The sequence below is a fragment of the Hydra vulgaris genome, chromosome 08 (genome assembly GCF_038396675.1).
Source record: "Hydra vulgaris chromosome 08, alternate assembly HydraT2T_AEP".
Classification (NCBI taxonomy): Eukaryota; Metazoa; Cnidaria; class Hydrozoa; order Anthoathecata; family Hydridae; genus Hydra; species Hydra vulgaris.
In genome coordinates, this window is record NC_088927.1 from 25,345,886 (window position 1) to 25,417,974 (window position 72,089).

General features: G+C 28.1%; 2 protein-coding genes and 1 long non-coding RNA gene across 3 annotated transcripts; 1 reads left to right on the forward strand and 2 right to left on the reverse strand.

Moving 5' to 3' along the window:
- Positions 1-11,960: 11,960 nt before the first annotated feature.
- On the forward strand, positions 11,961-14,144 carry LOC100204479 (uncharacterized). The gene is made up of 4 exons (XM_065804338.1): positions 11,961-12,257; positions 13,099-13,368; positions 13,476-13,640; positions 13,831-14,144. Exons 1-4 carry the CDS (start codon positions 12,221-12,223, stop codon positions 14,085-14,087), a joined length of 729 nt encoding a protein of 242 aa, XP_065660410.1. The 5' UTR covers positions 11,961-12,220; the 3' UTR covers positions 14,088-14,144.
- A 9,583-nt stretch (positions 14,145-23,727) lies between these two features.
- Positions 23,728-52,434, reverse strand: LOC105845064 (arf-GAP with ANK repeat and PH domain-containing protein cnt-1). The gene is made up of 7 exons (XM_065803312.1): positions 52,257-52,434; positions 34,476-34,547; positions 32,508-32,543; positions 27,052-27,126; positions 26,900-26,967; positions 24,557-24,633; positions 23,728-24,453 (listed from the first exon to the last, which is right to left on the reverse strand). The coding sequence occupies exons 1-7, from the start codon at positions 52,311-52,313 to the stop codon at positions 23,966-23,968; spliced, it is 873 nt and encodes a 290-aa protein (XP_065659384.1). The 5' UTR covers positions 52,314-52,434; the 3' UTR covers positions 23,728-23,965.
- Positions 52,435-60,905: 8,471 nt separating this feature from the next.
- Positions 60,906-63,029, reverse strand: LOC136084250 (uncharacterized). Its single transcript, XR_010640425.1, has 3 exons — positions 62,679-63,029; positions 61,123-61,297; positions 60,906-61,004 (listed from the first exon to the last, which is right to left on the reverse strand). It is a non-coding gene; the product is annotated as an uncharacterized LOC136084250 (long non-coding RNA).
- Between the last annotated feature and the right edge of the window lie 9,060 nt (positions 63,030-72,089).

Consider the following 72,089-nt stretch of genomic DNA (forward strand, 5'->3'; position numbering starts at 1 on the left):
ATACTTCTATGCTTTAAACTCTTTTTATTCACCATGCATTTAGAGTATTACAAAAGTAATAAATTTTCTGAAACCGTACAGACCAAACAGACTTGCACTAATTCTTGATCTATTGTCCTCACATTTTTAGCCACAGTATATTTTCCTAATTCAGTAAAAGTTCTACAACTCTAGCAATATAACTTAAAATCCTCTAGCAACCACTTTTAGACACACACACACACACACACACACACACACACACACACACACACACACCATATTGTTGACTAATTTACGATGCAATTGCCGATCATATTTGCTAACAATATATGTTCCATCGGCCCTAAGATAGATCAACATGTTCAAATATATAAAGATACAAACACACAAATTGGATTTTTTATGAAAATATAGCTTACCTCCACCACCCGTAAAATTATAATCATATTTATTAGATTGTAATATGGCGATCAATTACATATTCATGAACCTACCAAGTATCTAATAACTTTATGTTAACGCATTTGTTCATTTGAAAAATAAATACCCACAAGGGCATGTGTAGTTATGATAAAAGTAAATTCTAATTACACAAATACTACCCAAGAGTTATCTCGTATGCTTGTGGTCAGCTAATCCTGACATGCTACTAAAAATTCTGCGAGAAACATGGAAACATTGAAATAAACTACAATTAAGTAATAACTTATAACTATCTAGCCTTGACATTAATCTAACAAATGCTCCTAGGTGTTGTACTTTAGAAACTGTAAACTACTGAGTCCATCTTTGTCTCCAATTTCTCAAGACTCTAAAACTAATAACCTCTTTTCGTGGACGAACTCAAGAAATGTTCTGGCATTTGATCACAGCGTTGCCGCTGCTTTTTCCCCAGAAAATAAAATATTACCAAGACAACATGACATGCATTAGACAACTTAAAATGCTTAATATCCTTCCAAACCTTAACTCTTACTGATTAAATTTTTTCCCAGCCTTTTTAGAATTCTATAACTAATGCACTAAATAGCCATCACTTTCTAGGTACTATTATTATATGCTATTACCAAGAATTGACTACAATGATTACAGATATTCTACAACGTATAAAACAACGCCAACGTTTACTTAAAGTTGATCTCTGCGTCAAACGTAACAGCTTGGCTGATATTATAGCTCTACGTCTTTCCATTCGTAAAGCAGTCTTCTACATAAATAAATACAAATATGTCAATAGTAAGAATAGTATGTACTCTTATTTACACCGACTATCGACCCCAATCCACAGCTTTCCTTACAGATACTGAGTTTAGTGCAAAACTAAATGTGCAGCTCTCAGATATAGTTTGAAAAGAAATTGATAAGCCAAACTTATCATTTTACTTTAAGTTAATTTCTTCAAGATTAATTATTGTCAAATAGCTAATTTTGTTCCTGTTTTTCTTCCTGGAAAAAGTATGGTTGATGCCATCATACAAGTAATAGATGAGTTAAGATACTCTATTGACAGTAATAGATGACTTGGGATATACTATAAACTAGGGATGTACTGAAGCTAAGAAACTGCCAAAGCCGAAGTTTTTGCACTTGCATTGCTAAAATTTGCTATCTTGCAGATCTAGCTATCTAGGGGTAACACCAATTGTTGAAAAATATTTTTCAACATTTTACTGCAATTATTATATGAGCTGCATATTGTTAAATATATGTACTGCAATCATATGTATTTTAACGCACAAAGTATTTCATTACCACCACAAATTATCGAGCTTTTTTTTAAATTACGCAATGTCATAGGATTTTAAGATGTAGCTTTGTTTGCTTTGCTTTGTTTGAACAAGTTTATTGTTACATTGCAAAAATGATTAGCTAATTATTAATTACAAATTAGTAATTGAATTAGAGTGAGAATTATAAAACTAGTTTGGCTTCTCATCAACTTTTTTTTTTTTTGTTGCCGTTTTATATATTTACAATAAAGACATATTACATATATAAATAATAGCCGGAGCAAGAAGAAGACATTGACTGTCTTATCAAGTCTAAACTTCAAAATCATACTATAAACAATGTTTAGTATACATTATAATGTACTTCCCTCATTTGTAAATGAGGGAAGTACATTATAATGTAATTACTAAATAGTAGTTTTATTATACTTCAAAGTACAAACTATGGTTTGTACTTTGTTTATTATTATTAGTTTATTAGTTTATTGCTTTTAAATTAATTATCTATTGTAAGAAATCAGTCAAATTATAATTTAAAAAAGCAATCTGTTCTCAATGCTCAGCAATAACCTATTTTTTTTGGCTTCAAATATGTTTCCCGTTGTGCTGAACAGACGTTTATTTTTAACGTTTGAAGGAGGTGCGCGCAAAATTTTCATTGAAAACCTTGCCAAATCCCACTATTTATTTTCTTTATCAGAGCAGGTGTAATTGTATGCACCCCACCATGTATAAGGGCATTCATTTTTTGGTAATGCTGGAAGACAAAAGTTGACTTCGTCAAGACACGACCTGCCTGTGTTTAGTTTGTGCCTGCTCGCTATAAACTTTCCATAATATAAATATAATAAAATTAAATTATATAATTTTGCCTATAGGCAATTCTGGTGAACATACCTGTAAATAAATTTCTAGTAACAGGGCTGAATGCAATAAAGAAAAAACAGAGAAAATAGAAAATAACTTATTTGAAAACTAATTGATTTAAAAATTAACATCAATTTTCAATTAAGTTTGCAATAAACAAATAAATGAAATACCAATTACATTTATTTTTTATTTATACTATTTTTTATTTAGAGATTTCCCTATTTGATTTGTACTTTTATATTATACTTTATTTATTTGATTTATTTTATTATACTTTCTATTATTATAATAATATTATACTTTTTTCCCCCTCCAACAGTGTTTTCACAATTTTGTGAAGCATTTTCATTTGTATCCATTTGGTCAAAGAATATGTCCATATGTATATGTCCATCCGTATATGTCCATGCTCATTAGCTTTCTTTTTTTAATTTGACCACCATGATCAGAGTTACACTCTTGAAACTGAGCCTTTATATATATATAATATATATATAAAGTAATATAAATAACTATATATATATATATATATATATATATATATATATATATATATATATATATATATATATATATATATATATATATATATATATTATATATATATATATATATATATATATATATATATATATATATATATATATATATATATATATATATATATATATATATATATATATATATATATATATATATATATATATATATATATATATATATATATATATATACTTATTTATTTTACAACTACAAAGAGTTTACAAATAACCAGATTTGTATAACTTTACCACCAATCACAGATTGGTGGTAAAGTTATACAAATAAAAATATCATAAATATAAAGAAGTAAATATAAAAATGCCAAAAAATAAGAAGTAAATATAAAAATGGAGAACTCCGAGACGCGATTAATATCAAATACAATAATATAATAATGTGGACGTAAACTATAATCCGAGAAATACATCTCTATATTCTTCCAATGAAAATAAAAAATAGAAAAAATAAAAATGATTCTGCTAATTTTCAGATAAGATGTTTCACTATATATTTATTTACCACATTTTAAAATAATATTTGTGTATAAACATGATAAAAACAAAATTTTTATAAAATTGATAGAAAGAATTACTTGTTTGTAGTTAGAGGAAGCTCGCAGAAGTTGCAAACGCGGTATATATGTATGTATTACATATATACCTTATTATTATTATATATATTTTTTAATTGATTTCTGTTAATAATTAAGGTACATTTTTTTCATATACATTTAATGCTCCAAGTAAATAAAGGAGAGGTTCGCAAGAAATAAGTTTTCTGGCGTACGTTTCAAGCGCAAATAAAATAACTACAAGTTACAGTAATAATAGGTTTTAGTAAATACAACAACGGAAAATAATTAAACATAGAACTTAATTAAAATATAAAAAAGCAGCCATTGATTTTGATAAACAGGCAAAAAAATGAATCACAATATAGTTTGCGGCATGTAACAATGTTTACTATGTATGCCGAGGCATGCGTCAAATCTTGAAGTTATAAACTCATGAAATTAGCCTCAAACCAAACCTTTAGTTTGAAAAACAGTGGTCTAGTCAATAAAATAACAGTGCTTCTAATAAAAATCCCTTTAAGCAACTCCGAATATTTGGTGAATAGTCTTAACCTATGCTTGTATCTTCTTATCGCGCTTGTTATTTTAACAACTTTATTTACAATTTAGATATCCTCGCTTCCACAATCAATAAACCTGAATCTAAAATTTAAGTTTTTTAAAATCCACTTCTTCTGACTTCTGAGGTTTATTTTCGGTTATTTATTTATTTAGTTACAATTATCTATTTTCTCTGAATGATAATTGTGATTGGTATTTGAACGCAGATTTTATTACGTTTTAAAATTAATAGGCTTGGAGGTAGTTTGTTTTCATAATCTTATATACATTATTGCCAAACTTAATCATTTTAGCTTTTTAGTAGTAGCAATAGTAGTAGTAGTAGTAGTAGTAGTAGTAGTAGTAGTAGTAGTAGTAGTAGTAGTAGTAGTAGTTGTAGTAGTAGTAGTAGTAGTAGTAGTAGTAGTAGTAGTAGTAGTAGTAGTAGTAGTAGTAGTAGTAGTAGTAGTAGTAGAAGTAGTAGTAGTAGTAGTAGTAGTAGTAGTAGTAGTAGTAGTAGTAGTAGTAGTAGTAGTAGTAGTAGTAGTAGTAGTAGTAGTAGTAGTAGTAGTAGTAGTAGTAGTAGTAGTAGTAGTAGTAGTAGTAGTAGTAGTAGTAGTAGTAGTAGTAGTAGTAGTAGTAGTAGTAATAGTAGTAGTAGTAGTAGTAGTAGTAGTAGTAGTAGTAGTAGTAGTAGTAGTAGTAGTAGTAGTAGTAGTAGTAGTAGTAGTAGGAGTAGGAGTAGGAGTAGTAGTAGTAGTAGTAGTAGTAGTAGTAGTAGTAGTAGTTGACATGGAACCCTTGGCAGCCATTGAAACCGAGGTAGTGGCGAGAAAGAGTCGCAGCACTTTGTTTTAAACTTCAATTAAGTAATGTTAAAACATACTGAAACATTTATCAAGTTTTAATGTTTGATTTTCACTTGAAAATTAAAAAAAATTTATTAAGAGAAACTCTTTGTAAAACGTTTTTTGAAACAAATAATTTTTATGAATTTTTTCAGAACTCTTTGAAAATATTTATTCAATAACGTTTGTAGTCATCTAAATTGGCATATTTTGTAAAAACGTCAAAATTGATTTTTACCTTAAGGCGTTTTAAAAAACGCCTGCAGAATGGATGATACAACAAATATGTTGAAATGAGATGCAAAATTTAAAAACTCTTAACAAAAGCCACTAAACCAAAAAAATTAAAAGTAATTGCAGTTCAATCCACTTAAAAATTTTAAGTATAGTATATTGGTGTTTGCAAAGATACATTATATAAATCATTTTTTAATATAAACTAATTTTTTCTATACTTTGTTGCGCTTAACCATCCCTATATAAACAATATATATAAACAAATATGTTATTGGTTTATGTATATTGTATATAAAATGTAAAAAATCCACTTATATAACGTTTTATTCAGGATCGTATGTAGTATAAGTAAACTTTTCTAATAATTACAAGTCTTTTTTGCTCATATGTTATTATATTTAAAAAAATTGACAAGATTAAAAAATCACGAAACATACTGTCTAGCTGCTAGTTCGAACATGTTCAAGTTCGAATGTTTGAACTTTAGGCAAAAATTTCAACGTTCAAGTTCGAACTTTTTCTCCTAATAGTTCGAACTTTTAAATTTTAAAAAAGATGTCTTTTCATTGTTTTTTGTAAAAACAGCTGAAGTATAAGTAAAAATAATAAATTTGAATGTTTTTTTTTGTTTTTTTTGTTTTGTGTTTGTCTGGAAACTCTAAATTTATAATCAAAATTACATCACCTGTGGCGCCATTGCATTTAAGGTAGGATCGGTTTTTTCCTATTAAAAAGTAGTTATACAGTGGCTGTTACTTTTTCACCATTTGGCTACTGTTTATTTACGTTTGAAATTAAAATTATAAAAAGTTTAAAGTTCAAACAAAAAATTGTTGCTCAGCGTTAGCACATCTAGAAGATCTGAAGTTTAGGAGTATTTTCATTTGTTCCCAAAAGCTGCAACGAGCAAAATGTGCTTCAATACGCACTTATACAAAACTCAAAATAGACGTTCTCAAATGTAAAAACATCAATAAAAATTAGATTAATAAAACAATAATTTAGTCAAGGTAATCAGTTTAAGAACAAATTAAAAGGAAATAATATAGATAATTTTGCAAATTAATCTTATTCAAAGATTATTCCAGCTGAGAGAGGTAGACTCGATGTTTATAAAAAAGCCAAAAATGGTAACGATATTAGAAATAAAAAAGAATTGATTCTAAAAGCTAAAGAACCCAAAACTTTTTATTAAAACATATGATTTTCAAATATTATGATCTCATGAAAGGGCTCTCTTTCATGAGATCAAAGCCTTAAATTGTTTTCACATACAAAAAGAAATTGGTTGCAGGATGATACCTTGCATTTACTTTTTAAAAACAAATAAGAATTCTCTTATAAATAAATTAAAAGTTTTGTACTTAACTTGTACTCTTTTGCTTTCAATTTTAAATATTTAAAAACTATTAAAATAGTTCGAAAAAGTTCGAACCTTTTTCTTCAATAGTTAGAAAATGTTCGAGTTCGAACTTTTTTAAAGAAGTTCAATTTGGCAGCCCTGATATTGTCTCATCCAAGTGGAAAACTGGAGACTTCAGTTTTAGATTTGCCCCACTCTTGATATTTTCTGATAACTAAAATTACGTCATCTGCTTCTTAGACCGTTGAAAATGTTAGACGAGACTTTTTCGTAAATCATTTAAGCCACTATTTTTGAGTATATATGACGTCACTTTGTGGCAAAAACAATTAGAAATAAGATTTATATTAAATTTTTTTAAAAAACTCCTTCTATTAAATATGTATGAAATATATTTATATGATATATATTCTAATAAAAACTATTCATTTATTACTATTGTAATAAATACAATCTCTTATCCGTGAAATGAACCAGTTTTATATATTTTTATGCAATCGTATGCAACATAATTAAAATTAATCAAAAAATGTAAGATAGATGCAAAAAGAAACTTGACTCATAAAGGTTTATTTTGCCACAAATCGACATCAATGCGCAAAATTTTTTTGGCCTAACTTTTAGATTAGCGTTTAATATTATTTTTTAGTTTTTAATCATAACCATAACAATGAACTTTTTTTTTTATGACTATGTTGTAGTGGTCTAAGAGATCGTCCGTAAACTAGGTAACGCGAATTTATACTTATAGCCAAAAGGCAAAGGATTTAAAATTTTCCCTCGCAGAGTCTTTAATTAAACTAAGTATATAAACAAGCTTTTAAGTCCCGCGAAAACCGCCGCGCAAAAGAGCGAAATGATCTCCTACTTATATATTTTTTTAAAGTTTAGCGTTGCGTAATCTTCTTAGTTCCATTTGTTTAGCGTTACGTACAAAAGTCTGTAAGTTACGTAAACGTCTTTAGCATATGTTGAGTTTGCAGGCATATATACATTATGCCTGCAATATGTTGAGTTTGCAGGCATTATATGGAATAATCGCGTAAAATATATCTAAAAAATGAGAAAACTAAAAAATTTTATTTTAAAATTTGCTGTATTATTATTTTTTTGCTAAAAAAATATAAGCAAGATTTAAAATATAAACCCCCCCCCCCCCCCAAAAAAAAAAAAAAAAAACAAAACTGATGTCAGCGCACTTAACCACTATCAATGAAATGCATTTAGCGGAAAAACAAACCTAATTATAAGTCTTTTATAAGCTTTACGTATTCGGAAAAGGTACACATGTTAAGTTTTTTGCTCTTGAGTGTTTTTTTCGGAATAGATTGTTTTACCAAAAAATTTTGAAGTAAATTAGGAATAGGTGTATAAATATTTGGTGTGGAATAGATATGTATAGAAATGGTAGGTTTGGTAAAGACCCGTGTTTAACGGATCTTAAGCTAAATATATAATACCTATAAAAAGCTAGGATATATAAGGAAAAAGTATAGAAAAATTTGGTGTGAAATAGACTTACAAAGACCCGTATTTTTACGGGTCCAATCTCAGCTAGTTATACATAAATCTTTTTAGTATTGCTGTAGTAGTGCCCACTTGTGCGTGTTTGACACGGAAATCTCGGTAGCCATTGCAACCGAGGTATTGTCAAGAAAGAGTCGCAGCACTTTTTATTAGAAAATGTGAACGAAAGTGTATGCAAATATCTATTTTTTGTAAACTTTAAATAATGTAATGTTAAAATGTATCTCAAGTTTTGTAGTTTTACTTTTACTTGAAAATTGCATTGTAGCAAAATCTTCTTATTTTTGATTTATAGAAAACATTCTTCGAACAATACACCTTAGAGACCAAAGCTTGCAGCGTTTCTGGAGTGCATCGCTGTGGTTCAAGTTCAAACGCTTGCGCATTTAATTTTTTTTTTATCTATTTTATTTTTTAAAATACAAATTAAACATTTTTTGATTTTATATACATAACATATATGAAGATATTATATACTATAACAAACGAAAGAGAAAGAGAACTTTTTAAAAAGCTTAAAAATTCTAAAAACATCAAAACACGGGAGAAATTTGTTGCGCATATGCCATGAAAGAGATACTTATGCTATTAATGTGCTCTGGTAATGAGTGAAGTCTGCGCGTTTAACAAGCATTATAGAGACAGCTTTCTTTCTTATAAGAACAAAGATTTTACATTCAAACTTTTATTTTCTTCATAATCAATTTACGGGGCAGAGGTTCTAATAAACTGCATTTTCCACATGTTTTTTAAACTTTTATTATTTTATTCCATTCAAAGTTATCGTGTAATTATAACAGTATACTTTAGTTTTATTGGTTTTGTGGTTTACCCTATATCCGGCCAATTGACATTTGGAAGCTACATACAAGACTAATAATTTAGTCTTTTTAATCAAATGTCGTGTTATGATTTAAAGCAACGGAAGCAAACTGAATTAGTATATTCTTTTATTTAATAGAAAATTCTACTTAATTATAGATGGTATTTTTTATAACCATGTGATATCTTCATAAAATACAAAATTATTGATGTTTTATTAAAAAAGAATTTTTGTTCTGTGAAACTCGTTTGTTCTTTAATTTTTTTTTAATTGTCGGGTACGAGCTTTGTACCACAACAATTTAAAACTATTTTGATGTTAACCGCTTGACGAACTTCCTCTGCAAAGCATCTGCAAGAGAAAGATAAACTGCATAAAATAAAAACCATAACACACAAGCAAAAAAATAAAATACCAACATAATTGACAGTATTCAGTTAAAATAAACGACATATTATAACTGTTATTGTTTTAAAATAAATAATATATATAAAAAATAAATAATATATATAAAAAATAAATAATATATATAAAAAATAAATAATATATATAAAAAATAAATAATATATATAAAAAATAAATGATATATATAAATAATGGCAGTAATTACATTATTAAAATAAGTAATATAAAAGTTGATATTTTAACTATCAAATTTAAAATACGATCAAAACGGCTAAAATCAATGAGGCTATGCAAGGGTAAAAAATCTTATCGAATTATCTTTTGCTGTTTTAGTTCCAAACTTTTTTACATTCAAGCTAGTGTTAAATAAGTAGGGTAGGGAGGGACTAGTCAAGCTCAAATAGAGACACACTGGGTAAGTAAAATATCTCAAAAAAATACACACCGAATTACAAATAATAGATAAAAATTAGGAGGTTAGAATGTTTAAGCAATGCATAGCAAAAAGTTTTTAGGAGGCAGGTCCCATCATAAAATTTTTTAATGATGGGACCGAAAGCTTAAAAAAGTTATAAACATTTGCTGTTTTTTTCTTAGATTTTTACAAAATTTATCTGGCACCAATTAAATGTTGAAATTTTATCCATTTATTGGACTTTTGATAAACAATTAGTTTTAATAATAACTTTTAAGTCAGTTTGTCTAACTAAGGTAGGCTCTAAAATACTGCAGGCTCTAAAATACTGCACTATCAAACATGAAGAGGCAACCTTGATAAATATATATATAAATAAAATTTAATTGTATATAATTTTTTTTTAATATGTTTTTTACTATCCTATCTTATTCAAACCTATATCAAACTTCTTAACACAAAATCTATATTAGATTTTGTGTTAAGAAGTGCTAAACAAGTTTAAAACTTATAAACAGCTTTTTGTCTGTAAGGCAATGAAAGGGGTGAGCATTTTGAACGTTAAATTTATCTTCGAACATTAGATCTACAATTTTGAACGTTAGATCTACCCAGTCTAATTATTTTTAGGCCATTCCTTATCAACTTCCACTAACCCAAACTTGTGCTTTTCTGGTTATAGCTTACGTTTGAGCATTTTGAGAGTACAATCACTATATAATTTACTTTTAACAACTTTTGAAAACGAACTTAAGTCACCATTTCCACGTCACTTTGTTTATCTTAAATTGCATATTTTTATGAAAAAATGGAATATTTTATTAGCTTCAGCAACTTTTATTGACTCTTTTGAGCTAATGGGTGTTGCTGAACTCTACGTTTGTCAAATTAAATCATTCATTTAACAAATAGTGTGCATTTTATCATTATTAAAAATTGATAACATTATTTATTCTTTTATAAGCTTTAAACTTTCTAAAATACTTAGATAAAAGAAAAAAAAATCACACTCAAGAAAAAAAAATCAACAAAATATTGCAGTGATTGAAGATTGGGACAACAAAAACCTTAAAACTTATGTCACCTACCCAAGTTGTATATATGAAAAGTTACTGAGTTTTATACAAATACTATTCTTAACTTATTATTGACATATTTTAAATTTTGTCTAATAATGTTTTAGTGCTCGAAGTTTATAACCATTTTTCAAGCCTCTAAAATGAGAGGTTTATTAACTTTACATGGTCATAACTTTTGAACACTATTATATTAATAGTAAAGCTATTAAATCTGTCAATCAGTAAAAGCTTAGTTCAGACTAACAATATTATAAAACTCATTAACTTATTCTTCTCATATTTAGGGTTGGGGCACAAATTTTTTTTGGGTTTTGTTGTTACCAGGTATTAATCACTGCAATTTTTTCCAGAGCGTTTTTAAAAATATGCTTGTAAAAGTATGGTTAAGTTTACATTCTACAAACAAATATTTAAATATATAGTTAAACAACTGTTTGTTTTTATTAATTTAAGAAGTATAACTTATTTTTAAGTTCTTTTGATCTTTTTTTTTTATTTTTAATAATTTTTTTTCCCTTTATTTCCTGATTATCTTATTACTGCGAAAAACTAGTAAACTACTCATGTGATAGAGCTTTTCTAAGGTCTAAGGTGCCATAATCATATTTGCCATCAAAAAATTCTTTTTTTATAATAAAATTAAAAATCTTCTAAGGATTAAATGTTTTGAAATCAAAAGTATTATTATTATTTTTTTTTTTTTTCAATTTTAGAATATATCAAAACAGTTTGACTATAATTTTTTCGCTTGAAAATATCTGATAGATATTTCCATGCGTATAATACATGCTTTTACAAAAACAATATATGAAATTAAATTTAAAAACATATGATTTTTATTTGGGCTTTAGAATTGGACACTGTAGAAATACTATTATGTAAAGTTATGCAAATAAATAATATAGAAAATTATCTGACTCCCTGCGTTATTATGACTCGTATGAAGTTAAAGTTGTGTTGAGATTATCTTATGTTTAATTATCGTAGTAATTAATTGTGTGTTTTGAAATTTTAGTTGATCGGAGGAATTCCGGAGATTTATGCGTCTGTAATTATAATTGAAAGTCAACTGAAAGAACACAAATTAATGTAAATAAGTAAATTTACTCTGTCGGCTTTTCATCTCTAAAGAAGTTCCGTACTTTGTAAAAATGAGTCAAACTTAAGCTGATTGTTATGCATCGCTTTGTATAAAAAACGCCTTTTACGTTTTATAACGAAGCTGGCTTTTGACCGAAACAGTGGATACAGTTCATACTATATAATAAAACGAAAAAAGACATAATGTTATTTATATTATTAACTTTGGTTTTGTCCTCTGGTAATTTATTTTTTAATTTTTTAATTTTTTTTTATGAAGTATAAATGCCCAGTAAGCACAGATCGTTTTTAAAACGTTTAAAAAATGTTAATATTCCTTTTAATAAGTTTTTTAAACGTTTTAAAAACCTCCTGTGCTTACTGGGTAGTTGTGGCAATTCAAAAAGCGTTTATTTTAGGTTGTTTATCAGGTTAGGCAGAGTCTCTTATAATCAGGTTTAAAATCAATTTTTGTTGCGTTTTGTAAGTAAGCTCTTTTTTTTTTTTGCATTATCTTGCAATAAATCAAAATTAATCAACAGAATTCAATCTTTATTAATTTTTTTTTTTTTGTTCCGAAGTGCTGACTATTTAAAAATTAAAACCCTATCAATTGAAAAGGGGTTGTTGAAATCGCAATCTATCAATTGAGGAGGGGTTGTTGAAATCTAATTTATTTGGCTTCGACAGAATTTCAAGATCTTGAAATTTGGCATAACAAAATTAAATCTAATTTTTACAGATCATGCATAAGGAATGGCTTTTTGGAATTTTTTTTTTTTTAGAAAAGCTTTCAAATTGTTTTTACACCCTAAAGTTTATAGCAAAACATTACCTTGCTAAGTAATACTTTACAAACTTCAAACTGATAAAAAATCTAAAAAAAGTTAAACATAAATTTTGCAGAATAAAAAAAGTAAGAAAGGCTTCCGTAATATTTTTGGAGCTTTTCTACACTTATTAAAGTTTTTAAAGTCCTCTTCAAAATAATTAATAAGATTTAACTAATTTACCTTTAACAATGTATTTAACATTAATTTTTTAAATTAACTTTCTAATTTGATACAACTATAAAATTTCAGGACTAAATGCTATTCCAACGACACAGAGCGCAGTTGATATTACCGAAACAGATACCGTTACTGAACCAATACCAGGACCAGATGAAACCACAACAGCATCAATCGAATCAATTCCAGATGTAATTCAAACTACCACTAAATCTTCAGAAACAACCTTAAGTGAAATAGCTGATAGCACCACAGAAGCAACTTCAGTTGCTCCAGTTGATGAACAAAGTAGTTCAGACGCTGTGCAGTCAAAGCATGGGCCAACACCCGTAGCGCCACCATGTAACTATATTATATTTTGTTATAAAATTTATGCAGATTCAATGTTTTGTTTATTTAAATTGTTTAGAAGGGCCGGCATAGTTACTTTTGATTTAATTTTTACACAGGTTCACCAAGTCTTTGCATTGGTGTCTCTGATGGAAATTATGAGATCACTGGATACCCACACGATTTTGTCCAATGTTCCAACGGTATTGCTGCTTGTCAATCTTGTTGGCCTCAAAATTTATTTTTTAGTCAAACGTGCAATCAATGTTTATACAAAAAAGAAGGTAATATTTTTATATTAGAGTTTTAAACTTATCTGCTACTAAAAATTAAAGAAGTGAAAATAAAACTGCTTAAATTTTTCTATAACTTTAAAGAAAATCTGGCAATACAAATTTTGCATTAAATTGAAATCTGAAAACACATTTTATATAGTTATATAATCCCCCATCACTTTCCAAAAATATCTTTTAGATTCTTGTTACACTACAAAATTATGGAAGCCACAAACTACTTATCCATGTCCTGATGCTTGCCCTAACAAAGGACCTAACTTTTCTGGAAACATAGCTGATAAAGTTTCAAATGGTGGAGCAGGAAATCCATATCAGTACATTGGTTGTTGGTTGGGTGTTACCCAAGGATGTGTTATGTGTCCGGCAGGTTTAAAGTTCAACGAGCAGTCAAACGCTTGCTTATTTGATGGACTATATCAGACTAAACCCAATTGAGAACATTTTAAACTTTTTTATTGAAATTATAAAGTGTATGTTATATTTTTTGAAATATGTATTCTAAATAATAATGTTTTTTTACTTTGATTATCGAAATCTGTTGCTTATTTTTAATGGAAAACGGTTAATCGACTTTACTGCAACATAAATTATTTAAAAACTTTGGCATATATATAATTCTGACATATATATAATTTGCCGAATGGTCACACACGAATTATAAAACATATATTAAAAGTAAATAAAAACAATTTCATTGAGGTCTTTTTTATAATTAAAAAAAAAAAGATTTTATTTTAGTTTTTCTTTAATTTTTTTTATTAGAAAATGCTGACCTAATAAATATCTTTGTTGAAATTTGTTGAAACTCATCTTCTTTTTCATATACCACTTCATTCAACACTGATTTTAGTTTTACGCAAAAGTAAAAGTAAATGATGAAATGTAACAGTAGTAATGAAACTTAAAAAATTACTAGTAAAAAGAACTAAAAATTTAAAGATAACATTTTTTTAACAAGTTACACTAACCCAGCAAGCATTTTGACGTCGATTCAACGTTGAAAAAGTGTTGATTTGAAGACGTTGATTGAAGCGTTGGTTTGGAACAAGAAATCGACGTTGAAATACTAACATTGATTCAACGTCAATAAATTAACGTTAAACTGACTTTGATTTACCAACTTTGATTTAAGCGTTGATTAAAAACAAGAAAGCCCGTTGAAATATCAATTTTGGTTCAACATCACAAACGTTGAACTTATGTTACGTTTTTTTAACGTTTTCGAAAGATAAAACTTCTAAAAAATTTCCTATAATATATTTTTTAGAAAGTTTTACAAGTTGGGGTAAGAGGGTAATTTATTTTACACTTTCGCAACTACTTTCGTTTTCGCTTAACTCAACGTCGCTTTCTACTTCACCGGCATCATCTTTTTGATTTTCTTTATCACCTTCTTATATTAACTTCTTCATCTTCTTTTTCGTGCTTCGAGGATTTCCTTTTACTTCCATTTAAACAATGAGCTGCATACTTCAAACAGGAGGCTAATTATGTACGAGTTCCTTTGTCTGTTGCTTTTGCATAATAGCGCTTAATCAACTCTAGAAAATAAATGCAAAAATGATCAAATTTAGTCAAGCAAATATAACTGTAGAGAAAGAAGGAAAGTAAATTTTCAATTGAGTACTCGAAGTTTACAATTTTCATGTTAACTGGTTTATTTTATTTTCTGATTGTTCAATGAAAGTTTTACACTTTTATTTTTATTTTTTGTGAATTTAACTAAATTCATTTGTTTTCAACAGGCTGCCATTAAAGAGATATAAACACTTGAAATTAAGCTTTTAACATTTAAAATTAAAATAATATTTTATCAATTATAGCTTTGTAAATATTTATTCTTCCATAGGTAATTTCACAGTTACTTTTCCCTTCGAAATAGTGAATCCAAATCCGGATTTCGGAATTTCGGAATTCCGAAATTCTGTCATATTTTGAATTTTTAAAAATCCGGAATTCAAAAACGCAAATTCCGGATTTTTCGAATTTAGAATTTCGATTATTTAATTCTTATTTTATTTTTGAAGTTATTTAGAACTGTTGTTATAAAAATTTCAAAAAAAACTTTTGTTTTGTTTTTATATTATGTATTTCTTCCGTTCTAAAAATTTTAATTTTTATTACTAAAAACGTTTTTCAACAACAAAGTTGTCATCCTCAGTAGTATAATACAACAGCTTTTAGTAATAAAAATTAAAATTTTTAAAACGGAATAAATACATAATATAAAAGCAAAACAAAAGTTTTTTTTTGAAATTTTTAGAATTTCGAATTTAGAAGAACTTTTACTATAGATGGCAGCATTGTGTACTTTCATTGTTATAAATTCAAAAAATTTAAATTTTAGTAGGCTTAGGCTACTGCAAATGCATTAAAAAAAATTTTTTTAATGAAATATTAACATTAAGAAATTAAATTGTATGCAGAGCAGACAAAGTAAGTCATTATATTAATTTTATGTTTCAAAAATTTTGTAGACTTACATTGTTATTGTTTTAAATCCCAACCCAAGTATGGTAGATAAATCTGAAGAAACTTTTATGGACATTTCAAAAGAAAGCTCATCAAATTCAGTGTGGAAATATTTTCTACGAGGGAAAACAAATCAGGTGGCGAAATGCATGCAATGCAAGCAAGTTTTAAAGATATTGGGTGGATGTAAAACTCCCATGCACACACATCTTCGTTCTAAACACAACACAGTTTTGAACAAGCGAAAGTTTGATGAAAATACAACAGCTTCTACATCTGACAGTAACGATAGTGTTGTGAGCACAACCAGAACACGATCATTGATTTTTTCAAGTCAAAAAAAGATGAAACTTTTCCTGCCGTAGTAGCTAGAATGATTGCTTCTGATGGTTTACCGTTTCGTGTTTTTTGTACGTCAAACGATTTAAGAAAATGTTTAACAATGCGTGGATTCGGTGATATTCCAAAATCACCCACCAGCATACAGAAAGTCGTGATGGATTATACTAAAAAAATTAAACAATTGCAAATTGCTGAAATTAATCAATTAAAAAAGAATTTATGCTTTAGTCTAACATTGGACGAGTGGACGTCCTCTCGAAATAGACGTTATATAAATGTTAACGTTCATGGGTCAAAAAATATCTGGAATTTGGGTCTTTCTCGAATTAATGGTCGATTTGCGGCTGAAAATTGTGTAAAATTGTTAGAGGACAAGTTAGAATCATTTCAGTTAAATATAAGGAACGATATTTCGTGTATTGTAACTGATTGTGCTTCTATGATGCAAAAAGTGGGTAGATTATTACCATGTGAACAAATTTTGTGTTTTGCTCATGCAATTCAGATTGCAATTGTAAATGTGATCTCCAAACAAACAGAGAAAGAGGTAGATGAAGATGATTATGAGAGTGTCCTAGATCTGGACTCTGATGAAGAAGATTTAAGTGATGATGAAGGAATGCAAGTGGGGACGAGAAATGAATGTGATGTAGAAATTACTGAAAAGTTTACATTGCGAAATGTAATCATGAAAGTTCGGGTAATTGTTCGAATGTTTCGACGTTCCCCTTTAAAAAATGAAGTGTTGCAAAAACATGTGAAGGAAGATCATGGAATTGCAGCTATTGCTTGATTCGAAGACTAGATGGAGTAGCCTGATGTCCATGTTAGAACGTTTTAATCTTTTGAAAAGTTCAATCAAAAAGGCAATAATTGATATCAAAGCGGATACATTTTTGAATGATTCAGAATGAAATATAATATCTACAGTTTCTAGAAATTTGAAGCCTATAAAATTAGCCGTAGACGCGTTATGCCGTGCTGATGCAAATTTACTTTTTGCCGATGCAACATTTACGTTTGTGTTAGAAAATTTTGATGAGAATGAAGAAATTGGCCGTGAAATGAAAAAAGAGTTTGAAGTTCAAATTAATCGAAGAAGAACTGTGGTATCCGATGTTCTTCAATATTTGCATAATGGGGGTAAAACCAAAATTCACAAGAACATTTTGCGTCGCTCGAAAACTGAAATAACCAAAATTATCATATCCCTAATCCAAAGACTTAGTGGTGAAGTAGCATTAGAAATAGACCCGACAGTATCTGAGTCTACTAAAATGGATGACGATAAACCTATCGAATCATTGGAAACTCAGTTATCCTTGTAGGAAATTCTTCAGCAAAAGATAAAGGAATCACTCTCGGAATCACGGTCAAAAGTTCTACAAAAATCATCGATTCATTCCGAAATTCGCAGTGAAATGAAAGTTTGGGATGAAGGGGGATCCCGTGGAATGCTTTTGGAAGATCTTTACAAAAGTTTATTAACAATTCCACCAACTAGTGTGGAGTCAGAGCACGCTTTCCGCTGCAGGAGCATTTTCAACAAAAATTCGATCAAGGCTCAACGACAAAACATTGGATACTTTGTGCTTTTTAAGAAGCTTTTTCAAAAATCAAAATGAAAATTGAACTTTCATTTTGCAATTTTATTTACGTAGTTCAAAAATATTTTAATATGAAATATTTCCTTATTTTGTAATTTGTTTTAATTTTATTGTTTTGAACTAAATACATTTATGTTAAAAAATAATGTACTTTCTTTTCTTTATATTTTTTAAATTCTTCTATAATAATTCCGGAATTAAACCGGAATTCCGGATTTCATCTCCTGTAATTCCGAAAATCCGGAATTCAGTTTTTTACAAAAAAATGGATTCACTACTTCGAAAGTGATTAAGGTCTGTTTGTCAACAGTCTTAAACATGTCAAAAATAAACTTCAACATTTTTCTTTTTAAACTAAAAATTGGTTAAACTGATTTTCTTTACAAAACTAGTAAGTACGATTGATTAAAGAAATGTTTTCGAAACAACTCCATTATCTGAAACATTTATTTGTTCTACTTTTGTTTCTATTGTACTTTCTGACTTTGTAAATAAATATATAACTACTTTATTAACTTTTCTCCATTGCGTTATCCGTGATGACATAACAATCAATAGTTTTGTTCCTATAAATAAATATAATAATAACTACTGAATACTTTTATTCATATATATATATATATATATATATATATATATATATATATATATATATATATATATATATATATATTATATATATATATATATATATATATATATATATATATATATATATATATATATATTCAATAAATGAAAATTTATAGACATATCTGCAACCACTAAACCTGTCAAAATATTTTTTTGAACAATTTTTTATTATTAGGGGCTCCTTTACCTATTTATAATAAAAGAAAAGAGTACAAATTCAAATTTAGGGCTTATGATAATGCATCAGTCTGCGCCAATCAGAATCTGCTAAAAGTAGGTATCGATGTATCCCTTATATATGATCAATCAATATGTTTCTGAAATAGTTCGAGGTTACATTTTAAAGTTGTTTACAAATAGTAATATTACGTAAATATTAATAATATTAAGTAAACACCTAATGAAAATGATTAAAACAATAATAGTAATAATAAAAATAATATTTACAAAAATAAACATTAAAATCACAACATAAAAATACAGAAAAACATTGCTAATAATAATAATGATAACAATAATAGTAATAAAAATAATAACAATAAAAGTAATAATAAGTCATATGTTTTTATAAACACAAATAGCTATATGTACAATGTTAGACAGTTACAAGCAGTTAAAAAATTGATAAAACATAACAACTAACAATGACATTAAACAATTATTTAAATAGAAAACAAGAAAATAAGAAAAATAATAAGTTTCATCCCCAATAGTTAAACGTAAAACCGTAATTATTATCTGGACAAAGTTAGATTTATAGCTCATTTAAAACCATTACCCTTTCCTCATTTTTCTTTCAAACTTAATATTGTAAAAGTGAAGCAAACAACGCACTTAGTTTTTTTACTTAAACTTAATACACAACACGGCGTTATGTTCCGATCAAAATTTAAGGCTAATAAAATTATTTAGTTTCCAAATATTTTCAGCTCCACGGGTGCAAAGGTCCTTCAGCCTAGATCTGTCTTAGATTCCTTCTATGTATAATCCATCAATAGTGCCAAATGTTACTGAACAAATTGATAAATTTTTACAACAACTTACTCTTGGTTTGGGTAAAATAAAAGAAACTTAATATAATAAGTGTGAAGTTTTTAATTAATAGTATGAAATATTTTTATAATATTACTCCTTATAAAATAGGAGATGTTTAGAAACGAAAAAGTAATAAATATTTATGTATCGTAATCTTTTTTACAATTAAACATTTTCCTTGTCATTCAAATTTTTTGTCTTCCTAATGCTAAACCATGATTATTCTGTAAAAAATAAGCTTTTTTTGAAACTTCAGAGGAACTCAAACAGCTAGTTTGTGTTCCTCTGAAGTTCAAAAAAAAGCGTGCTGTAAAGCTCGTTTCTCAAAAAACGAGCTTTATAGCACGATAGCTTTATAGAAACTGTAATATGCAAGATGCACCACATACTTGTCGTACAACCACTTTTGATGACAACAAAATAAAAATGTTAATCGAAACTAACAGGCGAATAACAACTCAAGAGGTAGCAGCAAAACTCAACATACCGAATTCAACTTTTTACTTGCACTTGCAAAAACTTTGTAAGGTAAACAAACTAGATGTTTGAGTTCCTCATCTAACCAAACGCATCAACATATGCAACTCTGGTTGCATATGCTAATGCGTTTGGTTAAGATGTTTTGGTTACAATTAGCTGAATTGTAACCAAAACTACCTGTTTTTAAAAAATAATCATAACAAATCGAAACCCTGAACTAGCACAACAAGATTACCATTTGCTTTGCTTAATTCAAAGTTTTTTCCTTTAAACTAACGAAAAACATGATTGTCTGTTAACACTTAAAATAGATTTTTTATTAATTTGGATACGCATTACATTTTGTCAGCTGAGAACCAAGAGGCTGTGTGTCCACATTTAGTGTTTTTTCTGTTTTTATTAAAAAATATTTGTCAAAGGGTGGATTATGTGTCCACTAAGTTTGGTCACAATAAAAAAAATATATTTTTTAGAAATTATTTTAATAATCATTAGGAATTTCTGGCATAAAGTCTTTACATGTGAAAATCCAAAACTTAACTTTTTCGGAAATACAGAAATAATGGACATACGGCCTGTTGGTTCTCGGCTGATTTGTCAAAGTTATACAATTTCGCAGAACTGGAGACTTTAAAGCGTTCTGGTACACTGATTCCCCCTCCTCTTCCCCCAAAAAGACAACGTTTAAATTAAAAGTTTTAAGTCTTTTTTGTTAATAATAAAAAAACAACTAAAATTTCTTTGATCCTTGTTGTGCATTTTTAAATGTCCCCGAACTTTGATAATCTGCCCCCGAACATCGGTGATCTTAAAAATTAATTTAGTTTGAACAGTTTGGCCAAAACATTCTTCTTTTTTTTTTTGAAAACAAAAGAACAACGTTTTAACTGCATTGTGCTGTATTTTTTTTTACCAAATAATTTCGCATTCTATATAACCTTTTAAATTGATTACATGAGGTCGATTCACTAATTTGAAGATCTAAAGATATTAGGAATACCTATGAAATTGCCATGTTGGACTCGATTAGACTTTTAACCATATCACTCTTTTTTGTAAAATTGGCTATTTTTTTTTTTTTTTTGCCATATAAATTTATTAAAGTCGTAAAGCATAATATAAATACAAATAGCAGGGGCAAGAAGAAGACATAATTGGTCATATCACCAAGCCCCTTAGACTCTACCGTAAATATAAGACAAAAAAAATTAAAAAACGTAACACTATATAATATAAAACGTTTTTCTAAAGACTTAATAAAATAAAAATCATCGGTCCTAAAGTCCTACTTTACCTTTTTGTTTTTGTGTTGGTTAAGAAAAATTATAAAAAAAAAAAAAAAAAAAAAAAAAAAAGGAATTTGTACAAAGAAACTATATTACTAAAAAGCAAGCAAGCAAGTACGCATAATCCTGGAGCTTTCCTTTAACACCAGCACATACGTTTAAATATGTGAATAATTCTTAAAAAAAAAAAAGAAGAAGAATTTAAGCAATAAAAAGTGGCACAATCCTTTTCTAAGATCGTCAAACCCATAATGACAAACCTCTTATTGTTGGGTAAATTTAACAATAGCAATCATTAAAACTTCAGAAAAAGCTGAGCGATCATCAGTAGTTTTTGCTTTAGTTTATTCTTAAACTCATTAAGCGGAGAAATTGTTTTAAGTTCATTAGTTAATATTTTATTCCATAATTTCGGCCCTCTAGTAGAAATTGAAAATTCAAAATTCGTCTATCAACTTTTTGATGTTTGTTTCCGATAATTGGAAGTGTATGGTGAATACAAACGTTTCTCTCGTCCACTTTGATATTATTATAAGAACTATGCAAACTTGTTTTCAGCTTGTATAATAAGCAAGCTTTACGGTTATGGTTTTCAATCCTATATCCTACAATGGTGTAAATCATTTCTCAGTAATAGAAAACAACGAGTAGTTCTGGGTGAGTTTGTTTCAGATTGGCAGGAAGTCAGAGTGGAGTTCCCCAAGGTTCTGTCCTCGGTCCACTCCTGTTTATCATATTTATAAATGACTTAAAAGTAAACATACTAAATAAATTAGAATTATTTGCAGATGATACAAAAATAATGTCAGTAATTAATAATGAAAGTAGCAACAATGCTCTTCAAGAAGACTTTAATAAGTTATTAGAATGGTCGAATAAGTGGTCTATTAAATTCTTCAGAGAAAAGTGTAAAGCAATGCACATTGGTAATTCGAATCCTCAATTTAGTTACAAATTAGGAGATCACATTTTGCAAAAAATAGAAGTTGAAAGTGATTTAGGTGTGATAATATCAAATGACCTTAAATGGGAAAATCATGTTATCAGTGTAGCAAATAAGGCAAATCGAACACTGTGTTTTTTAAAACACGGATTTAAATATCTTGATGTTTCCATATTAAAGTTATTATACAAGTCAACTATTAGGCCACAGCTTGAATATGCAGCATCTGTATGGAGCCCATTTTGTACTAAAGATATTAGGAGACTCGGAAATGTACAGCGTAGATCGACAAGGATTGAATCACTGAAAGGTATCTGTTACGAAGAAAGAAGAAAAATATTAGGTTTACAAACCTTGCAAGAAAGGAGAAGAAGAGGCGACTTAATAGAAATGTTTAAAATATTAAATTCAACCGAATATATTAGATTTGAAGAGCCTTTGAGTTTTTATCACAGCATGTACAGATATCGTCATAATAAAAGACTTCATCGACAATATACTAAGAAATTATGCAGGTATTATTATTTAACAGAGTGGCCGACGATTGGAATTTACTGTCACAAGATGCAATCGATTCTGCAAACAAAAACACGTTCAAAAATAGAATAGACAAAATTTTGAACTTTTGATACCAAATTCTATTTACGAACTTTTTTTTTATTTTATTTATGAAATTTTACATTTAACGGCTGTTACAGTCAAAACTCTACGTAGTTTTGACTCACCAAACTCAAATATTTTGTACAGCAATTTTTATATTATACATTATATTATAAGTAAGTTTCAGCTTGATACAATAAGTAAGTTTCAGCTTAATATAATATGTAAGTTTCAGCTTGATTTAACAAATAGGTTTCAGCTTGATATAAAAAGTATACCGACTGTTAGTTTGTCACGATTTTCATTCATATTTTCAAATAGTTTTAAAAAAATAGTTGTTTTTTGAAATTTGTTTATCGAACCGAATTTGGGAGTTGGTGTGTGTGTGCGTGTGGGGAGGGAGGTGCGTGTGGGGAGGGAGGAGGAGGAGGCGTTGGGTGAAATCAATAGATTTTTTAATCAAAAATTTTTTTGGTGGAACGCACTCCTTACATTACCCAACAATAAAGTCATCACTTAATTTTAAAAATCCGTTATCATTATTTTACTTTATTTTACGGTCGAGAAGGCAATGCTTTTTTTTTAATTTTTATTTTTTATATGAATCTACTTATTATAAAACTCCTTTAAAAGTATTGTAAAAACATTGCAAAATACGTTTAAAAAAAGAACAAAGGTAAAATAAAAGATAATTTTATAAAATTATCAATTATAAAAAAGTTACAAGAAATAGATTTTTAAAAAATGACACAAACTAATCGACGTTAATAAATATCTAAGTATTACTATGACGACGGTAATATCCAAGTATTACTATGACGACGTTAATATCTAAGTATTACTATGACGACGGTAATATCTAAGAATTACTACGACGACGTTAATATCTAAATACTACTATAACGACGTAAATATCTAAGTATTACTATGCTGAGTAATAAATGCTTTCAATAACGTTATTGCACTATTATTTCCATTACTTGTTTCTTGAATTATATCATGATTTTCTTCAATTATATCTTGATTTTCTTCAATTATATCTTGCTTTTCTTCAAAGTCATTTTTTAATAGCTCCCTAATAAGATTAAATGCATATGAATTACCCTCTCTAGGGTCAGGTGGTTTAAATTCCTCGGTACGTTGCAGCTCAAAATCATCCTCGTCATCTTTGTCAGAAGAGTAAAAATCTATTTCTTCATAAATTCCTTTATTTGTGTCGCCAGAATCAATACTTTCTGCAGTCTTTAAGGATGAGTTTTGATTACTAGCGCTGACGGCATCATTTAAAAAGTCTGACTCCCTCATGGAAATTGATCTGAGTTTCGTAATAACTTCACTTTCATTTGTATTATCAAATGTGCACGATCGAAACTGTTTTCCCTCAATAAATGAATTAGCACAGTCTAAAAATAATAATAAAAAAAGTAACTTTACACAAAAACAAAAAACTAACCGACGATTATTACTTTAAAAAGGATTTTAGTTTAAAACTTTCACTGTTAAAACCTTTATCAATTGATTGTTCTTTGGTGCTTAAACCAAGCTGAGTACAGATGGGATTAAAAACACCAGACAATTCACCTCTAAAATAATGAAATAGATTTTTTTTTTTTACAAACATAAAATTTAAAAAATATATATTAAATTAATACGTGGTTTTTATATCTAGTTGATCTGTGAACCCGTCATCTATCAGTTGATTTGTCATCAGTTGATAGGTCAGCTTTGCAACTAGAAAAATGTCTGTTTATACGAAATCTTAAGTTATTAGTATTACCAGTATATAGCTTATTTACTAACTGCATCATAAACATTTTAGGTAATAAACAACATTTTCACTATTATATGTAATATGGCTTTTTATTTTGCAAATAGTTTCTTTAGTTGTTTCAAAGATGTTTCTTATCTACTTTTTGAAGGTAAACCTTGTAAATTTTCAACTAAATATCTTTGCTTTTAAGTAATCCAATCTTTTTGTTAGTTACTACAGTATATAAAAAAGTCTTCTTAGTAAATTAAGAAGTTGTTAAAGAGCCGATACTGAATAAATATTAGATAAAATATTTTCAATTCTTTTTTATCAGAAGATACTTTAAAGTAAAAGATTTGTTTCACTTACAAAAAGATGTCAATTTAGACGCGCAGTTTTTTCCGAAAAAAAAAAAGTTTTTTTGGCACACTTTACTGTTGAGGTTAAATTATCATGATTTTATTTATAATATGTCTATTTATATAATATAAACATAATAGAAAGCTGTAGTAGTTCGAAACTGCGAGTGAAATTAATAGTAATTAATTTCACTTTGACAGCATTTACATTGTGAAGCTATTCTAGGTAAATAAATTAAATTATAAATTGCAAATCATATAGGTCTAGATATTTATCAATGCGAGTTTTGAATAAGTTCAAGCTTTTACTTTTGATGATAAAATTTGGTAGTTTGTTCCACCTTGATGAGACTCAATTAGTTAAAAATTGATGACGAATATTGCAGTTTTTAATTATTTCTCTTTTGATTTTGAAGTTATGGCCCCTTGTGTTGGGCTGATGTGAGGCAAAAATATTACAATCTAGTTCTACAATATTTATTTTGTTAAATATTTTGTACATTTGAATTAAATTCCTCCTTTATGTATTTTTTCCAGTGTGCTTAAGCCAAGTATTTTAATTCTTGTTTCATAACAATGTTTTCGAATCTGAGGTATCCATTTATTGGCATATCGTTGAACTTTTTCAAGTGCAATAATATCACTTTTAATGTATGGGCACCATGCCTGTATACATTTTAACTTTTTTTTTGCTTTTAAGAATAATTATTATCTAAAAAAGTTAATAACAATGTTGACATTATCATTTTTAGGAAACACTGTAACAAAATTGATTGTAAGACCAAATAACTCATTTAATCGAGTTGAAGAATTTTCAAATTTATTAATGTCAAGACTTTGGACCAAATTATGTAACTATTATCAATACATCTAAACTAAAATTTTTTTAGATTTACTTTTTGTTTAAATAAGTAATGGGGTAATATTTTAGAAAAATCTTTCTAAAAAGTGATAGCAAGTCATGAATAATCAGGTGCAAGACCTGCACTCAAGGCTGAACCTGTAACTAGCTAAAACAATTGCTTATAAAATATGAAATTATTGCCATTTAAAATATGCTGACTAATTTATAAACTCAATTGCAAATCTTTCAACTATCATATCTTTATAGTATTTTATCCAAAACTTTAGAACTTCTATGTCAAGATTATGTGGATTACTAGTATAAAAGTTAACTTTAATGTCAAATCTCATTATACAACTTTCTGAATCAAGTTCTCTTGGAATTCGTTTGAGGAAATCCCAGTCATTATTTTATATATTTTATAAGATGTTTAGTGTTTTTATTAAACTCTATTGAAAAACAAAATTAATATTTCTAAATGTTTTCCAAACATCAAATACATCACCTACTGGTTATTGTAAAAATGTTTTAAACACTTACAAAAAAATGTTTTAAATAAAAAATAATGTTTTAAATAAAAAATAATGTTTTAAATAAAAAAATAATGTTTTAAATAAAAAATAATGTTTTAAATAAAAAAATAATGTTTAGCAACAATAAGTTAGAGAATAAAACTTTTTGTTTATGAAGCTTGAGATTGTATGAGATTATATATGAAGCTTGAGATTGTATATGAGATTATATATGAAGCTTGAGATTGTATATGAGATTATATATGAAGCTTAAGATTGTATATGAGATTATATATGAAGCTTGAGGTTGTATGAGATTATATATGAAGCTTGAGATTGTATATGAGATTATATATGAAGCTTGAGATTGAAGAAATTTCACACCTTTTAGACTGATAAGCTTTTTGCAATGTAATTATCCAATCGTCTCTTTCAGAATCTGTCTTAGCAATCTTTAAATCAAAAACAGAATAAATTATTAAATAGTGCAGAAATTTTTATTTGTTAAAAAAAATAAAATAAAAAAAAGTATTCACCAAATAATAAGTACGAGTTGGTGTAATAACATCAAAGCCATGCTTTGTTTTATTTGAAGATGTCACAGAGATAATCTGAACAAAATAAAAAAAAATATATATATATAATAATCATCATCTTCATTGTCATTATCATCACCATCAATATCTTCATTGTCATTATTGTCATCATCATCATCATCATTATATATATATATATATATATATATATATATATATATATATATATATATATATATATATATATATATATATATATATATATATATATATATATATATATATATATATATATATATATATATATATAGTTTGAGAAAAACAAAAAACTTAAGGAATAGCTCCATAGTTTTTTTGTGCATTTTCTTGCAATCATATACATGATTGTCAAATCTATCTGCTAAATTGCCAGTTCAGCAACTGGAAATAAGTCCATTTGTGCAGTTTCATAAATTGTTTATTTTTCCAGTATAAGTAGATCAATTAGTCTATTACATGATAAGTATTTTAGATAATAAATGACATTTTTGCTTTTAAATGTAATGTGACTTTTATTGTTCCAAATAGTTGGATGTCTCAAATTTAAAAACTTCATGCAAATATAACTATTCACAATTGAATAGTCCCATTTTTTTAATTGACAACGTTTAGTGAAATTTGGAACACATTATTTATCTAATTTGTAAAAACCGACTAAGGTATGACAGCCTTTAAAATACTCTTCTTTGCTTAACTGTAGGTTATTGATGAAAGAAAATTGTGCTGACATATCTTTGTAAACTTTATTTCTTCTTTCCATTTCAGTCGTCAGTTTGTCAATTATGCTGTAGAATGTAAATACTCTAAATGCATCCCAGGCATTTATGTCTTCCAAAGCATCAACTGCTAAATCATCATCATCTTGCTTTCTTCTTCTCCTGATACGCTTGTTCGATTGCTTATAGTCAACATCTGGTTCTTTAGCAGTCTTCTCATATTTATCAAAGTGGTCCCTCATAAAACTCTGATAGAGATTTCTGCACACTGCCAGATTAAGTTCTTCATGTTGCAATGCAGTACTTATTTTATAAAAATGTTGCAGTATGTCCTGCCTAATTACCAGTATCAACACAAACTCCAATTCCATCATTTTAGACAGGATAGTTTTTCAAACATACTAAAAACCATCATGTTACATTTTTTTTCTTTCTTTGAGCACATAAAATGTGTTCAGTATTACACTAATTATTGTTTTTTAAGTGATATTTTAGTTCATTAGGCAAGACCCATTATCAAACTAAAATAACAGTTGATTTTTAGTAAACAAAATAAGAAAAAATAAGAAAAACTTTTATTATGTTAACATTACCTTGATAGTCTTTAAAAGACTGCCAATATTATGCTGAAAAAACAATATACCTAAATGCTTGAGACCGGAAGTAGAAAATAACGAACTACATTTACTTGCGCTACTGTAGTTGAGTAGTTTTTTTTTATACTCAAAACATTTAGAAAAATAAAATTTAATTAATAAAAAAATTTAATTTAATTTTTTTGTAAAAATGCATAGGGGAGACCGGGGCTAGTTGGCTCGGTTTTTACTCTATGAGCTCTGTAGCCCTAACAGTACATTTTTTTAAAAATATTAAAGTGTAGTCTTAAAGAGTATGGATTAGGGTATCTTTGCAAAATTTGCATTCATTTACAAAAAAAAATTCTTAGGGCCTTTCCGGGCCCTCAGAAAAAAAAAAAATTTTGCGCCAACTTACCCCACCACGGGGTAAGTTGGCGCAAACTATAAAAATGATTATTAATGCACTATTAAGTGCAAAATTAATAGAAATTTTTTTTAAATTAATTTTTGCAACAATTTTATCCCAAAATTTAATATTACTTTTAGCTGGTACCAAATATTAGTCCGTATAAAAGCCAAACAGTAGCCCACCTTTTATCTGTGGGAAAAAAAACTAAAAAAAATTTTTTTTTAATTTTTTTGTAAGAATAAATATTTTCAATATTGTTAAAAATTGAAAAAAAACAAATAATTATTTTATAAAAAAAAAAAAAAAATTTTTTTTCCATAAAATATGCTATGAGCCAACTTACCCCGTGAAAAATTTGTCAACTTACCCCGAAAGCTTTTTTTTTAATAAACAGTCTATAGATCCTGAAAAACGGCAGCTTTGAAAAAAAAGTCTGACTGGATATAATAAACCAATTGTGACTGAAACTTTTACAATAATTTTTTTTTCATACGACTAAATATTTTTTTTGTAAAGTAAAAAGGAAGCGATGTTCTAAAAGTTACGTTTTTGTCCAAAAAACGCATAAATCTCAATATCTCCCATGCGCATGCGCGAACCCTGACAATACTACAGTGAATGATGAAATGGTCAATAAGGAAGTTTCTGAGTAATTTTTGTCACTTTCTGATGAAAGGCTCTAAAGATAAACGCAGTTCGTCAACTTACCCCTGCGGCCAACTAGCCCCGGTCTCCCCTACTTTTATTTTTAATCAAAATGTAATTTTTAGTAAAATTTAAAATAATCATTTTTATAAATTAATAATTATTTTTTAAATTTTTATAAAATTTCTATTCCTTTGAGGCCCAACATGATATTTTTTATAATGTAAGGGACCTGTCTGATGTTTAAGGGACTTGAGGGACCCCTGAAAAATTTTTTTTTCTAAAATCTTTAATTATTTTATTAGATAAAACAGATTTGGAGTGTGGGAGCAGACATTTTTTGAAAAAGTTGTTTTATAGGACACCCTATATGCATATATATATATATATATATATATATATATATATATATATATATATATATATATATATATATATATATATATATATATATATAATATATATATATATATATATATATATATATATATATATATATACATATATATATATATATATACATACATTTTACATGTCTTAAAAACGAAACGAACTATACAACCACAGCAACAGTTCAGGAGTCTGGAGTCATGCCATGACATGAGCAATCGGCTGACAGGTGACAGCACACAGGCAGAATTTCGTTGATAAGTGCCATTTTGCAGCAAACAAAATAAGTGCAACTTTTTTGGTTTGTTTCATTTTTATAAGTCTGGTCCGTGTCAACGTCACAGAAGTTTTTTAATAATTAAAGGAAGTATCCAAAAGTTTCCAGAAGCATGCAGAAGCTTCAAGAAGTTTCCAGAAGAAGCATCTGGAAGCATCCAGAAATATCCAGAAATATTCAGAAGCATCCAGACGCATCCAGAAGCTTCCAGAAGCATTGAAAAGAAGCATCTAGAATCTTCCAGAACAGGTTCACACAAGTTCATTTTACTATATAAGAGACATGTAAATCGACATGTAATTCAGTCAGTATATGGAAGTCAATCAGTCAGTATTATTAAGTTTATCGAAGTGAGTTTTATCAAAGTGTTTTATCGAAGAACATCATTACAAGAAGTGAAATACAACAAGTGTTTCATTACATCAATACAGTCCACATCCAACCAAGACGTTGTGTTCCACAGAGCATTATTGTATCATCACAAGGTAAATGTAACACAGTAAGCCTTGAGAAGCGTGATTATTTATTTTTATTATTTTCTATGACTTCAAGTGCAAAAATGGCTCCCGACAGTCTTGGAACGGGGAAGTTGGCAGCAGATAACAAAGGTGGAAGACCGCGTTCCACCACTTCTAGTGAGGATTCTATGATTGGATCCCTGGATATCATCAGTCGAGATACAAAAGCAATTAGAGGTGCCTGTATGGGACCAAACAATCAGACGACGTGCTGTTGAAGCCGCATTGTTTTCTTGACGCCCTGCAAAGAAACCGCTGATTTCACTAAAAAACCAGAAGAAAAGACTCCTGTTTGCTACATCTCATATTGACTGGAATGTGCAGAAATGGCGAACTGTCCTGTTCAGTGATAAATCGAAGTTCATCATCATTGGGAGCGATGACATTTGCCGTGTACGCTGACCGGCTGGAAAACGCCTCGATTTACGTTATTGCCGTAAGACCGTGAAGCATGGTGGAGGCAATGTAATGGTCTGGGGGTGTTTTTCTGCTAACGGTCTAGGTCCAATACATCGATACGATGGAATAATGGACCATTTCATGTATAAAAATATCCTGAAAGATGTTATGTTACCTCATGCTGAATGGAATATGCCAATAAAATGGGTTTTTCAGCAAGACAACAATCCAAAACACACTGCAAAAGTAGTCAAGCAGTGGTTTCAAGACAACCACCTATCGGTGATGGATTGGCCGCCTCAATCTTTGGATCTCAACCCTATCAAGAACCTGTGGGAGATCGTCAACCGCAGAATTAATTGTGAAGGTGTTGGTAATAATGATCAACTGTTTGAAGAAATCCAAAAGGCCTGGGCAGTGATTCCACAAAGTTTCATTGATCACCTGATCTTGAAGAACTTTGTCCCTAAACAGTTACATAGTTATTTCTCTATATTGAAAAAATGCAGCACTTTTATATAAAGAAACTAAATTAGCATTATTTGGTTGCACTCGTTTTGTTCAATATATATATATATATATATATATATATATATATATATATATATATATATATATATATATATATATATATATATATATATATTCCAACTGTTCTTTTCACTATTATTATTATTTGTCAAAAACACTTATCCAGTTACTGTGAAACCGCTCACTTATCCTTATTTCAGTAAGATCTATGTCATTAGTGACTTTTTGTGTGCATTTATATATAGGCATGAACTGTTGCTGGTGATATGAATGTATTTTATTTAGATGATAAAAATATATAAAAAGTATTGTGCCAATCTTTAGTGTCAAAAGATGCTAAAAATAGCGCAATTAGAACCATTAGTATTGAATTTGACATTTTCTGTTGCGCAATTTAAGGTAAGAATGAAACAGAAAAAAGACTGCATAAACCATGTTGCACAGACTAATGTTAGTTGTGGTGCAATATTTATTTCTTCAGCTTAAAGTATCATCTTTTTTTTTTTTTAATTATTATTTAGGTGCCCCAAGAAGACCTAACGGTCTTGTCACAGAGCACCGCGGAAGTGCATTTAACCAGGAAGTTCACGCCTGATTCCTTACCATGACGCAAAAATATGTCCAGAGCTCATTTTTGAACCTGGATATCCTGCTTTATAAGCAAGCACTCTAACCACTGCACCACGGCCGCATCTTAATTTGATTCTCAAATTAAAGAACTTTAAATCAAAAAACTTTCAAATTAAAGAAAATTAAAGGTGTAATTCTCAACAAAAAATTTAAATCCTTAACAGGCTTCTCCCAACTTTGCAATCCCATTTTTATAAAAGATGTTTCAAAAATATTACAAAATAAAAACATATTTACAACTTCATTTATAATTTTAACCAATAAAATGATAATTTTTTTTACCATTAATAAGAAAAAAACTAAAAAAATTACAAACGAACATACTTCTGTCAAAGAGATTGTTCCAAGCAGATCCAATTCCTTAAAATAAACATTCTAAAAATTATTGAAGTCTAATATTTTCTCTATATCTAAATATTAGAATTAGATGGAATCCGGGATTTAAATAGTAATAGGTCTAAAGATTATCCTTAGACCTATTTCTAATTATATTTAAATAAAATTATTCCTATTATGATTTAATCAAAATTTGGTGTACAATAATTATTATTCTTAACACAGATATTAAGTAATAAGAATCAATATTTAAACCACTTTTATTCATAATATACATCGGTGATTTGTATGATTGCATACAATGCTTATGTAAACTATATGATCACAATACAAATTGACAACTTTAAATGACCAGGGTTTAGTGTTTAGTTCTTTCTTTTTTTATTATTGCCTTAAAAGCTCTATCAGTTTAGCGCTGGCTCACTATAAAATCTATTCTATACAGATGTTTTATGTATGATCGTAGAGACAGAAGAATACTTATTGCTTGGTGTTTTAAAAAATGAATGGAAGCAAAAAGGCTCCAAATAAACATAAATAAAACATAAATAAAAATAAAATCTATGCACAAAAAATATTTGAAAGTGGCGATATGGATTGTGAGCAAAAGGAGTCGAAGTAAATTTTTTTGTATGTACAATCATAAGGCAATAGGTTCACAAGAGATTCAATGGTATAAAAAGTGCTAATAATATTGTTCATTTAGAGTATATAAAATGTACTTTTGTTGAATGCAGAAATGTCAAGAAAGAGATCGAAAAATGTGTGTTATTTTAGATATATAACTAAGCTATACAGCTTGCATAGCAGAAGAGGTATTAAGGGCAATAACAAGAAATTATCAAGGCAAAGTTCATAGAGTAATCCACTTACAGCAAGAGGTGAACCATTAAACATTACTATCAGAATATCATGGACAATAAATAACATTAATCTCCAGCACCTGGAAAAAATTAAGAAAATAGTGATCAGATAGATAAGTGGTGTGACACTAAAAAAAAAACAAAGAAAATAAACACCTGTTTAGACAGAGATTATGAATAGTAAATGTACCTTATAATATATGTAGATTTAGATGATTGCATGTAAAATGTAGGCAGTTTTTGAAAATTTGAAGTAGATTCAGTAAAACTAGTAGAATAATAAAAAATCTTTAGTAAAAAAAAAACAAAAAATTAAAGATCATGAAAATCGTGTATATTGGAAAAACAACATAATTTTATACTAAAATAAATGCTTAACCTTTGCAAGAACAGAAACAAATATGCTAAAAAATTATATAATTGACTTTTACTATATGATTAGGTAATCATATAGTAAAAGTCAATTATATAAATGTTGTGCAAGAATTACATTTTTTATTGCTCTTAGTGCATTGTTTTACACTTTTAAAAGTAAAGCACTTTACTTATTTTCATACCTGAAATATGAAAAGTGTAAAACAATGCACTGAGAGCATCAAAAAATGGAATGCTTGCACAACATAACAAAATAAGTATTACTTAGAGCAAAATGCAGTAAACATATCATGGTCAGTTTAGATATCAATCCATAAAAACAGCTTAACAATTAATAGAAACTTATGAAATAGGTTGAACCACTTAATGGCAGAGGATCGAAATTGGCATTTAGAAAAAATACAGATTTTCTTGTAAATAATTAAAATAAAAACAAAACTTTATAAATTATATACCATGGCTTCTGACTTAACATTTTAATTTTATAACTCTATTAATTTAAAAGGGTTACTATTTATTTTAAATAAGCATTTTATGTCAATAATTCTGACAAATAATTTGATTGTATAAAAGTTACAAAATTGGTGACATTAAAATTGTTTATTTAAATATAAAAAAATAGATAATATTATAAAAAGAATAAAAGATGAAATAATGTAAACTTTATTAAACTTTTGTTTATTAAAAGTAATATAATTTGTCTTTTATGTTAACTAACCTTAATCACAGCTCCTGGGCTATAGTACTTTAAAGATGATGTAGTTACAATAAACCATCTTTTCCGACGAGCCTGAAAATAATAGTAAAAAATTTAAACACACTTTGTTTGTATATATATGTGTATATATATATGTATATATATATATATATATATATATATATATATATATATATATATATATATATATATATATATATATATATATATATATATATATATATATATATATATATATATATATTAGGGTGGTGGTAAAAACAACTTATTTTAAAAATGTCAGCTGACAACCCCTAAATGTGTTTCATATAATAAAATAATACTGGATTTAAAAAATTTTTGAATAAAAAATATTTTTACGGGTGCCACAAGGCCCTTATACATCAAACAGGTTCCTAAAATTATAAAAAAAAAAGTTTTTCAAAAGTATATCATGTTGGGTCTCAAAAGAAGCAAAATTTTATAAAAATTCTAAAAATAACAATTATTTTATAAAAAAACTATAATTTAAGATTTTTTTGAAATTATAATTTAAAAAAATTAACTTTTTTCATTTTTAGTTTAAAAGGTCATTTTTTTTGCAATAAACTATAAAATAACAATTTTTTTAAAAAAATGATTGTTATTTTTGAAATTTTTTATAAAATTTTGCTTCTTTTGAGACCCAACATGACATACTTTTTAAAAACTTTTTTTTTTTATAATATTAGGAACCTGTTTGATGTATAAGGGCCTTGTGGCACCTGTAAAAATATTTTTTATTCAAAAAATTTTTAAATCCAGTATTATTTTATTATATAAAACACATTTAGGGGTTGTCAGCTGACATTTTTAAAATAAGTTGTTTTTAGCACCACCCTAATATATATATATATATATATATATATATATATATATATATATATATATATATATATATATATATATATATATATATGTATATATATATATATATATATATATATATATATATATATATATATATATATATAAATATATATATATTTCATGTCTGTGTTTCACTGCTACCATCTAATGCAGGAATAACTTTTTCTGTTTTAACAGTTAACAAGTCAACAATAGAATGCGAGGACTGAAATGTTGTCAGAAAATTAGTAGACTAAAGATGAGATATTAGAAGTTTGTTAATTACAGATTTTAAGACTGTTTTAATAATAGTAAAAAAACTTATTGGGCTTAAGTAAGAGAAGTCAGAGCAACAGATTTTTTAAAATTACAAGCACAGATGCCATTTTTTAACAAGTAGCAAAACAAAATATAGTTAAGCACATATTAAATAATTTAGAAATTATTAAAGAAACTCCTAGAAAACTTTATATACTTTTTAAACTAATTTTATTATGACTGTGACAGAAATATAGTCCGGACTATGAGCTGTAGAGGGATTTAAATAAGAAGTATCATAAGCAACAGAAACAAGCATGATTAGGATGACAGTCAGGGCCAGAAATAGGGGTGGGTGTAGGTGCAACACACCTCCTTCTTTCCCCTGCCCCTTCCTTTTTAAGGTCAAGTGATGTTTGTTTACAAATACAGTTGACTATCGATATCTCGATTACTTGATATCTTGAACTTTTGTGTATTTTGAACATGGCCTTCTTTATAGAAGGCCTCGACACCGTGCGCAATTTTTTTGACTGAAGGCCGATTTAAAAAAAATAATTATTTTTAAAATACACCAATAAAAAACCAAATTATTTTTTTACTAAACATGAAAAAAAATTTATACATATGCTTGATTTCTTTTAGTTTGGTTTCTTTATTACTTTTGGGAGTGTGAAGTAATGCAAAGTTCTTTAAAAAAATGTTTGCTAATGTTTGGCATTGTTTTTTTTGCAATAGAAAAACTGTACAACTCTGCAATAAATGCAAACTGTTATATAAGAAATGTTCGGCAAACTCTTTTATCTAATAAAGAAAAAAATATGTAGCAAAATAAGGACCACTTAGATAGAATATCTGATGGAATAGTTAATCCTCCTCTATTTAAAGTATTCAAATAAGTTCCATATTTTTCATAATATGTAGTTGTATCTTCATCATTTTCTTCAGTAGAACACTTTTGAACATAACCAGCAATATAGACAATAGCATATAAAATGTCTGTATTTATAGTATCTTCTAGATCTGCTAAATTGTAAATTATACCAATTTCCCTATCATTTAAATCTTCAAGACATAAAAGACAGTCATGGCCATCATTTCCTTCTACATCAATATTCAGTTGTAGCATAAGCTTAGCGTGTTGAATACATACTTTTTCGATAACTGATTTAGCTGTTATAAAGTAAGTACCACCAGAGCCTTGCCTTAGTTTTCCAAAGCATTTTTCAATTGGATCACTAGAAAACCAACGTAAAATAACATATTCATTTCCACTTAATAAAAGATGACAAGACAAATCAACTAGGCCACGACAAGTATGTGAAAGAGCATTGCTTGTATCTCTCATAAGCTGGCGAACACGTTTACCAGATGTTGGTTTCATATTTTCAGCCATTGTTGCAATAACGAGCAACTTTTTGAAATTAATGTCATCTGAAGATCTGATTACATTACGCGACTCATCCCTAAATCTAGCATTGGCACCTGGACATTTAACATTCACTATTTTCCAAAATTCTATAATTAACTCCAAAAAAATAATAGTTCCCTTGACACTTTTTTGTTCTATTTTAGGATGAGTTTTTAGAGCTGCAACTGTCTCTTCACTAAATATTTGTAAACAAGTGCTTACTTTTTGTCATTCCATTGGTTCAGGATTTATTGATGTTTCAGTCAATCTGGATAACTTTATTAACTGGTTTTTTTCAAGTGTATATAAGTTAATTAAATCTCTCCAATTTGCAATGTGAGTTATTTCATTATGAATAAACTGCAACTGACCTAGTTTTTCTGTTAGCCAATTGTTTCTTATAGACTTCAAAAGATGAACATAGTCATATAAAATATAAGAAATAAAGTTCGAACTTTATTTCACTTGTGCGAGCTAAGATCCCCTCGATATCTCGTATTCTTGATTTCTATAACTTTTTTTCCGGTCTCCTCAGAGGACTTTTTTGCGGTCTCCTGAGAATTCGAGATTTCAAGAGTTTACTATAATCATTTGCGTTAAATTTTAAATCAAAAACTAAAAATGGAAATTTAATAAAAACTTTCGATTTACAAAAATTTTTTTGATAACTTTTAACTTTTACTATATGTATATTCAATTTTGATAATATTTCGTGTTTTACGAAATAAATATCATAAATAATTTATAACTAACTAACAAAAAAATTTAAATCTAAGATTCAAAAATATTCGTGGCCTTCAAAGTAACTTTTATTCAGTTGATTCTTATCTCTTGCAAAGTTTACCAGACCTACTTGCTCTTTGTGAGACTAATTTGAGTTCAGCTGTCTCATGTTGTGATCTTAGTGTTGATGGTTATCTTCTTTTAACTCGTAAAGACTCCAATAGTCACATGCTTGGACTGGACATATACATTTTTAAGAATTCACCTATTTGTAGGAAAACTAGAATTAAATCCACAGACTATTCTTTTATGTGCTTTTGTTTCACACTATCGCCATTGTATATCGCCATTCTATAACGCTCTCCTTCATCTCAAGACTGCACACTTTTCGATGTTGTTTCTGATCAAATTTACCGGGTTCTCTCTCTTTATCCTTCAGCCAATATTGTTGTTGTTGGTGACTTTAATGCTCCTCACACTGAATAGCTTGGTTAGTGTTTCTAGAGTTAGTGATTCTGCAGGTGTTAAGGCTCACAACTTTTGCCTTTCTCAATCTCTAACTCAAATAGTCAACTTTCCAACTCGCTTTCCACACAATCAGTATCATTCACCTTTTCTACTCGACTTATGTCTTGTTTCTGATTCTAGTCAGTGCTCAGTTTCTCCACATTCACACTTAGGTGCTTCTGATCACGGTTGATCTCTTTAAAACTATTATCTCATTCTTCTTCATCTTCAGAATTCCGTTATCATTGTACCTATTACAACTACCTTAAAGCTGACTAGGATTCATTCCATGATTTGTTTCGTGGTAGAAATCTTTCGTCTTCCTGCTGATAAGTGTGCTTCTTACATAACTTCTTGGATTCAGGCTGGTATGGAATTCTTTATTCCCTCTCGACGGTTCCAAGTCAAGCCTCACTCTTCTCCATGGCTTTTCTCTCAGTTTGCAGCTGCAATTTCTAATCGTAACCATTATTTTCATATCTATCAGCAAAAAAATTCTACAGAAAAAAGTCGTCTGTCTGTTAGAAACCATTGTAAAAAGATTTTGTCTAATGCCAAAACCGGCCATTCTTAGGTCACAAAATCTCGTATTTTATCACAATATTAACGCAAAGGTAATTAAAGCAAATAAAAAGTTAAAACTAATTAATGCAATTAAAATTAATAAAATTAGACTTGTTTTGTTAGGCATGTTAAAACAAAGGAAAAAATTAACTTTCTTGCTATACTTAACGGTGAAGTAAATTAAAAATAAGTTTTTCCTCAGGTTTATTTCGTCTATATCAATTTCTTATTAGTTTAAAAAAAAAAAATTTTTGAAATTAAATTTACCTATTTACTTACATTTTTTTTTTTTTTACTTATATTAATTTCTAATAAAAATTAATTTTTTTATTAGACAAAATAAAACACAACACTTGATCACTTATAAGTGCGTCAGTAATTTAAACTTTTAAGTTGCGTCGTTAATATGACGACAAAAACAACGTAACTCCTCCACTTTCAGTCGAATTTCAGACTAAAATAGATTATTAACCCTATTCATACTGGGTCGCGCCTTAAAGGCGCGACATTAATGTAAAACCACTACAATTTTTCTCGCATATAACCGCTTTCACATTAACTATTATTACTTTTCAAATACATTGAAAAACTTTAATATGCAAAAACATACATTCAGGATTACATCCCATGAAAGCCGTTAAACACCCTCCCAACCTTTATTTACTAAGTTAAATATACTAAATATCGACCAAATAAATATTTATCATCTTCTCATTTTTATATTCAAACTATATTCGGGCTACCCTTTGATTTGATGTGGTTTTTGGTCAGGAAAATTAGTTCAAAATTGCAAACTTAAATGTGTTTTAGGGACAGCTCAATTAACTTTACTTTTTAACAGGTCCCTATTATTTTGAAAAAAGAAGTTTTTTCAAAAGTATGTCATTAGGGTCTTAAAAGTAGCAAAATTATATAGGAATTTCAAAAAAAAAATTATTATTTTAGATTTAATTGCACAAAAACAATGGTTTTTAACTAGAAATAAAAAAAGTACTTTTTGACAAGTTTTTAATAAAAATAAAAAATTTTTAATTTATTGTTTATAAAACAATTAATATTTTTGAAATTTATATATTATTTGCTTCTTTTGAGTACCAGGTTGACCTACTTTTAAGAAACTATTTTTTTTTAATTTTAGGACCCTATTGAAAAGTAAATTTAATTGAGCTGTTACTAAATATTGGAATAATGCTTTGAAACTTTAATGATTTACTTTTTTCATCAATTAACAACATTTAAACATCTAGCCACTTAATTATTATAAAATATTTTTTTTGAACTAGTCTAATATATATATATATATTCACAACTACATATTAATTACAATTTTACTACACATCATAATATAAGCAAAATATACTTCCGTTACAAAAGATTATATTTAACCAAATACTGCTAAAATATATCTAACAAAAAAAAACAGAAAAAATAACACTCAGTTAAAAAATAAAATAAAACAAAATCATAAAAAAAAAATGATTTTAAATTTAGGAAGCATTAGTTGAATAAATTATGAAAGGCTTGATAAGATAGATTATATTGTTACAGGGAACTCGTAGAAGACTCAAGAAGTCTTATCATCGAGAACCTTGGGGTATTACGCAAAATACTCATAAACATTGTGATTCTTATGCACAAATATTTTAAATATTATTGTGATAAAATTTTCTTTTGTTTTTTCTAGTTGTGTTATGATTTGTGTGTATTTTATTTTTTTATTTTTTTATTTTTTAAATGTTTTTTAGATATATATATTTATAAATTCGATTTTTCTCACTTTATAGATTGTTTTAGTTCCCATTTTGATTTATCATGTGAACTAGAGCAATTCTATGTAATTATCTATATTAAGAGTCATTTTTTGTAAGAATCAGGCAGTCAATGGAAGTGACCTCCTCCAAATTGCTTGAATTTTTTATATATTGATCAGAATATAGAGAAAACATGTTGGGGAAAAAAAAAATTTTTTTAAATGTTTCGTTCACTCGGAATCTGGGCTTAAATTTTTGAGATTTTTTTAAAAATTTTTAGAAATTTAGTTTTTGCCACCTTTGAACCCATTTTTTTGGCAAGGCAAAAAGTTGCACATAGCTTTTGTAGTTAATATCAGACGTAACCCAAAAGCTCTCTCCAAAAAATATAAAAAAGTTGCGTGACACTGTGCGGTTGGCTAATTATCATAGTTCAAAAGTACAAAATCAATCAGTTTTGTCAATTTTTAATCGGAGTTAATTTTAGCGGCGAAGTGTTGCACACAATTTTTCTTTTAGGATTTGAAATTATCAAAGGTATTGAGTCTAAAAATGCAAAGAAAGTTATGTGATACCTAAGGCCTATTAATATATTAAGGCTTGAAATTGGAAAAAAATGTTTTAGTATACTTACAAAATGAACCATTACGGCAGAGGCGCTTAGTTTTGTAAAAATGTAAACATATCCAACTGTCAATACAAAAAGGTCCTAAAATAATAATAAAAAAAATTCGTGTGATCTTGAGATATTAACTTAAAAATAAAGGTACAAATTGTTAAAAATGATTAAGTACGAAGAGATATTTTTTTGGACACACAGATGAGGTTTTCGCTCACAATAAAATTTCTATCATCCAAAATTAGCATTTAGCATTACACAAAACATTGCACGTAATGTTAAGAAAAAATTTAAGCGTTTCTGACTATGATATAGGAATCATAACAATTGAAATAAATAATAATAAAAAACAATACATGATCAGAAGTGAATTATTTAAATTTACGTCATAACCAAATAACTTGTGGTGATCGAATGGAAGAAGAATCGCTGATATCACGATTGTGGAGAAACAAGTTAGTGGGCGGTTGTTTACTTTACCATAAAAATGTCTTAACTTTATTTTAACGATCTTTAAAATTTGCATAAATAGAGTAGATATTTTATCATTGCTATTGAGAAATAGGTACTGCATAAATAGAACTTGTTTTTAGTTGAGTATGAAACAAAACAAATATTTTTATGAAAACTGTTGTTGCTTTTCAAAAGGAAATTGTGGATCATTCAAAAAACATAAAATTATAAACAAAATGTTCTACATTCATCAGCTGGGAGATGTTGATGTTAAGAAACACCTCATCAACTTAAAGGTAATTATGTATTTTAAATTTACGCAGACTGTAATATAATTTTTATAATTACATACTTTATAACTTCTCTGCAATAAGATTTTGAGACAAAGTTCTTTAAACAAAAAAAAATAGCTCTTTTAATTAATTCCTCACTCTTTTAATAAATAATCACTAAATTAATCACACTCTTGCAATATTGTATTTTAATAATAACAACAATGTATTTCAAACTTGTAAACATTTTTCGTGAAGAGTCAGATTATAAACAATGCTTTAAATGACACACTTAATAATTGTTTAAAAAATTGTTTTTAGGTCATGCAATTAAACGATAATAATATTTGGGAAGAAAATGGACTTATTGCAAATAGACTTAAAAAGAAATCTTGAAAAGGATGAACAAATATGTGCTTTTCACCGGTACACGTTTGGTATTGCATGGAGTCCTCCAAAAACATGCTTTCATCCTCACCATCTAAATATAAAATGAAAAAAATCTCCCGCTTTAAGGGCGTCACCAATACATGTCGTCATATCAATGTCAAAGCGATACAATGAAGTATTTTCAGTTGGTGCAATGCTGTGTTTTACCCATTTAAAGCAAGAAACTGCTTTATCTAGAGTCAACGAAAACACCAATTTATGTACAGAAACACAAACACAACAAGAACAAACATATATGACACCTGCTACTCCAGATGAAGAATTTGATCCCGGTGAAATTATTGTTTCACAGGAGATTTTGGACGAATCTCTAAGAAGCCGTGAGAGTGTAACTGAGGTTCTTAATGCAAGTCCAATAAAATTTAGATTAAAAAGGAAGTTCGAATATCTGGAAGATACTACTAAAGATAAGTTAAAACGCAAGTATGTTCGCCTAGAAAACTTATTAAAGAAAAAATTTGCGGAAGCTGTTGCTCCTGGACAAGAAGAAATACTTATAGATTTTCTTAACAGTAAAAATGTTGATGAAATAAATAGCCCTCTCCCAATTGAAATTATTCGTGCTCAAAAAGTACATAAGCAAAGTGATTCCATGGGAAAGTTAGTTATCCTCTCATTATTAGACCATACCAAGTATACCAAAAAGTTTATAATGAACACATTTGAGTGTACCAAACATCGTATAGAAACAGCAAGAAAATGGCATGCATCTCATAAAGGGTTGGCATTTCCAGAGAAGAAAGTATTCGTCCGATCTAGTCTTGATCAAACAAAGTGTGAACATTTCTTAGACTTTATATTTACAAGCGGTATTTTGCATGATGTTGCTTATGGAATAACCAAATTAAAATACGACAGCGGTGAAGAACAAAAGATAGTGCATGCAATACTGACGACAAAATATAGCCACGCTATCATGTTCTATCGAAAAAGTTGTAGTGAAAACAATTATATACCATTATCTGATTCAAGTTTGTGGAAAGTATTGCATGCAATAAAACCTTCAAGTCGAAAAAGCTTAGCTGGATTAGATGATGTTACTGCTTCAGGCATGAATGGTTTTCAAACATTACAAAAATTGGCACAAAGATTTAGTTCTAAATCTCTCGAAGCTGCCCTTGAAAAAGGAAAAAGGTATTTGAAAACAAGTTATCAAACCAATTGTAGTGTCAATGACTCAAACATTTCTTCTCATAGCTCAAAACATGCCTTATCAGATCCATCTGAAAAAAATCTTCAATCCAACACAGAGATATCAGAAGTGGTATGTGCCGATTGCTATGATTTGTGCAAAGCTATCGAGATGATCAAAGAACTAACAATTCAAAATTCTGACGATGCTGATTCTATTTATGATTTGGAAATTGCTGTAAAGGATGTATTCAACTACATAAAACACCTGATGAGAGATTCTCAACAGAAAAAGGCAAAAATCGAAGCTTTTAAGCAATTAAACGATGAAACTGCTTTCTGGCTTAAAGATTTTTGTCAAAAAATTCTTCCGGTTCGATACAGAGAGGGCCAAAGAGAGTATTTTGGCAAGAAAGGAATGAGTTTACATGTGGATATATTCTTCATAAAAATAGCAGGAAAGTTATTCAAACGTGTTTACTTTACTTCAATGTATAGGTGTGATCAGGGAATAGGTGATGTTGTTTCGTTAGCCACTGCAGTTTTAGACCAATTCAGAATTGATCAACCGCATATCAAGAAAATGTTTACCAAATCTGATAATGCCGGCTGCTATCAGGGAAATCTTTCAGCTGAAGCAATCTACAATGTATGCAAAGAGAGAGATATAAAGTTGCTGAGATATGATTATAATGAACCCTGTTGTGGAAAAGATCAATGTGACAGGGAGAGTGCAGTTGTAAAGACAATTTTAAGGAGTTACGTTGACTCTGGTAATAATCTTTTGACTGCTGAAGATATACACAAGGCTATGCATTATAGTTTTGGCGCTAAAGATGCAAAAGTAGCAGTTGCTCAAATTAGCAATGATAAAACTGTAGTTACTGGACCAAAGATTAAGAACATTAGCAACTATCACTCATTTGAGTTTGGTGAGAAAAGTATGAAGATGTGGCGTTATTTCAATATCGGTGAGGGAATTGAACAAGAGTATGGAAATCTTAAAATTCAACCCTCGATTAAGTTGTTGTTGCCATATAGCAAAACAGATAATTCAATTAAGCGTAACAAGTCACTTAAGGAAAAACAGAAAAGAAGTGACAGGCAATTATATTCATTAAGATTTTGCACTGAAATGAATTGTACTTTATCATTTGAAATCGATGCTGAGTTAGAAGAACACATGCTATCCGGTCTTCATACAGTTCCGAAATCATTAACATCATTGGATAAAGTTCGCAACTCGTTTGTTCATAAGATGAAAATTACTTCACAACTAAATATGCCAATTTCTTCATCCTCTAACAGTGCTTCCGTAAAAGACAAACCACATTGCATGAACATTTTTCTATTGCAAGGTTGGACATTACCAGTTCGAAGTTCTTTTAGATTTTCAAATCAGCAGAAAGAACTGTTGTATAAATACTTTATTCGTGGAGAAGAATCAGGTAATAAAATGAGCCCTGAGCAGGTTCACATGCAGCTGAGGAGAGAACTTCCGCCTGATCAATATGTAACTAGCCAACAGATAAGATCTTTATTTTCAAGGTAGGCATTGTTGCTATCAAAACTTTTGCAAATTAGATTATGTTTCTGACTGTTAAATAGTTCTTTTACAAATATGAAATTAAAATTTAGGTGAAAGTTATAATTTTGTGTGTTTGTTTACATATGTTTAAAAATATGTACAATTGATATTGTTATAGATTTAGTAACCTGAAAAGAAAAGGTAAGCTGGTAGAACCGACAACAGAAAATAATGAAAATAGTCAGGTTAACGATAACAAAGAAGTTTATGGCGAAAATGATGACTTTAATCTGGCAGGAGACAATGAAGATGATAATAAATATGAGGAAGACTTCGCCAATCTTGCAAAAGAAATTTGTCTTGTATGGAAAGTGAATGATTGGGTTGCTGTTGCATATGAAAAACAATGGAATATTGGATATATTGTGGAGGTAATATTATTCAAAGTATATATTAGTTTCAAGTTTTTATTTTGTTTTACAAAACAGTGCTCTAAAATAAAAGGAATATAAATAAAATGTAAAAATAATTTCAGAATGACATTATATAAGACTTTACAAGTTTTATTGAATGTAAGCAAAATTAAACAAATCATAAACTCTTTATTATATTATTTTAAATGTTGCGCTAATACTTTTAGGTATCTATAACTGGGATCAGAGTTAATTGTATGATTAACGGGCAAGAGAAGAATACTTTTCGCTGGCCAGTTACTACCGAGGAGATAAATAACCAAACTGATAAAATTATCTGTTTAGTAAATGCTCCTTTTCTAATCAGTGGTTGTGGCGATTATTCATTATCCGAAGAAGACTATAATACAGTCATATCATTATTCTTAGAGAAACTTACTGCAGCAGAGTAGAAATTATGTGTGATGTGGTGGATAATGTGTGTAAATGACTCTATTAATAAATGAAAAACTAATTTTTAAATGGAAAAACATTTAAATGTTTGATTTATGTTTTATTTAATTAGCAATATAGTTATCTTGATGTTAGATTTTTGTTCAGTTTTTAATTCATGTTATATCATGCGTGTGACAAAATCACACGAATTTTTTTTATTATTATGTTAGGACCTTTTTGTATTGACAGTTGGATATGTTTACATTTTTATAAAACTAAGCGCCTCTGCCGTAATGGTTCATTTTGTAAGTATACTAAAACATTTTTTTCCAATTTCAAGCCTTAATATATTAATAGGCCTTAGGTATCACATAACTTTCTTTGCATTTTTAGACTCAATACCTTTGATAATTTCAAATCCTAAAAGAAAAATTGTGTGCAACACTTCGCCGCTAGAATTAACTCCGATTAAAAATTGACAAAACTGATTGATTTTGTACTTTTGAACTATGATAATTAGCCAACCGCACAGTGTCACGCAACTTTTTTATATTTTTTGGAGAGAGCTTTTGGGTTACGTCTGATATTAACTACAAAAGCTATGTGCAACTTTTTGCCTTGCCAAAAAAATGGGTTCAAAGGTGGCAAAAACTAAATTTCTAAAAATTTTTAAAAAAATCTCAAAAATTTAAGCCCAGATTCCAAGTGAACGAAACATTTTTGAAAATTTTTTTTTTCCCCAACAGGTTTTCTCTATATTCTGATCAATATATAAAAAATTCAAGCAAATTGGAGGAGGTCACTTCCACAGTTTCAGGAATTTGCCTGATTCTTAGAAAAAACGGCTCTTAAGAACAAGATTTTTAAGTTTTGACTTTAAAGAAAATATATTGTCAGGAAGAGTAATTAAGGTGTATTGATTTTTTTATTTAAAACTAATTTGTTATATAAATAGGTGGTAAGAGATAGAAAGTTGAGAGTTTTTTTTTTTTTTTTTCAGGGTATGATAAAGTTACCAGTTGCTTATTGGTAATCGAATGAAAGTAGTTTTTTGTGAATTGTGGAGGTACTAATCCCATTAAATATTTTAATCCCATTAAATATTTTAATCCCATTAAATATTTTAATCCCATTAAATATTTTAATCCCATTAAATATTTTAATCCCATTAAATATTTTAATCCCATTAAATATTTTAATCCCATTAAATATTTTAATCCCATTAAATATTTTAATCCCATTAAATATTTTAATCCCATTAAATATTTTAATCCCATTAAATATTTTAGCATTAACAGTCTATTAGCATAGATATTGATTTGATAAATGTTTAGCGCTTTCATTTCTTTTAATAGAGGTTTAGCATTTGTATGTTTGTTTTTATGATATATAATTCTAGAAGCATGTTTCTGCTGTCAATAAAGTAACATTAATTTTGTCTTGGATGTGCTTTCCTAAGCAATGTTAGCGTATGTAAGATGACTAAGTATAAACGAAAGATACAGAATTTTTAAGTTTTTTTGTGATAAAAATGGCCTAGCTTTGAAAAGTATCCAAGATTTTTAGATATTTGAGTGTTGATGGGTTTTATTTGGGCTTTCCACGAAACATTTTTGTCTATAACCACTCCAAGAAACTTAATTGTTTGGGTTCTTTCAATATCGTTGAAATCGATATTTAGAGAGGGAAGAATTGATGGAAGTGTCTTTTTTTGTTGCTTCGAATGAAATAAAATATATTTAGTTTTTTGTGCGTTTATTGGTAACTTATTAGCACTGAATTATGTTTTAAGTTGTTGAAGCTCAAGGTTGACTTTGTCAAAAAGGTCATCAATAGAAGAAGATGAATAAAACAGATTTGTATCATCTGCAAACATTATGCAATCAAGATTTGTAGAGGCTTTAGGAAGGTCATTAATGTATATAAGGAACAACAAGGGGGCAAGAGTTGATCCCTGTGGAACACCACATTTTATTTGTAATGACTTTTAATTAGAAATATCGTCGATTATGACACATTTTTGACTATTACTTAAATAACTGGTAAACTATTTAATAGTTTTGTTTTTTATACCATATTTTTTCATTTTTTCAATCAGAATTTTAAGATTGACCGTATCGAAAGCTTTTGCAAGGTCAATAAAGACTCCCAATACAAACTATCCTTTATCAAAAGTTGAGCTGATGTTGTTCATGAGGTCTATTATTGCATTTTCCGTTGAATGATTCGTTTGAACCGTACTGATATTCAATTAAAATTTTGTTTTCTGTTAGATATCTAAAAAGCCTATTGTAGATTATTCGTTCAAGAAACTTGGAGAATACTGGAAGAATTGAGATAGGTCTGTAATTGATTAGTGATGCCATGTATCCAGTTTTAAATATTGGTAAGATTTTCCCTATCTTTAATTTTTATGAGACAACTCTTGCTCGAATTGATGAGTTAAAAAAATTAAAAAGAGGATCTTTTATAAAGGGTAAGATATCTATTACTACATTGCTGGAAATACCATCAATGCCTGGAGCTTTGTTTTTTTTAGTGATTTTTTTGTTTCTTCGATCTCACCTAATTTTATATCATTTTCAGAATGTAAGCTGGTATGGTCAGTAAAAAAGTTTTTTAAAAGATTTGTTTGAATTGTTTATTAGTGATGCTAGGTTTGGGCCAACATTTACAAAAAAATTATTAAATTTTTCGGAGGTAGTTTCTTTATCTGTATACTCAAATCCATTTTCTTCGATTCTGGAGGGTAAAGTTTCTGATTTTAATTAAGTTTTACTAATAATTTTATTCATAATATCCCATATTTTTTTAATACTACCGCTATGTTTTTGTAATTGTTTGGAAAAATACAATTTTTTAGATTTTTTTAAAATTTTTTTCAAAAAATTCTTTGTATTATTTATAGATCGTGAGATTTTTTTGATTCCTATTTTTTAAATACTTAATGTATATCTTTTGTTTTTACTTAGAGGATTTTTTTATTCTTTTTGTAATCCAAATAATTAATTTTTGCATTGATTAATGAGGTTGAGTACTGTGCAAGTGAAAAAAAAATTGGGAAGTGATCTGATATGTTTGTTTTAAAAATTCCTGTTTTATGAGACGCATCTAGAAATGAGTTTGTTAGTAAATTATCAATGGCAGTAATTAAAGTTGAAGTGACTTGTGTGGGTTTATTTATTAATGGGTGTATACCTTGCTGAAATAAATTATCAATGAAGGTTTTAGTGTTGGCGCGTTATTTGTATTTTAAACAGTCTATGCTCAAGTCTCCTTCGCGAAACAATTTTTTTTTTCACTGTTGGTTTTAATAAAAACATGATTCAAATAGTTAGAAAATTTAATAAAATTGTCGTCAGGTGGTCTATTGCAAGTAGTTACTAAAATCTTTTGCTTTTTGTGAATAATTATTTCTATTGTAAGAGCCTTCAGGGCCGTCCTTAGGAAGGAGGGGGGGCGTAGGGATGTCTAACTCCCCGACTATAAAAATCCTGTCGGCAAATATCGGTTATATCTACCTGGTCGGCAAATGTAGAATTTCAGTCATCAAATATTTACAAACGAGGATCTGTTTTTTTTTTTTAGTCTTTTTTTAATAAAATGTAAATCTAGACGGCAAAAATTCATATTTCACCTCCATGCCATTCTCTTTGGGACGCCACTGAGAGTCTCACAGTCTGCATCAGAAAACGAAAGATCATTTCTAATCTTTTTTTCTATATCATTCCGAATATACACTATAATTCCTCCTCTTCTCTTAAGTATTTTTTTTTCAAAAGAAGTTATTTTGTAGTTAGAAATATGAAAATCTAAATTTGTTTGTTCAATTTGTCAGTACACCATATCATATAAATAAAATATCATATAAATAAAATTTGTCAGTACACCATATCATATAAATAAAAGTCAATTAATTTTAGAAAAAATTGAGTTAAATGCACATAGTAACTTTCTAAATTAATTTATATCTTTTGATTGACATGTGTTTTGATTGACATGTGTTTTGATTGACATGTGTTTTGATTGACATGTGTTCTTATTCTCTTTATTTTTGAACCTTAAACTTTTGTTTTGTGTAAATTCATTAATTTAAAAAAAACTTAATTTATGATTTTTTAATAAATGAAAATTAAATAATATTTCCATGTTTTTAGATGAATATGTTTGCGCCAATAGCGCTTTTTGCTAATTTTTATTAATAGAATTATAATAATATTTTACCTTTTTTACATTTGTTATATTATATTTTATATAGTTAACAAAATTTGTTATTTTTAAATTAAACTTTATATTTGCGGAATTTGTCAAAGTGCTTGGTGATTAGACATTATAGACTTTTTCTAACACCTGCTACCTATATATCTTGTTAGTAACATACGGATGTATATATTTACACAGCAAATAAAATTAAAAAAAAAATCGCTTTGTCGTTTCCAATATTTCCAGGTATGAATATGGTTAATCACTAAAAAAAGCTGTACCAGTTTGTACAAAAAAGACTTCCGACCACTCCTCATGTCATTCAACACATAATTTTACAGAATAATACGCAATACCTATGCTCATTCAGTGCAAAAACAAAATGACTCCGAAGGTAACTCCTTAGATTTTGTTCATTACCCAACGTGGAAATAATTAAACGTATTGGTAAATAGTTGCAAGAGCATATTTCTGCTCTAAACGATTGGCGCGGCAAACACAGAAACCGACTAAGATGGTAACTGAAAACATTGGATACCAAACCGAAAAAATTCCCTAATTTGAACCAAAAATAGAATGAACCTGCTATTTGCCGCAGTTTGGAAAATAAGCAAAATAGACTAAAGGATTTTATTTTATTGTTGTTAGTATTGATGATGCAAAAAATAAATTTCCAAAAAAAACGTACATTTTATACTAAGCTATTTTGGACCTGTAAAAAAACTGAGAATTTAGTTTAAATTAATTAGTTTTCTCCTTCTCCTGAATGTCTGCAGGTAGATTTACTCTGTTTTATATATTTTTGAGTTAGTTGATAATTTCCTATAAATAACCATAGAAATTTTTATATATATTTAATATATAAAACAATTTATAAATCTAATAATTGGAAAAAATTTACTGTCAACTCAATGAGTTGTAGAATATAAATTGCAATACTTATATCCGTATCTGCTAATAAATCAAAATGTTGTTTTTACTGCTTTTTCTTAAATAACATAAGTGTTTTTTCTTGACACTTCGTTAATCAACTTTTTAATTTTTTCTTTTTCTTTCTTTGATATTTAAGTGTACTTCTATTTCTTCAAAAAAAATGCTAAAGAGCAATACTTGAAACATTTAAATCATTCATACTTTTTAAAAGTTATATGTGTGTTTGTGTGTGTATTATTATTAAAGACCTTGTATATTTTCTATTTATTTTTTTAAAAAATAGATTTTTTCAATTATTTTTAATTACATATATTGTTTACAATAAAATTATCTTTTAACAAAATAAGGTCACATTATAAAAAATCTTTCAACTATTTCTGTAGGGATCACGCATTGTTTTACAATGCGTTCTCCAATTAACGAAAGAGCAAATTGTCAACGATATCCTCCGAAAATTTCGAACTTGCTTATCTGTGAACAAGAAATGATGATAAACATATACTTTATGCTCACAAATGAGTGAATATTTTTATAATCAAAATGTCTTAATAAATGTTTAAAATTGGTTACGTTTTGGTTCAATTTCAGAAGTGAACCCAAACCCTTGACCAGTAATGTATATGAGAAAGAGAGACTTGCGTTACATTTGTTTCATTTTTATGCGAAGGCTGGGACAAAGTGCCTAACCAAAAAAAGTTTACCCAAACCAAATAAAGGTCTTTGCACAATAAAATTAAGATAATTTTTGATTATGTAACTTAAAAAAAAGCTATAGTACTACGAAATAAAACTTATTTTTACATATTAATCAGGTTATATACATATTACATAATAGAGTAATTAGGGAAAGGAGGGGTAGAGTAATTATTTACTCTACCTCTCCTTTCTCTAATTGAATAAAAATGTTTTTAAATTTAAATATCAGGAATCGTTACTTTATGAGTTACTATTGTTAATAAATTTTAATTTTGCCACACATAATTGAAGAGCAGTTTTCCAAAACTTGTTAAGTCCATTTTTGTAGTTTTGAGATATTTAGGTTTTTTTGTTTATGAAAAAACTAAAACTCACATGTAAATTTTTTTTTGTACTTACTTTATATTGCCATATAACAAGTTTCGCATGAAACGGTTTTGTTCATTAAATAGACATCAGAGAGAATTTCCAGAAAAATGAGTTATCTCATTTTTTTCATTTTTTGACTTAACCAGTTTTGGAAAACTGCTCTTCAATTTAATAAAAATAAGAATAAAACAAAATTACCTGATAGGATTTTTTTCCGCACTTATATAGATAACCTTCCTTAATAACTGAATCCATTTAAATTCAGTAGAGCTATAGTACATATTCTAAATTCAACATATGGAAAAAAAAAATCATTTACGCATAAAACGAAAGTTTTAACAAAATCAATATACAGTTTTAAAAAATTTTTGGTGTTATCTTTAACAGTCTGTTGTTTGTTTTTGAGCGCTAGTGTTTACTTTGCCGGCATTTTGTAGACATTGAAGTACGAAGCATTTTGTTAACCGTTATTTGTGATACAGGAGTTTTATAAAATTAAATAAAATAAAATTTTATTTTATGTGCTGAAATAAAATGAGTAAAACCTCATTATCTGATAGCAAAATTGCAAGAAAAAAAAAAGGATTGTCCCTTTTCTCTAATAGTTTGCAAATAAAAAAACTTCGATGAATTTTTCGATGATTTTTTCGCACGGAATTTATTAAAACACAAGGTTTATTAAAACAACAATTTCAGTTATTGTAAATATAAGCAATTAAAGCGCGAGACGTTTTGCTTTTTCACTTAAATCCATAAGTGACCAAAGTTATTTTGAAACTTCATTAATTTTAATAAAAATTAAAGAAGCCATTTTTTTCCCGAACGCATTTACTTTGCTAATTCTCAATTATAAAATGATATATGTGATCATTTAAACTTAATACTTTTCTTATTTTAAACTTTAATGCCGTGCATGATTTGAAATTTGTTGTATTGAAAGCAAAATATTCAAGTAAATTGCAAACAGTACGATTTTTAATGAATATTGTAAACGCAGTCACAAAAATATTATATATTTAAAAAAAGTTTGTAAAATCCGATTTTAGAATGCTTTTTTGAAAACATTTTTGGAAAAGAAAAGTTTATTAAAGTTATTTGTAGGAAGAGTCTACATATATTAAATAATATTCAAGGATAGGCGCAGTAAAGTGAAAATATATTAATTATTTTGCGTAAGGATAGACATAGTAACCAAGCCGGCATGTGGTTAAGACGTTGTTTGAACGTTCAAAAGACGTTTTTTTAGGACCAAATGCCGGCTGGGAAGTGTATATACAACTAAAGGTTTTTTTATAGGTAGGCAGTCTAATAATATAAATAGTTTTAAGTTTCCATACGTCCTTTATAAGTTAAAAACACCTCAAGTTTTAAACGGTAATAATAATTTTAATTGCGGTTATCTACCACACGACGTTTTTATTCGGATATAAAGAATTTTTGAAATTAAACACCGGATATAAAAACGATTTTGACGCAGAGAAAAATTTAGTTTGGTAAAGCAAAATTATAGATTTTATCTAACAAAAAAAAAATTAAAAAATTAAAGAATATTGGCATTTACTAATTTTAAAACATATAATTTTATTGTATAAACTAAATAACTTTATTGTTTATTCAACAAATTAAGTAAAAAGTATACACGTATAATTTTCTTCGTGAAACAGTAACTCTTCTGAAAAGAAGTCTTCGTCTTCTTTTCAGAAGAGTTACTGCTTCACTTTTTGCCAGACAAAACAAATACATATACAAGTATATAAGGGAAAGAATTAAGTTGCTCGCCTTTGCACTTTTTCAAAATAATGGTCTTTCCTTTTAAAATATTGATCAAGTTCAAGCACAAAGTTTAATTAACGGTCTCACAAACACTTTTATTGTATTTTAACTAAATATTTTCTTTTAATAGAGCTTTTATCATATGTTTTAACCACATTCAAAATTTACAATTTAATCCAAGTAGCACAATTTAATTATTCCAACGTTGACCGAACGCTTTTCTTGTTGTTAGGCTAACGAAGATTAGCCTAACAACAAGAAAATTCCACTAGCATATGGCATTGGTTGCACATCGGGCTGGTTGTAGTATTCAATGATACCTTACAACTGACAAATTAGCATAGTTTGCAGGATAATGTTTTCATTATACTTGTTTTACTATGTTGGCGCTGCACCATAAGGTGCCCTGTTGGTCTAACCTAATTTTTGTACTGAACGTTTACGGAATTTATCGCCGACCTGACAAAAAACAAAGAGGAATTGAAAATAATATTATAAAAAAATATTAAAACTAGTTATTCAATAAAACCATAATTTTTCAGAATTAACTATTTAGGGTAGGATTAAACAAGATGCCCTCTTGGATCAAAAAGCTTATGGAGTCTTGTTCAACTTCTTTGTCAAATTATCCACACTATTAAAAAGAGCTTAACAGCAAAAAAAGTTTTAAACCTTGTAAACATAAATAGTTTTATGACCCAGAAAACTAAAGCTAGCTTAAAATTAACTTTAACCAGAGCAAGTAAAAAAACTTTAAATACTAGTTATTAACTTAAAAAAGCGACATAAAAAATAAATATAGCCAATATAGTCGAAAAAATATATAGCCTATGTAGCCAAAAAATGTTGATTATATTTATTTGTTCTTCATGGCCGTCTATATATTAAATTTAACAAATCATGTAGTTTTATATTTACTAGTTATTTATTTGTTTTTTATCAACTTACATTTTATTATAAGTAACTCCAATATAAACACATATAATGAGATTTTGTGAAACTGTAATCCAATCTGTGAAACTGAAACTACAAAAAAAAACATACAAAGCCTCAAGTAAAGTCTTGATGACAAGAAGATCTGGTCTTCTGCAAATTTCACGCGTTTTTGTGATAATTTGCTTTCAAATTTGTAAAGATAAAAAAACGACAAAAAAAAAAAAAAAGTAAATAAATAATGCGATCAAGGAAAAATAATACTTGATGATGTAATCTGCAATATTTTAAATAGCGAAAAGCTAATACTTTTTAATGTCATTTAACATTAAAGTTAAAAAAAAGTATGCGCAATTTAAAAAAAAAATTATTTTAATATTATGTAAAGTAATAATGTTATCATATAAATAAATAGAAGATTATAAAAGCGTTTAATTGAAATTTTGTGCAAGTGTGCAAATAATAGGCACCAAATTGCTTGTAAACTAATTTCATGCTTTTTACCCACTTGAAATGGGTAAAAATAAGTTTGAAACTTAATTAAATCAGACTTAATTTATTTAATGCTCATTTTCCAGGATGTTGTTCTATAGTGCTAAGATAAAGTAGAGCTTAAACTAAAGGACAGTAAAAACATCCTTTTTTTTAAAAGTTAACCAAGTAATTTTTTTAAACGTTTTTGTACACATTTTGTACAAAAATACGTTGGATTTGCAATTAGGCCAAACGCATTTTTGCGTTTTTACTTTCTGTTTTAAATTTGGTTTTACTACACGTGAATTTCTACATTGTTTTGTATATAGTACTAAAAACAATAAATAATAAAATAGATCAATAATAAAATTCCATCAATTAGATTTAATATTGTACCTTTGACTGTTGCCTGTTCTTTATTCTTTTTATTTCTTGCCATTCACCATTTATATCTTTGTTTTTTATAAGCACTTATTCTTGGTCTGTGGTTGCATGTTATGAAGTTTTAGTTGGAGTCGAAATAGTTTTCTGTGTAAATCTTGATATTTATTTTTTGTAAGGGAACTAGAGAAGAACAATCCGCTAGACTAATCAAATGGAACAATAAGAATTAATCTATATTATTTAATAATTAATTTTAGCAAGCAACTTGCTGGTTGTTGTATTAAACTACAATACTAAAAATATATATGTTTATAATTTTATAACTAAAAATATTTTGGTTGGGTAAACAATAAACTCCATAAAAGCTCTAAGAAAAACTTTGTTAGACCAACTTTGTTAGACCAATCGAATAATACACGTGTCAATTAACCATGTGTCAATGCTAAGCTAACATACGGTTAACTATAACTTGTTTCCTAACGATAATAAGTGTGTTGTTGCCAAACAATAATGTGTTAAACCATCATTGGATTAAATAAATTAGACTGCTCGGGGAGATAAGCTTAACACTTTTGAAAATTATACAAAATGTAGAAAAAATATGCTTTTTTTTAACTTGTATGGATATTTCTTTTTATATCTACAATCAATAAAAAAGAAAATAAATATCGAAGAAAAAAAAAGTTAAAAAGTTGATGGAAAAAAGATTGAAAATCGAAATTTAATATATATATATATATATTTGAAAATCCAAAGAATCCACTTGAAAATCCAAAAAATCCGAAACACATTAAAGAACCCTAAACATATAGGTTTTAAATTATATCTTTCTTTATCTAAATTATTTTTATTCCTAAATTAAATTATTTTAGGGTACATTTTTGTGGCAAATAAAATTACACATGAGTCATAGCTGACTCATGTTGCATTGTACAAATACTGACTATGATACTGCATGCATAATTAGTGATGTAAGTCAACATAGCTGGCAAAAATGCAGTTAAATATTTTTCTTTTAAAAATATAGAAATTAGCTGGCAAGTGAAAATTTAAATTTGTTGTTTGGAAGTAAAATTTACAAAAAGTTTCAGTTATACTGAGTAAGCATACCTTAGAGCTAGAATTTTAAGTGCCTGTTTGTGCGCTTGATGAAAAATTTTTTTGGCCACCGTTGCCTTGCCACTAATTTATATCCATTTTTAATTATTAGCTGTTAAGTAATTATAACCATTTAATTATTTTTAAATTTTTTTTCACGTTTTTTGTCTACGTCCATTACTTTTAAGAGAATAGCAATCTTTACTCCTTGTGTATATTTTTAAGAAAACGAAATACTTAGAAACAAACAAGTGTTTTCTGCTTTTTCTCCAGAACGACATCGTATATAGTATATAAAAGCATCATTGGTAAGAATGTTTAAGCAAGTCCTTCATATTAAATACTATTCTAGTGATAGTACTCATGCTCATAATCTGTAGCAAAAGAAATAAATGCGATTGTCAGCCGAGAGCCAAGAGATCGTATACCCACATTTTGAGTTTTTTCTGTTTTATATCATTACATATTCAACAATCAATGCAGTATGTGTCCAATAAATCTAGTCTTAAGAATGATACATTTTTTGTGGCTAATCTAGAAAACGCCAACTGTTTTTCAATTTTTAAAGGTAAGTCTATTCGCACGCGAATAGACAATATCTTATTGTAGTCTATTCGCATGTTAAAAATTTAAAGTTAAAATTCTTTATTGCGAAAGTTAACATAAAATTATAACTTATAATTTAAGTAATTTGCTTTGAAAGCAATTTAATCTAAAGTAATAATAAAAACTTTTTACTTCAGCATAAATAAATTTTCATTCTCAAATTAATAATAATAGTATCAATAACAATAGTAACAATAATAACAACAATAATAATAATAACAACAACGTGCCACAAGATAAAATAAACTTTGAGAAGTACTTTTCTTTTAGTTAAAAGATTGCCTGCCCGAGCCAAATCCCTTGTTGATGTTATTACAGTCCACTGCGCTTATCCATATATAGTGAACACCTATATATACCCTTCTCTAAGTCTATTCCTAAATAGTCAGTCAACAAATTTACTCTCCACTGCAATTACATTCAAATTTAAACATTAAATTTAACAAATCTTAGTTTTTTTAATTTTGATCAAAATCTATATATACCCTTCTCTAAGTCTATTCCTAAATAGTCAGTCAACAAATTTACTCTCCACTGCAATTACATTCAAATTTAAACATTAAATTTAACAAATCTTAGTTTTTTTAATTTTGATCAAATTGGAAGATTTTTCCCTTTTTTATTTAATGTGAGAGTAGACTATAATTAAATATAGTCTATTCGCATGCAAAAACGTGCGAATAAACGCTCTGTTTAAAAATTTTTTTTTGCAGAATTATTTTTTTAAAATCTTATTTCATTTCGCGTCTTTTGAGAATGCACCTGACTTTAAAAATGTAATACCTTAAGAATATATAAAAAAAAGAATAAAAAATAGCTTAAAAAAATAATAAAAAATACCTTAAAAAAACTTTTTTTGAGATAATGTCAGGGAACTTATAATTATTCAATTAAAATTTGAGGCAGAACACATTTTTCAATCAATAAAAGTTCATATCATCTAAATCAGGACACAAAGGAACAATTTTCTGCATATGTTACAGGCTTCCAACTTAAAAAAATATAGTTTTCGACTTACAATGTATATATATATATATATATATATATATATATATATATATATATATATATATATATATATATATATATATATATATATATATATATATATATATTTACATTTATCCAACAAACATTCTATAGTGGAATTTTAGTGGCCCTGTATGGACATTTTAGGCGGTTCACTGTCGTTTTGCTCATAGGTTGAACCGCTTAAAAGCCTGCAAATCCATTAAAACAATGTTTGCTGGGTATATATATAACTCATAACTTTAAATAATCAAATATTTAAATAATAAATAAGTATAAGAGATCAATTCAAATATATGTTATATAACCCAACTTTTTAATTTGATATAAAAGTATTTGTATTATATATAAAATATATTATATTTGGATGTAAACGTATAGTATATTTTATATATTTATATAAATATCTAAAGAATGATATATATGATTTTCCAGAACTACTCTACTTTTTTTTTTATATATTTGTCATACTTTTGTTTAAGTTATTTATATCACAATTACTACCTCATTATTGCTACATTTTATAAGTATCTCTATTAATATACATGTCTCCATTATTATTATAATCTCCAATTATTACCTCATTATCACTGACACAATTATTAACTTAGCAAAAAAAAAGCATTATGCACTCCTGCCATTCATCTATTATGTTTTGCGAAGTTAAAACACAGCGCCAATTAAAAAATTTTGGAAACACGTGTATAAATAGAAGCATACTTTTCCCTCATTACTAAATTTAAGTTTAGAAAGATCAACCAATTTTGAACAACTTAAACTCTATAAGAAAAAAATTATAATAGATCGAAAACAAAAATGATTTTTTTACTGCTGGCTTTGAATTTGTGTTCAGGTAAATTATTTTATATTTTTAAAGACAAACATAGACTTATTACTTTGTACTTAATAACTATTTTTTATTTCTTGATTGATTGAATATTACTGTTATTAAACTAAATTATAACCAAAACCACGTTTTTCATAATCAAATAACAATTTAATTAAATTCAAAACTACTGTTTTATCTTATATTACAGTAATTTACGCAGCACATCGTATATTAGAGGCTTAAGACCCATAAGGTTGTCAAGTGTCACCTGTAGCACTCAGCGCTGCTAAACGGAAATAGCATTTTAGACATAAAAAGATGTTACAAATTCAAAATCTTTTTATGGAAGTGGGAAAGTAGTTTACAATATTTTTATTATATAGATATCAAAAGTATATAATAAAAATATTGTAAACTGCCATAAATTCCTTTTATAGATAAAAGGAATTTAAAGGTTTTACAAAAAACAACTTTTATACAGGTCGATCAGTTGGCACACTAAGTTGTGTCGACATTGTAACGTTCCTAATTTTTTTTCAAAAATCAATTTTAATAATTTTTTCAGATTAATTTTGGTTTGGTTTAACATTATTTAAAACTTGCTTTATAACAAAAACGAAATATATTAAACAACTTTACTAGCATGTAATCACGACCAAGCCAAGCTCAGTTCTCTAAAAACAATGATTTATTTTATCAATGTATTTAAAACAAGTTATTTTTAAGCTTTTTAAAACAGTTAAAACGTTTAAGAAAAGTTGTTCTAATTATTATATAGGGGAGACCGGAGAGACTTTGTTTTTACTCTATGACATTTTTTTTTTGTCAAACTATAATGATTAAACTATATTTAGAATTTTTTCTTTCTTTGTATTTCTTGATTTTCAAAGTTTAAAAGTAGCATTTTAAAAAAAGTACGGACTTTGGACACTGTCTATAAAAGACATTGGACAGACTTTGAACAGTGTCCAAAGTCCGTATATAAAAGTGTATATACGGACATATACGGACGAAGTCAGCTTTTTATACATTATTATGCACATCAAATAAATAAATATACACTTGAAAATTGTAGGCATATTGGTTCATCTGACGATGTTTCTTGAAGAATTGTTTTTTTTAGAGTTTTTTCGCTATAAAATTTACTTCTTGGTTGTGTTTTTCCTTCGTTTTTTTGCTGCAAGTGTCTCCTTTTTTGGGATATCTTTTGCGTTTATAGATCTACCCTTCGTTAAAGATTGTGCAAATAGAAATTTATAAAACCTTTGTTAATGTTCATAGGAAATTATTATGTAGTAACCATTACAATAGCATTGAAGAAACTTTAGATAGTGTCCAAAGTCCCTCCAATGCGGTGTACTGAAAAAATCTATTTTTTTGCTAGAAACTGTCACCTAACTGTTTTAAAGCAAATAGCAATATGTCTGCCAACATATTGAGAATTTTTAGCTCGTTTCTCAGCTATTTTATAGTGATTTTTTCTTTCTAACCAATTTTTTTTTTCAATAGTTACCGTTTTTCAGGATTTGTAGGTTGTTTTTGGAGAAAAAGGAAATTGGGGTTAGACAATTTAAAAGGGCTTAGGGTTAAACAATTTTTTTTTAACGGGGGTTAGACAAATATTTTATGGGGCTAGTTGGCTCGTATAACAATGGAAAGAAAAAATAATTTTTTTGAAAAAATAATATTCTTTAATTGAAAATGTTGAAAATATTATTATTTAATTACCGTTGCCAACAACATAATTAGTTAAATTTCTCGAACACTCATACGATTTTTCAGAATAAATTCTGAACAAAACTGATCAGATCTGTTGTAATCTAAAAAAAATTTACAATGCAACAACATCATTAGATTCTTGGCATTAAAATAGTTTTTAATAGTAATTTAAATTAGAAATTTTGAACAAACTCCAAAAAGATATCACAAAAGAGACACCTTATTAGATGTTTTAAAGGAATTTTTTTAAATGTCTTCAAACTAAAGATTGAGCCAGGTTAAGCCTAACAAATGCTAACAACACCAACTGCAGAAAAAAACGTGTTGGCATGAATGAAGATTTTGTTGTTCTGATGTATTATGATCCAATGTTTCAAACAAAACAGGAAAAAATCTAAAAATTGAAACTTTAATCTTTATGATGGCTTTTTAATATAAAGCCTATTATTTTAATAATTATAAAAAAGTATATAATTATAAAAAAGCTAGATGAACAAAAACGAAATATTAGTTAAAGTAATATTCTTATTCTATTAGATTATATTACTTTAATATTTAATAATTATTAATAAATATTGATAAAAGCTGAGCTCATGCTAGCCAACAAGAATGGTTAAAAGATTCGACTTCGATCAATCAGAGGGAGTAACACCCATTTGATTGATTCTGCATAAGGCTATCACTAGTGGAATTTTTTTCCCTTCCAAACACGATTTTTAACTTTACAGTCCATTATTCACCTTCAACTTTTAAAACTTTAACTATGTTAATCTAACATAGTTAAAGTTACTCTTTTATATGTCTGCCTAGATTTATGAACTTTTTATTCAGTAAGTATTTGACTAACTTTCCTAGTACTTTTAAGTAAATCGTTTTCTGAGTTTCTAAGGTAAAAAGAAACAAAGTAAGATTTCTAATACTAAACTGAATTAACACTAAATTAGTTAAATTTCTCGAACACTCATACGATTTTTCTAATTTTTGCTTTTTGCTAGTTGTTTATCTTTTGGTCACTAAATCGTAGCAGAATTAACTTAGATTAATTTAGAATGAAAAAAAAAAGTGTTTTCGATCTTCTTGTGGTAAAAGTTAAAATTACGTGTTGACTGAAAAATAGAATAGTTTTGAAATATCCTGTTTGGTTATTTTCTATTTTATTTAAGTTATTACTGAAAATAGTAATATTTAAAAAAATCTGGCTAGTATTTTCTAAATGAATCTGTTACCTATTATAAAGGTTGGTAATTAACATCTCTATTGGCAAGCACATAAAAGCTACAACAGTTAATGCTGCTTGAAATGTTTTGATCTTCTTTAAAACTGTTATCTTTAGATCAATTAAGTTTACTATAGATTATACACCAGAAATTGCACTTTTAAACCTATTTTAAGGGGGTAATAATTTTTAGGATCAAAAATAATATTTTTTACAAAATAAAATTTTCATATATTGCTAGAATGTCAATCAAATCAATTTTAAAAAACATAAACGGTATTAGTCCACTGTTAAAAACCCCTAATTGAGGAAAGGAAACTTATATTGAACTAACACTATTGTCTGTAATTAGTCATCTATAATTAAACTAAACAAAATATAGATTTTAAACCTAGAGAATTCCTGCAATTGAGGGCATGGGAGCGTAGGGCCACTACCTGACGCAAACAATAAGTCTTTTTTGACCCTTTTAAATTAGCGAGAAGTTCCTTCTTTAAATAAAAATTAAAACATTTTTGAATTGCACAAAACCTAATATTTTAGTTATTAAAAAAATCACCTTTTTGTTGTAACAATTTTTGCCTTGACAACCACCACAGATTGCAACGCACTTTAGACAATGTTTTTGTGAACTGTAAGTATTCAAACCACCTCAGTTTCTTGACAACATTTTACAATTGGATTTTGTAACACTAAAAAGATTTTGAAGTGGTGTGTCATTATCAGTTGTGATTAGGAGAAGAGCATTGTTTTCTTCCTCATTCTTTTTAAGATTTACATTCAAACGCTTATCAAACGAACTTCATTCAATAACATAAAGATGAATAACTAACTCTTGAAAATTTACCACCTTTTCAGTTGGTAGTAACTTAGATTAGATTCAATGATTAGGATAGGTTCAATGATACCTAAAAATATAAAGAATAATTTTTGGTTTGGTTTGTTTAACTACCAGAATAATTCTAATTACTGTTGCTTCAAGAAAAGCAGTCTAGAATTATATTTACCAGAGCTAAATATATTTGCAACAGTAATTACGTAGTTACCGTAGTATTTACAGTAATTACCTTAAGCTCATGGTATTAAATTATGATTGTAAATACTTTTAAATCCCTTAGTTAAGTTAATAAATTGGTCATCAATTAATATACTTTTTGGATGTCATGTGATTTTATTAAAAGATTTAAGTTGGATTCAGTTGAAGAAATGGTATCACACGTTGACTATAGAAATATGTACAAACAAGGTATTCTTTAAACTTGCTCATTGTATAATTTAATTCTTCAATGCTGAAATCATTGTACAAGCTTTATCTCCAATGATACAAAATCATAAAACTACATCATCACATAAGACACAGCTCATGACACATATAAGTGTCATCAGCCACAACTATATTTGTTGATGTAATTAAAAGTTTTCATGGCCAAACAGCAATGTATTATCATTACTTTAATAGTGCTTATTCTTTTAATTTGACAGATGATTCATAACTAGGTGTTACATTAATAAAAAATGGTTCTTTGCAAATCAAACACACACCTCCAGCAACATGCTAAGCCATCTAAAAATAAATCTATACTTAATACATTTGTGTTTACAAAATGTAGAATATTGACTAGACGACATTGGAGTAACAGAAAGAAGAATCGTTATTGAAAGTTATTGAAAACAAAAAAAAAGTTTAACAATTCATATCAAACTCATGAAATATATAAGATTTATTGAATCATCTGAACACATTAAAATAGTAATATAACCTTAAATTTTTTTTTAATATAAAAAATAAATAAATTATTTTGAAGAACTATGAAACAATAAGACCTACTTGAAAATAAAAATGACAATTAGGCTTAACAAAAATGATAATCAAATTTGATGACCGAAACAATGAAGAAATTTGATTAATTTAAAACGGAATTAAACCAAAATCCTTAAATTTTAACATTTTCATTTTTAATAAAAAAAAATTGCTTAAAACAAAAAAATAAGTTTAAAGAAATCAAAAATTAAACCGATATTGATAAATTTAAAAATCTTTATTATCGGTGACACGCGATAACAAAAACACAACAATTTTGTTTTTGAAAAAAAATATAAAAACAATTAACTGAAACGGTCTAAGCCTTCAAAGAATATATATGATCAGTAAAACATTTGATTAAACAATAAACATTGAAAAAAACCTTACTTTATGTTTATATAAATCGTATTTAATATCAATTAAGCTTCTACATCGCGACATTAATCAAATAACTTATCACATAATATTTTGATAATATTTAAATACTATTAGAAAGTGTGAATTATGAGGTATAAACGATCTATTATTAAAAAAATCATTATTTTATGTTTACAGGAATAATTTCTCTTCCAACAACACAAATAATTAATCCTATTAGAGAAACAAACCTACTTTCAAATAGTTCATTGTTAAATGCACTTAATAATGGTCAACTATCAACTGAAACTACATTAAATGGAATAAACACATCCGTTTCCACTAGGAATACATCTCAGGAAACAAATCAACAAATTAACGGAACATTTAAAATAACTGCATCTGACACTCAAACAAACACAAACACAGCATCACCAATAGAAGAAACAACAACATCATTCAGCAATGCCGCAGTTACAGAAACAGTTAAAACTACTTCATCTGAAATTCAAATAAACACAAGCACAACATCACTAATAGAAGAAACAACCACATTAATTAGCACTGCAGCAGCTTCAGAAACAATTGAAACTACCTCATCTGAAGTTCAAACAAGCATAAGCACAGCGCCGCCAATAGAAGAAACAACAACATTAGTCAGCACTGCTGCAGTTACAGAAGCAGTTAAAACTACTTCATCTGAAGTTCAAACAAGCACAAGCACAGCATCACCAATAGAAGAAACAACAACATTAATCAGCACTGCTGAAGTTACAGAAACAGTTGAAACTACCTCACCTGAAATTCAAACAAACTCAAGCACAACATCACAAATAGAAGAAATAACAACATTAGTCAGCACTGCAGCAGCTACAGACATAGTTAAAACTACCTCATCTGAAATTCAAACAAACACAAGCACAACTTCACCAATTGAAGAAACAACAACATTAGTCAATAATGCTGCAGTTACAGAAACAGTTGAAACTACTTCATCTGAAGTTCAAACAAGCACAAGCACAGCATCAACAATAGAAGAAACAACAACATTAATCAGCACTGTTGCAGTTACAAAAACAGTTGAAACTACTCCATCTGAAGTTCAAACAAGCACAAACACAGCATCACCAATAGAGGAAACAACAACATTAGTCAGCACTGCTGCAGTTACAGAAACAGTTGAAACTACTTCACCTGAAGTTCAAACAAGCACAAGCACAGCATCAACAATAGATGAAACAACAACATTAGTAAGCACTGCAGCAGCTACAGAAGTAGTTGAAAATACTCTATCTGAAGATCAAACAAGCACAAACACAACATCACCAATAGAAGAAACAACAACATTAATCAGCACTGCAGCAGCTACAGAAATAGTTGAAACTACCTCATCTGAAATTCAAACAAGCGCAAGCACAGCATCACCAATAGAAGAAACAACAACATTAGTCAGCATTGCTGAAGCTACCGAAGCAGTTAAAATTACATCATCTGAAATTCAAACAAGCACACCCACAGCATTACCAATAGAAGAAACAACAACATTAGTCAGCACTGCTGCAGTTACAGAAATAGTTGAAACTACTTCATCCAAAGTTCAAACAAGCGCAAGCACAGCATCACCAATAGATGAAACAACAACATTAGTCAGCACTGCTGCAGTTACAGAAATAGTTGAAACTACTTCATCCAAAGTTCAAACAAGCGCAAGCACAGCATCACCAATAGATGAAACAACAACATTAGTCAGCACTGCTGCAGTTACAGAAGCAGTTGAAACTACTTCATCTGAAGTTCAAACAAACATAAGCACAACATCACCAATAGAAGAAACAACAACATTAGTCAGTACTGCTGCAGTTACAGAAACAGTTGAAACTACTTCATCTGAAATTCAAACAAGCACAAGCATAGCACCACCAATAGAAGAAACAACAACATTAGTCAGTACTGCTGCAGTTACAGAAACAGTTGAAACTACTTCATCTGAAGTTCAAACAAGCACAAGCACAGCATCACCAATAGAAGAAACAACAACATTATTCAGCACTGCTGAAGTTACAGAAACAGTTGAAACTACCTCACCTGAAATTCAAACAAATTCAAGCACAACATCACAAATAGAAGAAATAACAACATTAGTCAGCACTGCAGCAGCTACAGACATAGTTAAAACTACCTCATCTGAAATTCAAACAAACACAAGCACAACTTCACCAATTGAAGAAACAACAACATTAGTCAATAATGCTGCAGTTACAGAAACAGTTGAAACTACTTCATCTGAAGTTCAAACAAGCACAAGCACAGCATCAACAATAGAAGAAACAACAACATTAATCAGCACTGTTGCAGTTACAGAAACAGTTGAAACTACTCCATCTGAAGTTCAAACAAGCACAAACACAGCATCACCAATAGAGGAAACAACAACATTAGTCAGCACTGCTGCAGTTACAGAAACAGTTGAAACTACTTCACCTGAAGTTCAAACAAGCACAAGCACAGCATCAACAATAGAAGAAACAACAACATTAATCAGCACTGCAGCAGCTTCAGAAACAGTTGAAACTACTTCATCTGAAATTCAAACAAGCACAAGCATAGCACCACCAATAGAAGAAACAACAACATTAGTCAGTACTGCTGCAGTTACAGAAACAGTTGAAACTACTTCATCTGAAGTTCAAACAAGCACAAGCATAGCACCACCAATAGAGGAAACAACAACATTAATCAGCACTACAGCAGCTTCAGAAACAGTTGAAACTACTTCATCTGAAATTCAAACAAACACAAGCACAACATCACCAATAAAAGAAACAACAACATTAGTCAGCACTGCTGTAGTTACAGAAACAGTTGAAACTACTCCATCTGAAGTTCAAACAAGCACAAGCACAGCATCACCAATAGAAGAAACAACAACATTAGTAAGCACTGCAGCAGCTACAGAAACAGTTGAAACTACCTCATCTGAAATTCACACAAACAAAAGCACAACTTCAGCAATAGAAGAAATAACAACATTAGTCAGCACTGCTGCAGTTACAGAAATAGTTGAAACTACTTCATCCAAAGTTCAAACAAGCGCAAGCACAGCATCACCAATAGAAGAAACAACAATATTAGTCAGTACTGCTGCAGTTACAGAAACAGTTGAAACTACTCCATCTGAAGTTCAAACAAGCACAAATACAGCATCACCAATAGAAGAAACAACAACATTAGTCAGCACCGCAGCAGTTACAGAAATAATTGAAACTACCTCATCTGAAATTCAAACAAACACAAGCACATCATCACCAATAGAAGGAACAACAACATTAGTCAGCACTGCTGCAATTACAGAAACAGTTGAAACTACTCCATCTAAAGTTGAAACAAGCACAAGCACAGCATCACCAATAGAAGAAACAACAACATTAGTAAGCACTGCAGCAGCTACACAAGTAGTTGAAACTACCTCATCTGAAATTCAAACAAACACAAGCAAAACATCACCAATAGAAGAAACAACAACATTAGTCAGCACTGCTGTAGTTATAGAAACAGTTGAAACTACACCGTCTGAAGTTCAAACAAGCACAAGCACAGCATCACCAATAGAAGAAACAACAACATTAGTAAGCACTGCAGCAGCTACAGAAGTAGTTAAAACTACCTCATCTGAAATTCAAACAAACATAAGCACAACATCACCAATAGAAGAAACAACAATATTAGTCAGTACTGCAGCAGTTACAGAAACAGTTGAAACTACTCCATCTGAAGTTCAAACAACCACAAATACAGCATCACCAATAGAAGAAACAACAACATTAGTCAGCACTGCTGCAGTTACAGAAATATTTGAAAATACTTCATCTGAAGTTCAAATAAGCACAAGCACAGCATCAGCAATAGAAGAAACAACAACATTTATCAGCACTGCTGCAGTTACAGAAACAGTTGAAACTACTCCATCTGAAGTTCAAACAAGCACAAATACAGCATCACCAATAGAAGAAACAACAACATTAGTAAGCACTGCAGCAGCTACAGAAGTAGTTAAAACTACCTCATCTGAAATTCAAACAAACAAAAGCACAACATCACCAATAGAAGAAACAACAACATTAATCAGCACTGCAGCAGTTACAGAAATAATTGAAACTACCTCATCTGAAATTCAAACAAACACAAGCACATCATCACTAATAGAAGGAACAACAACATTAGTCATCACTGCTGCAATTACAGAAACAGTTGAAACTACTCCATCTGAAGTTGAAACAAGCACAAGCACAGCATCACCAATAGAAGAAACAACAACATTAGTAAGCACTGCAGCAGCTACACAAGTAGTTGAAACTACCTCATCTGAAATTCAAACAAACACAAGCACAACATCACCAATAGTAGAAACAACAACATTAGTCAGCATTTCTGTAGTTACAGAAACAGTTGAAACTACTCCATCTGAAGTTCAAACAAGCACAAGCACAGCATCACCAATAGAAGAAACAACAACATTAGTCAGCACTGCTGCAGCTACAGAAGTAGTTGAAACTACCTTATCTGAAGTTCAAACAAGCACAAACACAGTATCAGTAAGAGAAGAAACAACCGTCACACTACAAACAACATCTAAATTTTTATCGAAAGTTGCTTCTACACCAATAGCGCCTTCATGTAATTATTTTTTCATAAATATTTTAGTTTTAATTTGTATGAATCTGTTAGGTAATGATATATAATTAAAATTTTTTTAGGCCCTCAGAAACTTTGTAAAGGCTTGACTAATGGAAATTATGAAATTCTGGGATATCCCCATGATTTTGTTCAGTGTTCTAATGGAATTGCTTCTTGTCAATCATGCTGGCCTCAAAGTTTAGTTTTTAGTCAATCTTGCAATCAATGTTTATACAATAAAGAAGGTATAGTATCTAAACCATATTTAGTTAATTATGTGTAGATTTATATATATATATATATATATATATATATATATATATATATATATATATATATATATATATATATATATATATATATATATATATATATATATATATATATATCAGGGATTAAATTAATGCATGAAAATCTAATTGCAAAAACAAAATTGGGGTGGGTAGGGGTGGGGTGCATTAGTATAAAATTGTATTTTTGTACATAAGTTCGTAATAGTAATTTTTTTTATCGTATCTCTTATATTTAAATATTATCTTATAAATTTCTATCTTGGCGGAGTTTAAAATAGCGTAAATTACTGTTATAATATACACTTTTTTTAAATTTAAATTTGCAGTTATAGTGTAATGAGCAAGTAACGAGCAACATAAAGAGCGTTATGTAAAACATTTTTGCGACGCTGTTTTATACAGTTTATAACCATAATAACATAAAAATTTAACAAGTTTAAATTAGAATGAAATAAATAAAATTATTCTAAATAATAAATTAAAATAATATCTTCATAAAACTCAAAACTTTATATTTGCACAAAAACATGATTTTAGACTATACAAGCCTATAATCTAGACCAAATGAGTAAGATCAAAGCAAAAAAACATTAGATACTATGTTTTATATAATTTATTGTTTCTTGATGAAGGTCTTCTTTACAAAAGGCCTTGACACTGTGCGGGAAATTTTTTGACTGAAGGCTGATTTAAAAAAAAAAGGCGGATTATTAAAAGTTATATGGCTTTGCTAAGATTAAACATACAAATAGTTAACAGTCTGTTTGAAAAAATTCCTAATTTCTAATTGCAAAAATAGTTTATTGAGGTTAATTAATAACTTTTAAAAGTAAAGTTAAATAAAAACATTTTCATATTGGATTTTCAATTTAAAAGATATAATAAGTAATATAAAAAAAATAAAAATAAATAAATAAATTTATTTTTTGTACTAAATAGGAAAAAAAATGTTAACATAAACTTAATTTCTTTGACTTTAGTTTCTTTATTACTTTTGGGAGTGTGAAGTAATGCAAAGTTCTTTAAAAAAATGTTTGCCAGTGTTTGGCATTGTTTCTTTGAAATAGAAAATCTGTACAACTCTGAAATAAATGTAAACTGTTGAATCAGAAATGTTCTGCAAACTCTTTTATTTTATAAAAAAAAATATATAGCAAAATAAAGACCATTGAGATAAAGTGTCAGATGGAATAGTCAATCCTCCCCTATTTCAAGTATTTAAATAAATTCCATGTTTTTCATAATAACTAATTGTATTATCTCCAATATCTTTAGTGGAACACTTTTGAACAAAACCAGCAATATAGACAACAAAATATAAAAATTTCTATATTTATACTATCTTCTAGATCTGCTTAATTGTAAACAGTATTTAATTTCTTATCATCTAAATTTTCAAGACATAAAAGACAGTCATGGCCATCATTTCCTTCTACACCAATATTTAGCTGCAGCACCGACTTAGCATGTTGAATACCTACTATTCAATAACTGATTTAGTGGTTATAAAATAAATACTGATCCTTGACCTAATTTTCCAAAGCATTTTTTAATCGGATCAGAAGAAAACCAACCTAAAGTTATGTATTTACTTCCACTTGATAAAAATGGTAAGATAAATCAATTAGGCCATGAAAAGTATGACCAAGCGCATTGCTTGTATCTTTTGTAAGTGGCAAAATCGTTTACCAGATGTTGGTTTTATATTTTCAGCCAATGTTGCAATAGTAAGTGATTTTTATTTAAGTTAATGTCATACGAAGATCTGATTACATAACGGGACTCATCTTTATAACTAAGATTTGTACCAAGACATTTAACATTCACTATTTTACAAAAATTTATAATCAACTCCAAAAAAATAATAGTACCCTTGACACTTTCTTGGTCTATTTTAGGATGAGTGTTTAGAGCTGCAACTGTCTCTTTACTAAATACTTGTAAACAAGTGCTTACTTTTTGCCGTTCCATTGGTTTAGGATTTATTGATGTTTCAGTCAACTTAGATAAGTTTTTTTCAAGTGTTTTTTTCAGTTTTTATAAGTTAACTAAATCTCTCTAATTTGCAATGTAAGATACTTCATTATAAATAAACTGCAACTGACCTGTCAGTGTCTAAATTCAAACTGTAAAGTTTTCTGTCAGCTAATTATTTCTTATGCACTTCAAAAGATGGTCATATAAAAGTTCCATTTTGACATAACCAAGGTTTTCCATATACAGTTTTGAATTTAAAAAAAAAAGTTTTGGTTAACTTTATTACCATCAATAATAGCAACAACTTTACCATTACATATAGAACTTTCTAAGGTGTCTACAATTAATTTGCATTGGTCAGGTTGGAAATCTGATATTGGATTACTAACTGTTAAAACTCTTGCTAAAAATTCAGATCCACTATAACAACTATTGACCATAAATGAAAATACAGTAGTAGCTAATTTCTTTGGATAATCAACAGCTTTTCCAAAAAATATTTCCACTTTGATATAATAGAGCAGCTTTTACATTAACTTCATCTATCAATAAAACACAATTTCCTTTTTTTCCCTCAAGGTTTGATTGCACAGAACTTAAAAAACTAAATCATCTTGAGAATTTATTTTTGAAGTTATAAGAGTTAAAGTTCGAATACTTGGCAACTGATAACGCAATTGATTATAAGTGGAACGACTTGTTGGAAAATATTCAAAAGCCCTTGTTACTATATCAGGCAAATAAAAAGTACTTATTATTATATTTTACAACTTTGAACAACTTAAAATTTAAAACCAACCTTCAGTCAAGAAAATTCCCGCACGGTGTCAAGGCCTTCTATTAAGAAGGCCTTATTCTTGATCTA

Excerpts from the sequence above, each read along its gene's own strand:
- LOC100204479 (XM_065804338.1), top strand. The coding sequence starts at position 12,221 with ATGTTATTTATATTATTAACTTTGGTTTTGTCCTCTG. Across the intron at positions 12,258-13,098 it reads AACTTTGGTTTTGTCCTCTG|GACTAAATGCTATTCCAACG; the intron begins GTAATTTATTTT and ends ATAAAATTTCAG. Across the intron at positions 13,369-13,475 it reads AACACCCGTAGCGCCACCAT|GTTCACCAAGTCTTTGCATT; the intron begins GTAACTATATTA and ends ATTTTTACACAG.
- LOC105845064 (XM_065803312.1), bottom strand. The coding sequence starts at position 52,313 with ATGGATTCAGTTATTAAGGAAGGTTATCTATATAAGTGCGGAAAAAAA. Across the intron at positions 32,544-34,475 it reads GCCCAGGAGCTGTGATTAAG|GAATTGGATCTGCTTGGAAC; the intron begins GTTAGTTAACAT and ends GTTTATTTTAAG. Across the intron at positions 26,968-27,051 it reads CAACTCGTACTTATTATTTG|ATTGCTAAGACAGATTCTGA; the intron begins GTGAATACTTTT and ends TTTGATTTAAAG.